The sequence below is a fragment of the Neltuma alba genome, unplaced genomic scaffold (assembly GCF_004799145.2).
Source record: "Neltuma alba isolate B1F8T4 unplaced genomic scaffold, ASM479914v2 tig00010386_pilon, whole genome shotgun sequence".
Taxonomy (NCBI): Eukaryota; Viridiplantae; Streptophyta; class Magnoliopsida; order Fabales; family Fabaceae; genus Neltuma; species Neltuma alba.
Window position 1 is genome coordinate 235,991 of NW_021635289.1, and position 72,089 is coordinate 308,079.

General features: G+C 32.8%; 7 protein-coding genes across 13 annotated transcripts in view; 4 read left to right on the forward strand and 3 right to left on the reverse strand.

Annotated features, from left to right (window-relative positions):
- The window catches only part of LOC114756303 (structural maintenance of chromosomes protein 2-1), a 9,568-nt gene extending 9,408 nt beyond the window's left edge, over window positions 1-160 (forward strand). For both annotated transcript variants that reach the window (XM_028945238.1, XM_028945239.1), the window contains one exon: window positions 1-160. This exon is cut by the window's left edge and continues 70 nt beyond it. The gene's annotated coding sequence lies outside the window, so the exon portion shown is untranslated.
- Window positions 161-4,812: 4,652 nt separating this feature from the next.
- LOC114756308 (uncharacterized) lies at window positions 4,813-12,735 on the reverse strand. The gene is made up of 6 exons (XM_028945247.1): window positions 12,241-12,735; window positions 10,490-11,629; window positions 9,503-10,267; window positions 9,035-9,244; window positions 8,737-8,938; window positions 4,813-4,820 (listed from the first exon to the last, which is right to left on the reverse strand). The coding sequence occupies exons 1-6, from the start codon at window positions 12,733-12,735 to the stop codon at window positions 4,813-4,815; spliced, it is 2,820 nt and encodes a 939-aa protein (XP_028801080.1).
- A 6,409-nt stretch (window positions 12,736-19,144) lies between these two features.
- On the forward strand, window positions 19,145-27,697 carry LOC114756305 (protein RFT1 homolog). 3 transcript variants are annotated; one of them, XM_028945243.1, is made up of 15 exons: window positions 19,145-19,379; window positions 19,494-19,589; window positions 20,113-20,192; window positions 20,572-20,666; window positions 21,077-21,237; window positions 21,536-21,687; window positions 22,040-22,158; window positions 23,905-24,068; window positions 24,170-24,244; window positions 24,593-24,664; window positions 25,728-25,865; window positions 26,043-26,198; window positions 26,606-26,658; window positions 26,746-26,924; window positions 27,431-27,697. In XM_028945243.1, the coding sequence occupies exons 2-15, from the start codon at window positions 19,535-19,537 to the stop codon at window positions 27,489-27,491; spliced, it is 1,560 nt and encodes a 519-aa protein (XP_028801076.1). In that variant the 5' UTR covers window positions 19,145-19,379; window positions 19,494-19,534; the 3' UTR covers window positions 27,492-27,697. The 3 variants fall into 3 exon arrangements, with proteins under 3 accessions (XP_028801076.1, XP_028801074.1, XP_028801075.1); XM_028945241.1 differs by having other exon boundaries at window positions 19,145-19,363; XM_028945242.1 differs by lacking the exon at window positions 27,431-27,697 and having other exon boundaries at window positions 26,619-26,658; window positions 26,746-26,885.
- Window positions 27,698-29,106: 1,409 nt separating this feature from the next.
- On the reverse strand, window positions 29,107-42,081 carry LOC114756319 (pentatricopeptide repeat-containing protein At5g24830-like). 4 transcript variants are annotated; one of them, XM_028945263.1, is made up of 9 exons: window positions 42,045-42,081; window positions 35,287-35,525; window positions 34,846-34,904; window positions 34,601-34,749; window positions 33,951-34,142; window positions 31,970-33,561; window positions 30,695-30,880; window positions 29,846-30,049; window positions 29,107-29,275 (listed from the first exon to the last, which is right to left on the reverse strand). In XM_028945263.1, exons 3-6 carry the CDS (start codon window positions 34,849-34,851, stop codon window positions 32,124-32,126), a joined length of 1,785 nt encoding a protein of 594 aa, XP_028801096.1. In that variant the 5' UTR covers window positions 34,852-34,904; window positions 35,287-35,525; window positions 42,045-42,081; the 3' UTR covers window positions 29,107-29,275; window positions 29,846-30,049; window positions 30,695-30,880; window positions 31,970-32,123. The 4 variants fall into 4 exon arrangements, with proteins under 4 accessions (XP_028801096.1, XP_028801095.1, XP_028801094.1 ...); XM_028945262.1 differs by lacking the exon at window positions 42,045-42,081 and adding an exon at window positions 35,817-35,903 and having other exon boundaries at window positions 35,436-35,697; XM_028945261.1 differs by lacking the exon at window positions 42,045-42,081 and adding an exon at window positions 35,817-35,903 and having other exon boundaries at window positions 35,287-35,697.
- A 9-nt stretch (window positions 42,082-42,090) lies between these two features.
- Window positions 42,091-43,553, forward strand: LOC114756321 (mitochondrial inner membrane protease atp23-like). The gene is made up of 2 exons (XM_028945265.1): window positions 42,091-42,169; window positions 42,699-43,553. Exon 2 carries the CDS (start codon window positions 42,739-42,741, stop codon window positions 43,303-43,305), a length of 567 nt encoding a protein of 188 aa, XP_028801098.1. The 5' UTR covers window positions 42,091-42,169; window positions 42,699-42,738; the 3' UTR covers window positions 43,306-43,553.
- A 4,402-nt stretch (window positions 43,554-47,955) lies between these two features.
- Window positions 47,956-50,286, forward strand: LOC114756318 (pentatricopeptide repeat-containing protein At2g13600-like). The gene has a single exon (XM_028945260.1). The coding sequence runs from the start codon at window positions 47,993-47,995 to the stop codon at window positions 50,108-50,110; it is 2,118 nt and encodes a 705-aa protein (XP_028801093.1). The 5' UTR covers window positions 47,956-47,992; the 3' UTR covers window positions 50,111-50,286.
- Window positions 50,287-56,873: 6,587 nt separating this feature from the next.
- LOC114756309 (UPF0481 protein At3g47200-like) lies at window positions 56,874-58,127 on the reverse strand. Its single transcript, XM_028945248.1, has one exon. It carries the CDS (start codon window positions 58,125-58,127, stop codon window positions 56,874-56,876), a length of 1,254 nt encoding a protein of 417 aa, XP_028801081.1.
- Window positions 58,128-72,089: the final 13,962 nt, after the last annotated feature.

A 72,089-nucleotide genomic window follows, 5' to 3' on the forward strand; every position in this document is an offset into this window, starting at 1 on the left:
TTTGAACCAGTGTATGTAATGTTATTATACATTTGAATGCTCAGTTAATCTGTATAAAATTTGTATGACCCAGGACATAAAGCCTCCTTATGAGAGAGTTTATTTATGTTGCCTAATTTAGTTCTGGGTCCTCCTGTTTCTCAATGTTACTCTAGAATCTAGAGAATTGTTTCGATGTAATGGGAGATGCATTATTATATCTAAATAAGTGGGTAATGTTATTTTCAACGAACTCATCATCAAGTGATTGGGAAAAAAAAAAAAGGTCCGTCACTTCATGTTTAAGTTGCTTCTATTTCTGATCAATTTGTAGATTGAATTCCTCAATAAAAAAATATTTAACGGTTTCTAATGTGAACCAATATTTATGAAGACTAGTTTTGCATTGAGGCTAATAATGTGAGGGTATTGTGTGATTTTTCTTTGACAATCTTGTTCGTTCATTTACTTCAACTTGGAGCATCTTCCGTTTCAAAGATCAGAATTGAGATTAGGGTGAAAGAATCGTAAATTTGTTACGGGCTTACCGCAGCAGGTGCTTTTATCTAATCTATTTAAAATTGAGACAAAGTGGTTGGAATAAAATTAATTTAATTAACATGAGTAAAATAGTATCACCTTTGTTGTGTATTGGTGCCGCCGGTCATCCCATGTTCTGTGTCTGTCCTCTCCTTGCAGTATCTTGTTCCGTTCAAAAAATCATAGTAAAAACTATATAAATTAGCCAAAAAAATTGGCAAAGGAGAAATTTTTTTTTGTAATATTGAGAAACAAAAAATTAACAAACTTAAAATGTTTAATAAAAAAATCATATAATCCATACTGAACAACTTGTAAACAAATAATCAAAAAATAATTAATAAATAAGGTTATTTAAAAATTAAATCAAAATTGCCATAATACTATTACATTTGTAAATCAAATAAACTTACAAAAATTAGAAAGATGTTTCTAAGTATTGTATAAAAATTAATAATACTCATTGTTTTCTCTCCTAATTCTTGTCTTGTTATTCTTTTTCTACCCTCTAACTTTTTTATTTTCATAACACGTTAGTAATATGAGTTTGTTCTGAAGATTTGAGATATAAACTCTTTGTAAATTAATATATTATTATAGTATATGACAATATTTTATACTAACTTCTCCTCGCTCAATTATTCTTTTTATCTTATTATCACGTGTAATTTTAATTTTTTTTTATATATTTGCTATATAATATGTTGTTCTTTTATGTTATTTATTAATTTATTCTTTCTATACATTTTAATTCTGTTATCTCCCTATTGTGATATTGTGTTATTTATTTTATTTATTTTTCAATATTTCTTGTTCCATTGTTGTTTATGTATACCTATTTGGTTTATATTATGTCATTTTATATCTATCACAATATTATATATATGATTATATAATGTTGTTTATATTTGGGTTTATTTGTTATTTATATTTGATTATGAATTTGAATTTATTTAATTTCTTTCATTACAATGTTATTTTTATTTTATTTTATTGAATGGCCAGAAACCATAATACTTTTGATCTTGTAATTAGATGTATCACGTTTAGAATTGCTCTTTCGCAAAAGAGCCTTTAAATGGCATGACAAGAAAAATCTATGGTACTTTAATAATATAATGATGACAAATATCAAAGTCTTAAGTTATATGGTGACAAATATCAAAGTCCCGGAGGCTAATGATTCAAACATCAAATGGCATAAAAGAGGTTTATTTGAAATATTTTTGCTATAATCCCAAAGACCAATGTTTAGAGAAATTGATTGTATAACATTGAAAGCAAGGAACTTGTCTATAAGTATGACAAAGAACATGACCACATTGTATAGGTGGAATTAATAATTTAAGGGTAATAATCTTTAGTCTTGGCTATTGAACCATAATTGAGGAGACAGTGATACTTCTATAGTCAAAAATAATTATGGACAAATATTATAATATGACCAGAGGTCATATGAACAAGTATATCTATTGGAGATAAATGTTAAAATCGGTTATGAAACCAAAAGATCAAGAGATATTATGAAAAGTATAAAACATAGTTATAATACCCAAGGCAATGTCTTGTGAAAAAATATGTTTAAATTAGTCAAAGCTGAAAAATGTAATCATAAGCTCACAAGGCGATAACCAGAAAGTTATATAATATTACTTTAAATTTCTTGTGATTGATTGGTAGAAACATATTATTATAAGTATTTGATATTAAAATATTAATAAATATTGCAAGAGTGGTATGAAACAAAATATATTAAAAAGTAACTATTGTTCCCTTTAAAATATTTATTTATTGTGCCAATTTATTTGCATATTTAAGAATATGAAATGAAATATAAATATAATTTATTCTCATATTAATAGAATAGCCTAAAAGATGGTCATATTATGATATTGATATTTTATTGTGCCATTTGTGTGCAAATTAAAAAAAATGATATATTATTCATATCTCCTTCATTTATACCCTATTTATATGATCATATTTAATATTAATTTGAATGATTTATTATGATTTATTGATAATAAATTTTATTATTAGTATTTGAAGTTATTTTGAATTTGACTGAATAAGAAATTAGTTGAGAAAAAAAATTAAGCCTTCATATAATATGTAAGTATTTTTCCAAATGACATATTTTGAGTGTTGCAAATTAAATAAATGATATATGGTATCTTGATTATTGTTGAGAAATTCTAAACAATACATTCAATTTTACACTTTATTCTCAAAAAATTTATTTTAAAAAATAATTTACATTTTATGTTTCTTTTAACTATATGAGTTTGCTTATGAAAAAAAATTAAGCATGCACAAATGATAATTATAATTTTAAGAAAACTTTATGGATGTTGGATTAGTTCAAATATCATTTAATCTTTAAAGTTGTCAATATTTTGACATACCATAATAAAAAATTAGATATTTATATTCCTCTATTCTTACGTTAAGAGGTATGTTAATTCTTAATTCTTTTTTGAAATGATAAATCATTGGTCTTATATATTGAAATTAAATTATTCTCACTGTGACATTTGAAGAAAAATAAAAATTATATATTTATGTCACATTTGAGTTGAGAGAATAGAAATTTATTTAATTTTATGAGAAAATTTATTATAAATAGTGATATTGATCTTGATTAGCTGGACAAAATTATTTTTATAGCATGTGTAAACTTTATGTACATTGCAAGTTAAATCTATGATATCTATAACTATTCATTATTATCTATTATGATGCTATTAAGATGAATTTGTCTCCTCATTCTTCTCAGACTATATTGTTCTTGAAAAACTATGTGTACAAATATTAATATAGTTCTTGAAGAACTAATATAAATTTTTTTATAGGCGGACAAAGAATTGATGATGAAAAATATGACCAACTGATCTACATCAGAACTTCGATTCTCTAAAGGGTTGAAAAAGTAATAGCCCAATTAAATTAATACAAGTGTGAGTTGATGTTAGATAGAGTTTTACTTATATAAGAAATTTGTTATAGTAAACCAGAAGTTTACTTGCCCAATTAGATTTATCAACTAGATTTATAGTTGGTGTGTCTTGTTTGATCATCATGAATAATATATATGATGTAACAAATTATTAATGATTATTATTGATATCCATCAAGGAACCAAAAGATTCTTCATTAAAAGACAACATATTATATGATTCAAGAGTTCATATAGTTCTTGTTCTCAAAGAAAAATTGATTATGTTGATATCACTAGTTATGATGTGGAATAGATTTCTACATTTATGGAAATATATCAAAATTAGATATATGGGCCCATACTGATAGCATGCAAACTATACAAGTATTTAATAAATTTGACAGATGCATCTATAAAAATGGTTACATATGCTATTATTAGGTTGCAACCTGAAGTTTCAAGACTAATTGAGTAGATCATATATATGTTGAGTGCATATTTCTAGAAAAAGTGCGATCCAGAAAATTCCTATTGTAAATGCTAGTGAGTTTATATATTAGCTTTTGAATGATTATCATATATTTATTAGAAAATTATTGAAAGACCTAAATGATCTAGTAGAATAATTTATTAAAGCCCCTAGGAGTAGTTAGATCAATACTTTGAGAACAAGATCTTCATTTCAGTATTGACACATTTGGTTTGATATTTTATAGTACTTACACATATCAAGTCAACAAATTCTCCCAATAAAATTAGTTTTTAGTTAGGAGCCAAATATTTCCATCTTAAAAGTTTAAATATACAATATTTATTACTATCAGCCCACTACCATGCACATAAATGGATATTTAAAAAAAGTTGGGATATATATTGAGTAAAAATCCCCTTGTCTCTAAATGAAATGAAAGGATGTTTCTAAATGAAACAAATAAATTTATGAGACTTATATTATATGATTAATTGATTGTTATTTGACAAAGTTTTTTCAACAAACATGAGGGGGGAAAATTAAGGAGCTGGAAAAGATAACATATAGAATGCACTATTATTATCAAGTATAGATCCTCAGATATTTCATGGTATGAACCAGAAGTTCATCAAAGAATGCATTCATGTTACAAAATATCTTTCAGATGCTATTACTGACCCAAGTGAGTATTACTAAATCTCATATTCCAGCTAAAAATACTCCAATTAGTATAAATAAAAGTGAGACATGCCTGAGAGATTAATCGGTTCAAATATAATTATATCAGATAAAAAAGAGCATGAAATTTAGAATTCATATTAAAAAAGCATACTTTAGAAGAGTGCTAAGACATAGTTAATTAAAAAAAAAACCTAGAAGAGGTTCAAGTACCTGAAAAGTAATGAAGAGATCTTAATAAGTTATATCACAAGAGGAAAAATAGAACAAAAAAGATAAAGTTGTTGACAATATTTTTGATAATAATATCACATTATTTCAAAGAGGATCTTATATGAAGATAGAAATTTGGTCAAAAGCAAAAAGGAAAAGTAAAAGACAAAAGACGCAATGAAAATATGATTATATTATTTCAATATACGAAAATTATGCACCTGCAGTCCAAACACATGAAATACAAAGTTATTATGTGACATATGAATATTTGTGTAAAAATAAAGGATTTCATAAAGGTCTAGTGATTATGATTATTTATAGTATTTTGTGGTGGATGCAATAATTTTTGCACTTATTACTAGTCTGACAGTATATGAAAAATGAAATATGTTTTTGTTACATACTGTTACAGCCATGTAGCTTGCTAAATAATGAAGTTTACATTAGAATTTTTGAAGGATTTAAAATGCCAGAAGCATATATATATAAAAGAAAATCATTCAATATTTAAAATATTATGTTAATTAAGATAATCTGAGTATACATATTTAGCTCAGAAAAATATATTAAAAAATAAATAATTCTGTGTCCTAGATCAAGTTTGAATGCATTAATGATTGCAAAATATGTGATTTTTGTTATGATAATTTTGTCTGCAAAATATATTTAACTAAATAGGCTAGAAGTCCTATATATTTATTCTATAATAATATCTACGTACATTGTCAATCTTACGTGTTATAATTTTATTGATAAATTTAAGTTTCGGTAGGTATATATATGAATAACGAAATTGAGATTGAGTATGATAGTTTTATGAAACTATTATATGATATCATTTTGTTCAAATTAAATTAATCATATCGACGCAAGATATATTATAGTGTTTTTCAGAATAACCTTTCTTGCAATTGCCTCAATGCAAGTGAAGAATAAATTGACAATTTCACATTTACAAAGGATATGTTAGAGGAATACATTTTAATATAAGGTGATGACAACATATCATGCATAGTTCAGCTGAAAGGAAGATGTGCTTGAAAAAGTATTGGATGGCTTGAGAAATTAGTATACTCTATTGTGATAAAATGATAAAAAGTAATGCTGTTGACGGGGAGTAAAAGTGATGTTGTCATTTCAGGAATTAAAGATCATGCAATACTCTTTTTTCTTAGCCAATATTTTGTCCCATGGGGTTTTCCTTGTTAGGGTTTTAACGAGGCAACTCCAATATATATTGTGTACTTTTTTTTCTTCATCAGGCTTTTGTTCCAATGGGTTTTTTCTAGTAAAATTTTAATGAGACACAATATTTATTCTAGACATCCAAGGGAGAGTATTATAAATATTGTATATATATGGATGTCCATAACCCTCAACTCTTAGAATTTTTCATAAGATTCTTGATTTTTGAATGTTCTAAACCCATAACCCCCCAATAAATGACTTAAGAGGAGTTTTTCATATTTATTGTCATTATTTCCTTATTCATTTCTTTATAATCCTTTGATTAGGTTTTAATGGTTGGGGGCCTATAAATAGAGGCCATATACAAGGTATTTGTACCAATGTATGAGAAATACTTTTTGTTTTTTCTCCTAATTCTTGTCTTGCTATTCTCTTTTTACCCTCTAACTTTCTTATTTTTATAACAAAAGAAAGATAATATATTAGAACGGGTCCTAAGACACCCTTATCCTGTGTCCTGTCTTGTCTTAAAATGATTAGGATGAGATTCTCATGTTTCAAAATGGCTGGAACCCCTGTGAGAGGCTCAGCAATCCACCTTGGAGGGAAGGTGTCGTTTATTTTTATAAAATTTTAAGTAAGGTTATTTTAGTAATTGAACATAGAAACTTGTTTACACTTGGGGATTCCGTGACTTCATTCTATTGGTTTTGGGCTCATGGTAACTAGGTCGATTTTCCTGTTTAGTTTTTGCAGATGACTCTCAAAAGAACAATTCAATTTAATAATAGCATGTTTTTCAATAAGAATTTTTTAAACATGAATTATAAATATTGATTAAGACAATTATAAATTTAGAGATTCCAACTGTAAATAAATATAAATCCAATTTTTAGTTTATAGCTGAGATTTTGTTCATAAGATAATATTTGGAGCCCTTTTTTTTTTTTAAAATTTAACTGCATTAAATTGACATCTCGAGACTTCAACACAATTTTTTTAGCAAAATTAGACGCCTTACCCCGTGCGCTGTACGGGTGAACTAATAATAGTTCAATCACTAAAATTTAAATTTAAAAATGCACATTAGCTATATTTTTTAAAATATGCCAAACATACAAAATTGTTAAAATACTCATCACAAATTATAATTGTCAATCTTTGTGTCAATTGTCGTCATTGCCAATAGTATAAGAAACTATACTAGTTATGTTCAGGGGGCAGGATCGATGGATCTTTAAATATAAACGACAATGTGATAATACATATGTAATAAATTTAGTATAATAATCATATGTGATGTTGACATACAACATCATCAATTATTGAGATAATTATTTCTTGAAAGAACCATACTGTCATCATTATTTAATGAACATATAAATTATAAAAACACATCTTTCTTTCAATTTATAACATGTGTCACTTTAATCAGAACCAAAAAAAAAAGTAGTTATTATTCTCAGAGTGATTTATATTTTGAATGAATCATACCAGAAACAACTTATATTATGCACTGGGGAGAGTATATGCTTGTTACTGTAGTCTATGTTATAGATTTTAAAAATTTTTTCCTCTATGAGTAAAGAAACTAGAGAGTCCCTGAATCATATAAAAACTTTCATCGATGTCCCCCTAAAAAATATCACTTATTACTATTTGATTTATCTAAAGTATCACCTATTGGTATATTTTAACCTTAAGATATAGCTTTCTTGCATAATAATCCTAAGAGTAAATTATATAGAACGTATAAAATATAAAAAATATATATATTATTATTAACACAATCACATTGACATAAGTATACGAATATTACCTTCCAACTTTCTTTTCAATATCAAATTCCACACCCTACCATAATTGAAACCAAATTTTCCATCCCCCTTCCGTCAAGGCTGGTTTATACTTAATCTTTGAAGCCTCCTGAAACTCTTCCCAAAAAAATTCACTAATGTATCTATTCAGATCACAATTAAATTGGTTAATAACAAATCTGTCTCAAAAAATTTCTTAATGATTAATCTTTTCCTTACCTAATATTCCTACCAATCAAATGGCCAAAAAATGTTTCTACTTATCTCCTAAAGTTGAAAATATGGGCAAGTATCGCAGGCCTAGAAATATTGCGATTTGTGCTTGTTGAAATTAATCAGTAATCAAAGAAATAAGAAAAGACACAAAATAGGGCTATCATTTGTTGATATTAGTTTTAGATGCTTGTGTGATTGAGTACTAAAAATCAATCTCTTCTACTAAGACTAGCAAATGATATAATTGAGTCATGACCTTGGACAAAGAAATAGGTTTCGTTAATACCCACTTACAAATTAAACTCTTGAACCATCAACCAACAGAAGACTATTCAAGTACGAATTGAGAAAACACACTCATAAGAAGAATGAACCCATATAATTCAAAAAAAATGAGATTATAAGCTATTTAATTAAGTCCTCACTTTAGTATATAAAATATGTAATACACCTATCAGAGTTAATAAATTGAGGATAACTCGGTTGTTATTAAAAGCAATTTTTTTTTTGGCCAAAACAAAGTCCATCATATTAATATATCAAAAAAGATTACACATGCTAACAACCAGAAAGAAAGCAAAGAAACGAACCGAAGGAAGTAAAAAAAGCAACAATAAGCACAAAAAAAGGAAAGCAAAACGCAAGCCTAGGATACAACCTAAGACAAGAAACGCAAGCCAAGTAACCTATACCTTCCCTATCAGCCGAGGAAATGCCAGCACTTTCCAGGTCCTGCAACAGAATTGACCTTAGAGAGGGTGGTGGAATGTCAATCCACCCTTGCGGTACCACACCCCTCATTGCCCAAGCTGCAATTCTATCAGCAGCATTATTGCCTTTACGTGAAACCAAAGACAAAACCCAGTTGCAGTCAACCCTTCCCAGCTCCAGGCACTTCAGTAATAAATCTGTACACCTTCAGTCACAGTTCAAAACCTCTTCATTTTTCAGACACCTGTACAACTCCAAACAATCAGTTTCTAAAATCACCATGTCTCCACCAAATAAATCTTTAGTCTTAAACGCTTCCAGCATGGCCCAACACTCAGCCATAAAAGCAGACCGGGCATTAACCTTTAAGCCTACCCCCCTTAAAAAATTTCCTTCTCTATCTCTACCAATAACACCTATACCAGCAGAGCCACCCTTTGCATCAAAGGCACCATCCACATTAATTTTTACAGAACCTTGGCTTGGCTTCTGCCAAAAAAAATTTCTAACAAAATTCTGTACATCCATCAGTCTTTCACTCCTTCTACTTACACAGCCCCAAAATTCATTAGTCAGTCTGATCGCTATTTGAAGGCATTTCACAGCATCCACCTCCTCTTTTTCAAATAGAAAGCAGCATTTCATCTTTCAAATCTGCCAACAAATACAAGCAAACAGAGTAGTACTAAATTCATCAGCCCCAATTTTATTAGCGATCCATCCCTCAAACCATCTGTCAAATCTCACCATGACTCTTTCATCAAACATCAGCGCCAAGGGGGATCCAAACCAACACATCCTAGCCCAAGGGCACAGGAATAACGCATGCTCTATTGTTTCCATCTGTGATTTGCAGATTCCACACATGGGGCTACAGGCACATTTCCTTCTGTATAAAGCGTCAGATGTAGCCAAAGCATCATTGAAAGCCCACCAAAGAAAATGGATGACTTTTGGAGGAGCTTTAATTTTCCAAAGACTGTTCCACAACTTATTATTCACTCTGTAAGAGCAGCTCGGGACATCCTCATTGGAGTCCATTGCTAAGTCTCTAGCCATTTTATATCCTCTTCTAACAGAATACACTCCATCTTTGCTTCCCATCCACACATATTTGTCGTCCTCCTCAATAAAGGGGATTCGAACTTTGGCTATCAATTTCTTATCTTCATCTGAGAGCCAATGCTCTACCTTCTCAAAACACCATTGTCTATCCACAATAATATCTACCACCTTCATATTACTCATCTCATCAGATAACACCCTTTGCCTCAATTTAAATTCATTAGCATCAAGTAGCCATCTACCTTCAAACAAGCTTACTCTATCCCTTTTATTTATCTTCCGAACCAGCTTCTTCTTTAACAAGTCCCTACTCTCTAGAATGCTTGACCAGCACCAAGACACTTTATTTTCTCTCTTAGCCTGCATAAAATCCTTATCATTAAAATAGAGGCCTTTCAGTATCCTGCTCCATAGCTCATCCTGTCCTTGGCGCAGCCTCCAAGCAGTCTTTGCCAATAAAGCATCATTAAACATCATAAAGTCATGAAATCCCATTCCTCCATTCCCTTTATCCTTACTCATATATCTTCAGGATTTCCAGTGAATTCTCCCCTCCTCCTGCTTTTGTCCCCACTAGAATCTGGCTACCAAACTATCAAACTCCTTGCATACTTTCTTAATGAATTTGAAACAGGACATGGGAAAAATAGGGATTGAGTTTGCTACTACCTTTACCATGATCTCTCTCCTTGTAAAGGTCAACAACCTTTGCTTCCATCCCTGCATCTTTGAGCTCATCTTGTTCTTCACAAACTTCAAAGCCTTTGCCTTTAACTTGCCCCACAGTATCGACAGACCCAAATATTTACCAGGATCATCAGAAGTTTTAATTCTCAAAACCTCAAAAACTTCATTTTTCACCCTTTCAACTGTATTCTTGGAAAAGAAGATACAAGATTTGTCCAGATTGATTGTTTGTCCAAACGCTTCAGAGTACACCTTAAAAATTTCCATTAACCTTCTGCAGTTACTACTTTTGGCATTGATAAAGAAGAGTGAATCATCAGCAAAGAAACAGTGAGAGAGAGGGCATTGTTTCGCAAGTTTAATCCCTCTCAACAAACCCTTATCAACATGCCATTGCACCATTAAGGACAAAGCATCAGCTGCAATGATGAATAGTAAAGGGGAGAGTGGGTCACCCTGGCGGATTCCTCTCTTCATTTCTATTTCAGCAATTTTTTTCCCTCCTACCACAAGATTCACCATCATAGATCTCACACAATCCATTATCCATTTGAGCCATTTCTCACTGAAGCCCATCTTCCTCATGACTTCTTTAATAAACTTCCACTCTAATCTATCATATGCTTTATTCATATCTACTTTTACTGCCATTTCATATTTTCTACCCTTTTTCTTGTTTCTCAGATAGAGATAAGCTTCATGTGCCACTATGATATTATCTTGTATCAACCTTCCCTTAACAAAAGCTCTTTGATTCTGGGAAATGATTCGAGCCAGTATAGGTCTCATTCTATTAGCTAGAATTTTCGACACAATTTTATAAGCAAAATTACATAACCTAATCGGTCCAAATGGCCCCACACACCCAGCATTTTCTACCTTTGGAATAAGCACCACATTTGTTTTATTTAAAGCAGACAAACTAGCCTTATTGTTGAAAAAGTCTAGAACCATATCAGTCACCTCATTAACTACAACTGGCCAAGAAGAATGATAAAACATTCCAAAGAAACCATCTGGACCTGGTGCTTTTGCACCCCCCAACTGAAATGCTGCTTTCTTAATTTCTTCTTTCGTGACTGCTACCTCAAGGCTTGCACTTTCTTCCTCCTTGACCAGTCTCTAAACAAAATTCAATACCACTTCTATGTTGTTGCAACCTTCCGATGAAAAACAATTTATTGTAAAACTTCATAAAGGATCTGTTTATCTCCTCTTCACTCTCAAGCCAAACCCCTCCTTCTCCTCTTAACTTCACCACCTTATTTCTCGCCCTTCTTTGGATAGTGGATGAATGGAAGAATCTTGTATTCCTATCTCCAACCTTCAGCCATTGAACTCTTGATCTCTGCCACTAGTAAGCCTCTTCCCTATCCCACGCTCTCTCAATTTGATTAATAAGTTCCTCCATTTCCTCCTTTTTGGTTAAAGTAAAGTTCCCTTTCCTACATTCTTCTAATCTTAAAGTCAAACTTTGTATTACTTTACGAGCATTAGGAAAGGTTCTACTTCCCCAATCAGAAAGAACTCTTATAGTTTTCAAGCCTACAAATCAATTCCTCCACCTTGTCTCTACCCAAAACATTACACTGCAGCTAGCCTTCTTTAACTATTTGCAAATAATCTTTGTGTTCTAGCCACACTGCTTCGAATTTAAAGGATCTATGGGTTCAAGTATGCTTGAATGCACAATCAACAGCAAGCATATGGTGGTTTGATCCCATTGGCTATACATGCAACACCAAAGTTGATTGAAAGTTTCCTCTGAATTCCACATTCCCCACTACCCTATCAATTCTTTCTTTCACATGATCTTCCCCTAGTATTTGATTGCACCACGTGAAGCGGGCACCAGAGTAATTCAAATCCAAAAGAGCACAATCAGATAACATGCTCTGAAAACTCATCATTCTCCTAATATCCGCTGGCCACTTCCCTTCCTTCTCATACACAGAGACCAGATCATTAAAATCCCCCATACATAGCCAAGTACCCTGCACCCCATTTGCAATACTTCTCATCTTCCTCCAAACCTCCTCCTTCTCTTCTGCCCGTGGTGCACCATACACATACGTCACATACTCAGGTACTTCATGCACAACAGAATGAATACTTGTATGGATAATGTTCTTTGAGCAATGCCAATTGTTAATAGTCACATCCTTCTTCCACCAAAGGGCCAATCCACCACTTCTTCTAATCAATTCAACATACATTTCTTCATCCATGTTACATCTTTTTTTTATTTTCATCATACCAGCTTTCAACATTTTAGTCTCCATGAGGAAGATAACTGAGGGACATCTCCTCAAGTTCTCTTCCCTTAGTTTTTTCACTGTCAAGGCTCTTCCCAAACCTTGACAGTTCCATGCAAGGAAAATCATGGCCTCTTGGTGGCTGTTTGCGGCCAGCCACCAGTGCCCTTAGCATTTCCTTCAGAGCCCCCACATTCTTCTGTTTTAGAGGGGAAAGGAACCATAGTACTTAAAACAATCTGCTCCACACTCTTATTGCCTCTTGCCTTTCTCTTCAGTTTCCCATCCCTCCTTAGTCTTCTCTTCAGTGCTCTCACATTCTTTCTTTCACCAAGTACTCTACTGCCTTCCTTTCCCTTACTATCATCATCATAATGCTCAGTAAAGGTTAATCTTCTTTTTTTGAATTTCCTTTGCTCAATGTCATCAGTCATGGCTCTCTTCAAATTAATTCTTTCAACCCTTAGGGCTACTTCTGAGATTGGAGAAGCATTGCCATACACGACAATTGCCTTAGACAAACCCTCAACAATCTTTGGAGACATCAGGCCCCTCTCACATGCTCCCTTGCTATCCAATTGTCTATTAGCATTTACATCGTCTGCACCACTAGGCAATATTTTTGCTTTTTCTTGCTTCTCAACTTCACTTCCTATGCCCTTCTCATATGTTACCTCTTCAGAATTATTCCCTGCCCAACCCTCCTTACTTCTAGAATCCTCCATAGCTCCCTCTGTAGAGATAAGACTCTTAGATGCATTGCACTCATTAACCTTATCTTCCCTTGTCCCTCCTTCCTCTCTTTCCTTATCACTTCGTTGATTTTTATATAAATTTCTACATGCTTCAATTTCCTCCCACCTTTCATTGCATTCCACCATCTCGATCTTGATACTCCTTGCACCTGGAACACCTAGCCAGCTGCCATAATCCAGTTTGGAACTCCCCTCAACCTCTGTACAATTTGAGCAGTGTCTCTGATCGTGCCCAATCCTACCACAGTAATAACAGAAGTTTTGTAGCCTTTCATAATGCGCCTTCACCCATACTTTATCCTTTTCTGGACACAGAACCCAAATTCCAGTTGCCATACTTTTCCTCAAATCAACCAAGACTCGAGCTCTTAGGAAGCTTCCAACTAATAGATCACCCTGCCTGAGATTTTCTACCATCATGACCTCACCAAACACACCGCCAAGTGTAACCACATTCTCTGCATCCATGCCTTCTAGTGGAATATCATGGAATTGGATCCAGAACGGGCAATAATCAAAATAGATGTCCTTAGACACCATATAATCTTTCCAAATCTGAACATTTAGTAACATACCTTGAATTGATGAAGGTCGTCCTCGTAAGATCCTCAGATAATCATCTCTGCATCTGAACTCGAAGATAAAGGCCTTCTCGTTGATCTCAATAATCTCCATATCTTCATTGTTCTCAAGGTTCCATCCTTTTCTAATCATCTTCATTACTGTAGGCATGTTAAAACTCTTTTCTGTCATCATTTTTCCTACTAGAGCGCCTCCGTTCAACTTACGTTGCTCTCTTTTCTTCCGCACAAGCTTTACTTCGGTGTCCCCCTGCTTCTTCACGACCTCACACAAAGAAGCCATCGAATGACAACTTATCAAATCCACACTCTTCCTAGCACCAGCTCTCATGAATTCCTCCCTGTTGCAATGCGCAACAAATCGGATGCTCTTTGATTCCGTGACAGTGGGCGGCAGAATACACACTCACAAGAAAACGGCGATAACCATCGTAACTAACTCTCACAGAGGAGAGAGAAGACTCACAGGGGAGAGAAACTAATCAGACCGCTGTTATTAAAAGCAATTTGTTTTCCATGAAGCATTCATTATTTTTTTCCCCATTTTATTATCCTTGCACAACATAATTGTAAAACATAATTGCCGGCAAAAAAAGTAAAACATAATTAATTTGTTTTTCTTCAATGCATTCATTATCTCTTCCACTAATAAATCAATTAGTTATTATTATAAAAATTTATTTCTCCCAAAGTATTTATTTTGCTTTCCTTCAAAGCCTCTAGTATTTTCCCCACTTATTCCTTAATTAAATACTCGAGAATTATCACGAGAGAAATCAACTTTTTAAATTTCCACCATTATCTTTGAATAAAATAGAATCCAACTCAAGAGACACAAAAAAAAATAAAGAATTGAAGCATAACCTTCTTATGAAAATCACACTATTTTTTTTTTTGAGTTGAGAAAATCACACTATATTAATTCGTAACAAAACACATCAAAATAGATTTTCCACTATTTTACTCCCTTTGTCCCTTTTTATAAATAACTTTGGATCCCATTACATAGATCAAAAAATTAGTTAAAGATAATAAATATGTAGAAATTGAAAGCTTTTTTCCCCCAAAATACCCTCATTCATGAGGGAAAAGAGGATAAGAAGGAGAATAAAAAATTATTATAATAAAAACATTATGAAAGAGAAAGAAGATGTGATGGAGAGAGATAGTAGTCTGAAAAATAAAATAATAAATATATTCATTATTAAAATGATTAATTAATGAGGATAAAATATAAAATTTGCTACAAAAATTTAAGACAACTTGTAAATGTTGCTTATATTTAAGAACAACAGGAGAATGATAGTTATTGATTATGAAAAGGGATGAAGGGAATAATTATACATTGTACACTCAACTAATAGATTTTATTCTAAAAAAACCAGAATAGATATTCTCCGATTTCATTATATATTAATTATTCACAAAAAAAAATTATGCATTTCACTTGAGTGCCACTACGCGGTTGGTATGATTATCTGATCTGATGATCTAATGATTTAAACAATAAATATAAAAGAAAAGAAAAATATTAAAATAGATGTTTTTCTGATGTCATTGTATATTATTAGTTCATAACAAATATCAGAAAATGTAAAATTTTTTTTTAATGTTCAGATAAAGGAAAAAAATTAGGAAAATATCATGAAAAGATTCATGACCAAATAATGGGATTGGTTCATGACCTGGAAAAAAGAAACAAGCTATTTCAATACGAATGGCTCTCGAATGTCCCTCAATCAGCAAAAGGCTATTTAAGTGCCAATTAGGAAAACAAATTCATAGGAAGAATAAAACCACTCTAATGCTATATCAATTGCATGTGTAAAAAAGATTGTTTTTTTTTATTGAAATTTAAATTTCAATAATCTAAATTTTAAAAGCAGGATAACAACAATAGTATCAATCAATTAATGAAGTAACTAATAAAAAAAGTCGTGAATTACCCTCTAGTCCTCTTGTTATATGACATTTTTAGAAATAATTTTTTTTCCTAAATAATTATCATTTTTTGATATGGGAGAATTAGTTGATTTTTGGTCTAAAATAGTTTGAATTAAAGTTTAAATTTTAATAATTCAAGTTTCAAAAACAGGACAATACCAATAGTAGTTAATTTCGCCACACCAATGAATCAATGAATCAATGAATTTTCTAATCAAAAAGTCATGAACTACTCTCTCCCTCTCTCGTTCTTATTATACGATATCTTCTACAACTAAATTTTGGTTTCAAGTAATTGTTATCTTTTGGTATACATATACAAATTAGTTGATTTTTGATCCAAAATAGTTTGAATTGAAACTTAAATTTCGATAATCCAAATTTTAAAAATAGGATAAGAACAATATCAAATCGCAAATTTTTGGATTTTGTTATCATCAATATGAAAAGTCTTTCTTGCCATCAGAGATATAAAGAAAAAGCCAAGCAAGGCGCACATGCTTATCTTATTTTTCTTTAGGGTCAGATATAATGACAATCTTAAATATTTACACATTTTTAGGGATAAAATACGTGACCCATTACTAATTAAATACCCTTTAATTTAATAGCACTGAGAATTTGTACTTCTTTGAAAATGGGAATTTTTATGCATGTTTTCCATTATCTTTTGATCTTTTAAATAGAATAACACATCTTATAGATAATCCAAAATTCAATGCATCTCTAAATACCCTTTAATTTAATAACACGAGAATCTGGACTTCTTTGAAAATGGGAATTTTTATGCATGTTTTCCATACATGTTATAGATATCCCAAACTTAAATGCCTCTCTCTCTCTTAAACAGAACTTAAACGTTGATCTCCTTTTACTTGATTTTAAGGTTTTTGCATCTAGAGCAAAACTGTAAGAAAAGCTCCATATAACAAAAGGATTGGCTGCAATTGATAGTCAAAACTACTTAAACCTAAACCATATACACAGTTGCATTTTTACCGTTGGCGGGAAAAAAGTTGCCTTTTTCCCCTGGTCATCAATTTTATGAGTACGGTATTTTGTTGTTTACAATAAAATTATCCGTGTTAAGGGAAATAAGGTATATATGCAAAATAAACATCCTACAATACCACTTGGGCTTGTAATGCATGGTTAGAAAGTAAAATTGTAATAGTAGACTCCCCTTTTTTGTTTGAAAAATAACAATATAATTCAATTTCTATGACAAGTGTAATAATACATTATTTGAAATGAAAACGTGGGTGATGATTTTGATTTCAAAACATAAACAAAAATAAGCATTTGCATGTTTTAGTTGCACTTCAACTTTTAATTTATTGTTATGCAGAATAAAATAAATTTCGGTCATTAGCAAAAATCAAATAGGAAGTTTGTTTTCTCCTAAAAGCATCCACTTGAATGTCTGCAGCATATGATAGGAACACCGAAGGGCAACATAATTTGAAGTTTTATTATTATTGGCATCTGCTTATAACATATTAAACTTTCCATTACATATAACATTAATATAATTAAAAATCCTATTATTATTGGCATCGGCTTAACATAACAAACTTTCCATTACATAACAGAGTTAAACCCAAGTTTAAAAATACTCTATCTGATTCTAAATATAAGAATCGTGAAGCAAACGAAGAAGGTCCAGCTTCATTTTGTTCGGTGGATGCATCTTGTGGTGTAGTATTCCAAGTCCATAGTGGTTGATCATCATTGAACACAATGTTGCTGGTGTTCTCATGATTTTTCAGCATCTTAATCCCTATACACATCCAAAAAAAAAAAAAAAGGAAAAGAACATAATGTTTCCAAACAGTTCAAATACTTTATCATGCTGGAATATAGTAGATAAAAAAAATGATTAACAAAGAAAAAAAGCGTCTAAACATCAGTGAAGACACAAGATATCAAGGTTTTCTCTTACATACTGAAAGGGTCTGTGATTGATAAAATAACAACATGAAATCTCACTTTGCTTGTAACCTCATCCTATTGCCTAATCCTTTAAAGCGAAAATAAATAATATATGAAGTATACTTACGTGTGTTCTTCCAAAGTCCAAGAGGTGGTCTTTTTTCTGATATGACCACTAGACCTGGGTGGCTAATTGATTGAAGATCAAAGGAGGGCCAAGAGTCCGAGTAATACGGTGCCGGAACCAACACGATTCAATATCGACGACGTCACGATGATATAGAGACATCCGTCCGATTACGGAGTAAAAAAGATAACGACGGATATGGAAGGGATAGCAATATGGAGTCAGCAAGAGGGGAGATCTCCAAATTTTGCACCAGAAATAATAACAGCAAGAAAGAGGCACTCAAGATAAAACCAAACTGGGAAGAAAGTAAGCCAACCGAACCAAACTTAGGGAGTGTTTGGATAGAAATCAAACCATGATTTTAGAAGTATAGCAGATATCGGTTCATGAGAAACCAAAAGCCCAACACACGTGGACAGAAAAAATAAAGCTAACCAATCAAAGTTCTAAACTAATGATGCGGCTAATTCATGAACTTGGAGAAAGAACAAAACACAAAGCCTGACCCCTCAACTTCTCCAAAAAAACTGATAAAAACAAAACTAAATATTCACAAGTCACAAAACACAATCCACGTGACCCAATACTTGCACATCTACGTGGACCAATCACAAAGTACTCACAATGTTTATAGAATATATAGATAGATAGATAGATAGATAGATATATAGATAGATATAGATATGCGGATCTCTCTTGCTAGGTACTAACTCATCTTAATTAATAGATATATTTTTTTTAATTTTCAAAATATACTATTTTGTATGTATTTCATTGATTTTAATAAATTCTTTAATTTTGTTCCGTTAGTACCATTAGTTATTGTAAAGAGACTAACTACTCTAACATAAAGTTACAGGGATTAATGATAGCATACTAAAATTAAATGATTTAAAAAAAATACAAATATCAAATTATTTTGACCTTGAAATATAAATATCAAATTGAAAAGTTGAGGAAAAAAAAATATGGATGCTATAAAATGATTTTTCTAACTCTAATCGCTAGTTAGTTAGTAGCAACTCCCCTAGTCCCATTTACCCTCTTCCTCACCTGGTCCAGGCTCCATCTCCCGCCTTTCACCTCGGGCGACCAAACAATCAGGCGTCTTAGCTCCATTCCCTCACTCAGATTTGCGAAGACGGAGTGACGGCTTATCCGCCAATCATACGCAGCCACCTGCCTGTTTGATTTAGCTTATTCTAGCTAACATCTTCCAACGAACCCATTTTAAAGTTCCCAAATTTCCAAAGGGAAAAGTTAATTTTCATAGTGGTAGGAATGTTTGCAATACTTATACAGAGACGTTTTGTCTTCGCTAGGTTTTTCTTTTAATTTTTAAATTATTGAAGATTATAGATGCTGACTGTAGTATTTTCGATGTCGCAGGTCCTAATACATAAAAGGCCGCATCTTGATCTCCTTTTAGGATGTCGACGGATAAAGACCCCACCAATCTGTCTCGTACCTTCAAATACCTATTGGGTTAGTTCATTTGGCAAGAAAAAAGCTATTCATTTAATACTTGTTTGTTAAAGCAAATGTATTGTGGAGTGTGAATCGTCTTTGACTTCAAATATATTATTTCCATATAGTTTATTTATATTTTTTAAAATGTTGAGGGAAACATCAGGAGTATATTATAGTCTCTATAAATTATCTTAGTATCAGAGTGTAAATGAAGAATCGACTGCTGGATGGGAAGGCATGAAGGCGGAATAATTCAACTTTGGAGTATTGACTGATAGAGTTTTTAATAAACTCAATGCATGTTTAATGATCAGTTTAATGCTCTTACTGATCATTGAATTTTGTCAACCGCACTTTTGGTTAATCTTTCTAAATTGCCAGTTTCTTTTGAGTTTGGATTTCCAAAAATGTTCCTTGAAAAAGTTTTATCCCTCATATTTTATGGTTTTCTTTTGCGACATACTTTCAAAGCAATGTCTCCTAGGTATTATGAGTTTGATGATTTGATATTTTCACTTTTGCTTGTGATATCACGCAGCTACTCAATTTTTGTCTAGAGGAATACCCTTTGTATTCAATACGTGGATTGTGAGGCATCTTAAAGAAGAAGACTACGCGGTATAAGTTTCTGAAATTTTCTATTTATGTTTACTGGAGTTCTTTATTTCCCACCTTCATCTCTTGTGTGCGCATGTGTTGGTTTTATTACTGTTTACTGGAACCTTGTGTTTTCCTTTTATGCCAAAATTAACAAATTTGTGGTTGCGTTGTACTTTCTCACTCTCTCTTTTATTTTCTTACATTATTAGATAGTTTTTATAACTGATTACTCCTACTACTGGTACTCTTTCTTCTGTTCTATTATTTTCAGGGTTATTTAATTTGATGAAGTTCATGGATGGTCTACTGCTTTGTTTTCAGATCCTTTAGTCATAGATGATCACTGCCGTGATATGAGCTGATTTATTCTTATGTTGCATTTTTGCCCCTGATGCAGCTATATGCAGTGCAGTTTTATCTTTTTGTTACCTGTGTTTTGTTTCTCAGTCGAGAGGGCTTCCGGCGAGCATGCTTGCGGATGGACATGAAACGGTAGTCCCTTATACTTTTGCAAATTTCGTTTTAGAGCTATTACTTCATGCAAGTAGAAAGTGAGACTTTAATTTTTTTGTCCTTTCATTATCTTGCCCGAATTAGTGATTTAGCCTTTCCATGGTTGACAATGAGCTGTTATTTAGCTCATGTTCTTCCGTTGGTATGTGCCTGTAATGTATTTTTGCTGACTTAACTTTTAACATCCCCTTCAAAAGGAAAATGCAGATTCAGTGTCAGGTCTAAATGTGTAGCACCATAATTAAGTGCTAATTGTTTTCATCTGAATAAGGTTTATATCAAGTTAGAGAAGTTTTATGCACTGTGCAGTGAAATCATCCGATTATTGCTTTTATTTTGTGTGAAAGGAATAGGATATTGTTGAGTTATAAATCTCTTTTATATCGTAGTGATGGATCCTCAATGGAAGAAGATGTTGTGAAGCTAATGAAAGTATCCTGGATGAGTCTCCCACTTGGAATAATTATTACAATTGCAGCTTGCTTGCTCGTCTTCTGGTGGCAAGAAATTAATATTTCTGGTCCTCAAGGGCAAGCTGTTTTGATCAATGGTAATTGGTTGAATTTTCTGTCTACTTTTTTGGTTATTCTGTTTGTGTTCTCTGACTATTCAGCACGGGAGGATTCTTTATTTTTATTTTTTCCCTGTTATAGGGCTCCAAGTAGTCAAACATAAACTTATCTTGCTGGAATATTACTGTACACTAATATTGTAAAAAGAGAAGAATTTCATATGCTACCCTGAGTAGTATTTGATTTCTCAACAAGCACATCAAACCAAGCACTCTTGAACTCCCCAAACTATTGCTATGTGAAATTTTGTTTATGTTAGCTCACTTCTTATGCCAGGTTGCGCGTGTATTTTGGAGCTTTTGGCTGAACCTTTGTATATTCTTTCACAGAACTTGGTCTTGCTGGAATTGAGGTTGATGGTTGAGACAGTAGCTACTATTTCACGATGCATGACAATGTACATCCTTATTGTCAAACATACTGGAATGGTAAGAGTTTAGTGGGAATTTACGATAAAATTTGTTCTTTATCATCCTTATTGTTGATAGCATAAAGTGATCATGTCCGCTCTTAGTGCTTATGCTCTCTCAACTTCCTCTCCTTTAACCCTCCATTTTAATTTACTTCATGCTGGTGGTATTAATTGCCAGATTCAGCTGTGTATTTCCGTTTTTATCTATCTGTTTTCTTGGGGAATAGGAGCATCATCTAGTTTCTATTTTATTTCTTGTGTTCATCCCGCATCTGACAAAGCAATCAATTTTGTGGACCACAAAGTGCATTGTAAGTTTTAATGTCTCTATAAATTGATCTGATTCTGAGTGGAATGACTGCTTTCAGGAAAAACCAATCATATTTGCTTTATCACAGTCTGCATATGGAGCCTCCATATTTCTGGGCTATTGGGGCTATCTGGTTCTCTTCCGCAAATTTAGAAGTTCTCTCATTTTCCCATTCAGGTATATTATGTATATTATATATAAATGGTTAGTTATTTTATCAATTATATATCCTTCTCGCCAGGGTGAAAATGGAATTGTAAATGTTCCAACTGGTAATAGATCTAAAATTAGGCAATGGAAGCTCAATGAGAGGATTGAGTAATGTAGGACTTAGATTGGCACTGCTATAGGCAACTTCTATGTGATTACTTTTGTTCTGCAATAGCTGGAAAACTTTAGTATTCATTTACTGTTAAAAGTGAGATATCACTGAATTACTTGAAACTTGAGAGCTGTAAACAACCGAGCAATTTTTTGTCCCTGTTGAGTACCTGTGAAACAGGCTCATGCCCATTCCAGTTATCTGAGTTATATGTGGATGAATTTGGTTTGCTTTAATTCTTTCATCTTCAATAGTGTTGAAATTTACTCCTCTGGTCCTATTTATAGGGTAGAGAGAGAAGATATTTTTTTGTCCTATTTATAGGGTACTGAGAGAAATTTTTTGTATGAATGTACAATTTTACCCCTCATTTATTATTGTGTTGATTTTGTTCATATGAAGTATAATGTATGTTAAATAGGGATAAAGTTGGAAAGTCATTAAATTTTAAATAAGAATTAATGAAGGTTAAGGTTTTTCTTGGTCTGTGTGAAACATGCTGGAAGTGCCTTATAAATAGGATCAGAGAAGTAAGGTTTAAGCATGCATATGGTGAATGGATATCAGATGCAAGAGAGAGGAGGCAGAGTAGAGAGAATTAGAGTGTCATATTCATAGCTCGTGTTAGTGTACATGCCAGTATTTCTAGAGTAGAGGTGAGTAATAGAAACAGAAGAGGCTAATAAGAGACCAACTCTCAACTACTCTAATGCCTTCCCTCAATTCCAAGGACCCTTCTACATCTAAGTGAGTTCTAAACTTATTAAACATATTGCTTGGAATTGCCTTGGTCCTCCTGTCAGCAACTTGACATGAAGCTGGGATGAGTCTAACTAGAATTTATTTCCATAGCTCTTTCTCTTACAAAGTGCAGATCAAGATCAGTGTGCTTGGATCTAGCATAAAGTATTGGATTGGTCATAATTACTGTACTTAAGTTATCACATTAAGTTGAGTCAGTCCACTGAACTGCACCTTCAATTTTCGCAGCAAATACTTTATCCATTACATTCCGGACATCATAAAAGCCATACTGCTATCTTCTGCCTCTGTGATTGACCAAGAAATAATATTTGCGCCAAGATGTATATAGAACCCTCTTGTACTGTCATTGCAGATGAGGCTCAATCGGCATCACCGTATGCTATTATATTGCACTATTGCATGATTACCTAAAACCAGTCGATTTCTTGAAAGCTAAATAAACCCAAGCCTAGAACTCTTTATTCAAGTCCAAATTCTTCATTAAATTTTTAGCTACCCCACTTTCCTCAAAGTAAAAGCCCTGGTTCCTTAATAATAATAATAATCACATTGCCATACTGCTCTAGCTTATTCACGGCCTTCACACGTGATATGGAATTGAATTGTGTATGAAGCATCAGTTTCTTAAGGATTTGATGTATCTGATTTGAACAAAGAGATTGGACAGCTCTTTCATTTGTTTCCCCCCCCCCCCTTTCCCTTTGTTGGATTTTGTTTATTTGTTCTGTTTCTAAAATTTTTGGTCATTTCTTGTTTGAGGATTTCTTATCCTCAAACTATTTGTGGATTATTTTATCTCTGATAAACTTTCTTTTATACAAAACAAAAAATTGCAGGGAGCAAAAGGTGATTGGCTTTGATAGGCAGCTGTCAAAGATGTGCATGCTGTTTACCTTCCAGTCCTTTCGAAAGTTGATCCTTCAAGAAGGAGAAAAAATGGTGCTTGTGTGGTTGGATACACCCTATAATCAAGCTGTGTATGGCCTTGTGGACAAATTAGGTCAGTGAATACTTTAGAATGTTCTTTTTTTTATTGAGATGCATGCATTGCCCCAGTTCTTACGCATACACGATTATTTTGAAACTGTCATCAACTTCCAGGCAGTTTAGTGGTGAGGCTGGTCTTTTTACCTTTTGAAGAAAGTTCATATTCAACATTTGCAAGGTCTGCTTCAGGTTCTATTTCTCTCTTCTTCTCTTGATGTTCGGACCAAGAATATCAGTGCATCTTTCTCTGATTTTTTTTCTTTTGTATTTACTTCTAGACTGGTACAATTTAGCCTTTCTGTCTTGGAAAAAATAGGTTTAAAATTCAGGTAGGGATCAATAGGTGGGAAAATTCTGGAAATGGATGGGGGAGGGATTAGCATCTTCACTTTCGGTCATATCTGTTTTATGCCGATTTTTACTTTTTATGCACACTTCTGTGCGCACATACACAGTTTGCTGTTTTGGCGGGTGATACAACTGCTGTCAAATTATTTTTATTTTCACAGTTTGTATCCTGTCTATCATTCCTGACAGGGAAATACCCAGATAAAAGCAAGAAATTAGGAAAATGCTTGATGGAATCACTGAAGCTAGTTTTGTTGATTGGTATGTCCTAATTATTTTATCCTATATTGTATGTTCTGTTTATCTTATTCCATATTGTTTTCCTGGATTACATGATTATTTAGTCCCTATTATATTCCGTCATAGCAAAAAATATTTTTTTTTTTTCTGGGGTGGGGGTTGTATATCGTAGGGTTTCACCTCAAACCTCTACCTATAATTCATCCCATTCTTATCACTTAAAGTAGTCTTAGGTTGCTAGTCCCGACAATATCTTTTGGTCTTGTAGAAGAGAACCTCCAAAAATTTGCTATGGATGTTGAGTGGAACTGAACTGCAAGGCTCAGATAAACAAGCTCTGAAAGAAATATGGATATCAAGTTTTCCTCAGAAAGATTGACACAGGAGTTAAAGATTATCTTGACTATGTAAATTAATGCATATCAATAATAGATGCTTCCTTGCCTGATGGGACTCGTCTGATATATGTTTTAAATACCTTTCTCAGAGGTAAAAATAAAGAGGCTTAAACCTTGCTATCTATCTAATTTAATTCCCTCCTCCCAAACAAGGAATTCGGGAGTAAAGAAAAAAGGAAAGTCAGACTATCCATCTGACTTTGGGTGACGCTTCCCTTCAACTAGATCTTGCTTGCTCAGATCCCTAACTATGTTTTATGGGGAAGAGCATTCCATAGTAAACTGACGGATGTGTGGTCTACTAATGACAGCCTATATTAGTATATAATTTGATTGAAAGTCAATTCATTGATCATCTTCAAGGTATGCAATTTAGGGCATCTTGAATTTTTCTAAGGCCTTCAAATGATTTTTCTGAAGTTTTCCATACTATTGCTTTCTGTCCAACGTTAATAGTCACAACGATGCAAAGCTGCACAAATATGTTTCAGTGTTCTGACAATTTTCTTTCCCTCTTGTCAAACTTCATGAGAGCCATATACATTCTGCACAGATGTGGCTATTAGGGTTGCGTGAGTAGTTGTATTTCATATTTTTCCTAGTGAATAAAGATTTGAACTGTATGTTTTTGCCTTCAATTACATATTCTAGTGATGTTGATGTCAATAATTAGCTGCGCTTTGCAGGTCTTGTTTTTGTGGCATTTGGTCCGAGTTATTCTTATTCGCTTATTAGATTGCTTTATGGTGGAAAATGGAGTGACGGAGAAGCATCAACTGCCCTCCAGTATTATTGTATTTATGTCATTCTTTTGGCAATGAATGGTTAGTGAGTTACATTATCTCATTGTTGCTCAGTTTTTGCATTCCTAAATCGAATTCTTTATTATTGTTCACCTATTAATTGTTTATATTCATTGAGGCATTGGTATGTATCTACTCTTTTAGACTTGGTAGTATTGTGTCCAACAATGTTGATTGTGTTTTTCTAATTTGCTTCAGGAACCTCTGAAGCCTTCTTACACGCCGTTGCATCAGAGAGCCAACTCAAACGTTCAAATGATTCATTACTCGTGTTCTCCTTGATCTATATAATTTTGAATGTTGTACTCATAAGATTAGCTGGGGCTGTCGGCTTGATCCTGGCAAATTCCATGAGTATCCTTTCTACATTATCATTAGGTTTTGAGGAAAATTTTAAAAAAAAAAAAAAAATTGGGATAGAATATAAAGGTGGTGTTGAAGGAAAGTGAGGCCCTTGATACAAAATAAATAAATAAATAAAAATATTATTATAAAATAGTAATAAAAGGGGGGGAAATGAAAGTGAAGGCAGCAAAATTAGGTTTGAGCAATATGCAAGATATTAACATATGTATTGATTAACTTAAAACTGATATGATTACTATTTCGACAAAGAATAGCATGCCAATAAGACGGCTTTCTAGCTCTTTTTATGTTGATCTTTTCGCAATGCTGTGATATATACTTGATTCTCGTTTGATATAGCAGCTTTTGTGGAAAAGAAAGAAAAAATTATCTTTCATTCCTTGACTTGATTAAAGATATGGCCTTGAGGATTTTATACTCTGCAATTTTCATAAAGCATTATTTCCAGGTATGGCTTTGATTTTGAGACCTCATTCTGATATACTGGCGCTTATGGCATTCTTATAATTGTATTTTTAAAATTTGTTGTCCCCAGGGATCTTCCTCATTTTCTTTCCATAGCTGCCTGCCATCAGGATGGACTATTTTGTTGCTTTCAGGCATAATCACGATCATTTCAGAGAAAATCTTTCTAGACCGTGAAAATTTCTGGCCAACTTTTGCCATCCATTTCTCCATTGGGCTGGCTTGCTTTTGCGTTTCATCTTATGTGATGTATATATTCTTGCTTCCTTTTGGATTGATTTATTTAGATTTTTGAGATGGGAAAATTGACATGCAAGTCCCTATAGTTTCACATCATTGTTAGTCGGGTCCATGTAGGTTCTTTTTTATTTTTACCAAGTCCTTGCAGTTTCATCTTATTTTAATCAGGTCCTTGTAGTCTTCTTTTCTTCTTTCTATGTCTCTGTAGTTTTACATTATTTTTAATCAGGTTCTTGTAGTTTTAGAGATCTGGTAAAAGGGGGGAAAACTCGAAGAACTTGATTAAAAATCACATGAAAGCATAAGGATCTAATAAAAAGAAAAAAAATTATGGGCTCTGATTAAAATCAAATGAAACGATAAAACCTCAAGGAAGAAAAAGGGGGGGCTACAAAGACCTGATTAAAAATATAGGGATTTGGAAATTAAATATCTCTTTAACATATTTAGTTGAATGCAATCTTTTGTTCATGATTCTGTCTTCTCGGCGTATTGATATATTCTTGTTATTTCAGCTATCGCAGGGAAAAACCTTTCGTCAGAAGAATAATTCGCTTTCGAGATCACTCAGACTGAACGCGCTTGCAAGTTTAGATGTAAGGTTAACTTTTGACCTCTCCAAAACAATTGACTTGGCTTCTTTTGGTCAGAACAATGAAGAATTTTTTTTTATTTTATTTTTTTGTACCATGTTTATCGTTAATTACTCAATACCCAATGGTTTATGTATGTTTCTACTTTTATTGGGTCATAATGGCAATTTTTTTGAATCATTGAAAAAATATCTTTTTCATTTTATTTCTTGTTCCATATGTCTAGTGTGTTCTAAACAGCCGTCAATTTTCTTTGCTTTCTTCGCGTACAAGACAATAGCAGCTTCCTCTGGGTCACCATTTCTGCATAAGATGATAATATCTCATTAGCATGCAGGAACACACACACACATATTGGAACCTCAGAAGTAATTCAAAGGTATTGAGTTAGAGTTTGAAAGAAACAGGTGTAAAATGGAGCCCCACCCGTATATATTGGATCCTACAAGAGTGGAACCTGCTTTTGTTTTCCTTTTTCATTCAGCCTTTTGTTTTCTTTTTTTCCCCCAGACCAACTTCATAAAACATCTCTTAAAAAAACGATTATATGCATTTAGAAATTCATGAATTTTAATCGGTTAAAAATTAAAATAAAAAAAAAAGATGTTTAGCTTTATTGAATCTGCCGGAGTTCTTGGTTTGTATACAAGTTTATAGGAAACCTGTTGTGTATTCGGACTTTTATTCTTTCTTCTTCTTTTTAATACATATAGGTATTTTTTTACTGCAGATACTCCTATTCGAAGTATAATTGGATATTAAATGTGGGTATCTTTCCTTGCAAGGATAAAGTTTTGAGGAACTAGCTCATTCTACTAAGTCTAACTCATGTGGGTTCTATTTTTTTTTTTGGTAAGAGTGAGAGAGCTTATTATCTTAATTAATTAATGGCTTGTTGGTATTATTAGTACTATTTTAGTATATTAGCATTCTACTTTGTAAAACCAATTTGCTTTCTAATCCAAAAACATTTTAGTATCTTAGACTTCTTTAACGTAAAGATACATCTTTAATCCTCTAATTTTATTTAAGATTTCAATTTGATTTTAAAATGCATTTTTATTTTTAATTCTTTAATCTGACAATATTAGTCTGAAATAATAATTTTTTATAATAATCATTGTTATTCTTTTAAAAATTAATATGTCAACCTTCCAAAATATTCTAACATTTAAAATTTTAACGTTTTAGCCTTTTTTTTCCTTACTACTGTTAGAATTAAAGAACCAAAACTGTTTTATAAAATTAAAAAAATTAAATTTAAAAAAAAATATTGAATGGAAAAATGAAACGCTTGCTACTTTGATAAACCATCATACCATGCATGTAACATTGAACAAACTATCATTCATCAAAAATTCTAAATAATAATATGTTAGGCATCTGATTCATCCTTTATATGCCTAATTTAAGATTTATGAAGTCTGGAACAAGTCTACTCAAGACTAATAAAAAATTGTTTGAAAAAAAACCTTTTTTTAACTAAAAAATAAATATTCCTCTGATGTTAAATATAAGACTTTTTTATAGTATATTTTATACTATAAAAAAGATATTATATTTAGAACCGGAAGAGTATAAATAGAACCATATGGTCGTTTCCAATACATAAAATTATACTTATTTTGTGGCCAATAATTTTTCTACACAGTAAAGCGAAATTTCCAGCCTAAATATTTCTTGATGTCTCTTGCCACTCATTGGATTCCTCCCGTTGATGTATTTGATTTGAAGTTGTCAAAACTTCATGTGCCTGCAAATAAAGTCCTGTATATTCAAATAAAAAATCAAAGCAAGCTCCGAGTCAACAAAACATGAATTTCTATTTATGCACACAAATTTGGATAAGCTTCTCTTTATTATCTTTCCCATCCAATTCTCTTCCACTCCCTAGTCCAACCATTGAATCGAAATTTGAAAACTTCATATTTAATATTTTATAGAATTATTCTTAAAATGTTAAATTATAAAATAAGTAAGACAGGTTAGAATTACACTAAAAGAAAGAAGAAAAATATTTTATAAAATGTTAAATTTAATCCATCCAAAATTTGATATAATGAGTGGTATGAGAAGAGGAGAGGAAGTGAAGGGAAATGGTTCCGAGTATGAGTTTTACGTGTAAATTAGAAGGTTTTTCAATTAATATACTTTTTATGGATCAGAACTACATGGTCATTCATATTCTCCATCCACATAATTATGTCTTGTAGCAAACACCTAAAGAACATCACCAGATTCTTACCATTTATTTGTCAACCACAAGTAGCTATCAAGGCCAAACCAAGTAATATCAACCAATACATGACAATAATACAAGTAGGAAAGCACACCCACCTCAAAGTCGCAGTTTGAGCCATTCGATCGACAATATGAATTAGTGACTATAATTCCCATTCTTATTCCAAAACTCCAGATGTTGATGGCAATGCTGCATCATCCCGATATCCTTCACGTAACGAAGTGCCACTTTTTCCCAACGTTCGTTATGATTGATATGAATTTAGGTAGGATTATCCCAAAGAATGAAAGATAGAGTCCCTGTAAAATCAAAGCATCAAACACGGACAAACCTACAAAACTTCCTTTGCCTCTTTAGAAGAACAAACAATAATGATCATCATTTTGAAGAATAAATGTGCAATTCCATCTCAACTTTAATTCAGTGATGTCAAATTTATATAGAAAATTAGTATTTAGCAGAGATCAATATGTGGGTTGATGTCGCAGATTCCAATTCCAGGATAAATGTTTACTTGAGTACAAGTCATCATCGATCCATTGCCTAGAAATTTGAAATGCTTGCTTTGGTTTAGCTGAAAGTTAACCCACAGAAAGCCATCATTTTAACCAGAGAAGAAAAGAAAAGAAAGACATCAACCAGCAGGAAAAGTTATCATCGAATGGAGGAGTTACAGACAACTGCGAAAGGTCCAGCAACCAAATACTTCAACAGCAATTATCTGTTCCTTTCACTTTCCTAAGCAATCAATTGTATTATTAACTCAAAATCTCACTAGTTATAACCGCAATTGTGCACAGTGGCTGAACAAAAATACAGCAATATGTTTTTTGTGTAATTTGTTAGCGATCCCTTGAGATAAACCAGTAAGCTTTTAGCACTCTTCCATCAATTTGTAAGTTTAGTCCAAGAAAATTCTCGAGCTTAAGGCATATGATGCTCACCACATTTTATGAGGAACTACAGTTTCACGTCGTGCTCTCTCTCCAGTAAGTTCACTGTTCACTGTTCTAATATCGTCATGAACATGTTCCAAACGAGAACAAGATTTCAAAGCAATCTGAGCAGCAGCATAGTGACACCTGAACTGATTTTTATCCACTGGTACCATCTGCATGAATCTGGAATTGCTGCATTCCAAAAATGACCAAAATGTCACTCCACGCAAACAAGAACCGACAAATCCAAAAAATGCCAGAGTGCTTAAAGCTACTAGGTGTGGACAAGCAGTGAAGTTTGTCAGTAGTTAGCAGGACATCTTACGTTCAAACTTTTGATCAACAACGTAATCCACGAAAGCCAGAAATGCTTGTATCTAAAACATGGGATCAGTAAACTCCATTGTTCTCACCAAATCCAGCAATTTGATTAACTATTATTGTCGCAAGTTCAAAAATAAAGGGCAGAGATCAGTGTCTAGATTAAGAAAAATTTGAACTTTGGGCAACAAATAAGCTTCCGATCAATTTAAAAAGCACAACTTTCAATGTTGAAATTTCCAAACCAATACAGCAAAATGGAGACTAGAATTGAGGAAAACGACACTATATGTTATTACTACTCTGTTGTGGTTCTATTACGACAGATTCCAATATCAAGTTGTTCTCCACAGTAATCATAATTATCCAAAATCAAACTAAGCTTGAGTTCAGTATCTTCAAAAGAAAATAACTGGTCAAAGCCATGTCAAGTCACCGTCAATTGCAAATAATATATTTTCCCTTTTTTGAAATTCTGAATTGAAAAGTGTACCAAACACTAAGATTCAAAAACGAAGTGAAAATGTCTTGCAATATTTTCAAAGTACAACTGCAAGAAATAGCCCAACCAATAAAGTTTTTGGCTTTAAATTTTGTGAGCATGATAAGCGTTAACAGCTGACACACCAACAGCAAACTACAAAAGTGCGAGCTGCGGCACAGACCCAAAATAGGATGAAGTGCAAATAGCAGAATCAAAAAATTCTTCAGTTCTTGCTGAATTTTCGCCAATGTGTGCAGCAACAATTCAAGCACATAAAAGTCACCATATGCAGCAGATTGCATCATGCAATTATTGCACAATAATGATTACTATGATTAAAAAATCTAGAATAATTACCCCAAATGAGAGAATATGTAAACTTCTGGGCACAGTTTTCAGCAAAAGGATTGAAAAAGTGACAAGACTATTTCATCAAATAGAATCATATTGTGCAAGCAGTTTGCAGAGACACGTACCTAGAGCATTTGTTACTCATATGAGCCAAAACATGAGAAGCACATTTTAATTGAAGTCTGCTCCAGAAACCAAAAGAAGACTTTCAATCAAGCATAGCTTTCTTTTCCAAAGTGTGACTCCGCAATGTCTAAATCAATGGGCATAATACAGTATTTAGTGAAGATGACAGCACTGCTTACTCATTAACCAGTCCTGATAAAAGTTAAATGCCATGACTGGTTCTTCCAGTTTGCAGTATTTGTTAAAAAGAATCTGAACTGGAACATGATCACTCAATAAACCAGATTTCTGTATTTTGCCAAAAAGCTCTGCTGCCTCTTTTATGTTACCTCTAATGCAGTACCCTCTAATTAGTTCAGTGTAAGTGATCAAATCTGGCTCATATCTCATTTTGAGCATCTCATCAACTAATAGAAGTGCAACACTAAGGTTGCCTAAATTGCAAGCAGCACCAATCAACAAATTGTAAGTAACCACATCAGGATAGACACCATTTAAAACCATATCTTCCTTCAGAGAATAAGCGTCATAAAAGTTCCCAATCTTCACTTGCGCATTAATTAATACATTATAAGTAAATACAGTGGGCCGAACACCAAAAGCCAGCATCTGATCTTTCATAAAGAATGCATTGCTGAGATCTCCACATTTTCCATAACAGTCAATTACAAGGTTCCATGTTAAAGGCTTGGGCACCATTATATAATCCAACATAAATTGAAGCAGTTGTTTGGCTCTAACAGCATATCCATTCAAACAAAGGCCCTGTATCATAATATTATAGGATATTTGATCAGGAATAATTCCCATTTTAGACATAACCCCAAGAAGATAGCAAGCTTCATCAACCTTGCCTTCCTTGCAAAGGGCGCTGATAAGAGTATTGTAAGTAAACACATCAGGAAGCAAACCTTTCTTAATCATTTCACAAGCATATCCATAAGCAAGATTCATTTTTTGACCCATACAAAGTCCATGGATTAGAACATTGTAAGCAACAGCATCTACTTTTACATTCTTCTGAAGCATCTCATCCCAAAGACTAAGAGCTTGAACCATAGCTCCATTCTTAAAATGATAATCCATAAATATGGTAGAGGTAACTAAATCTGGTTTTCCTTCACCATCATCATCATTTAATATTTTTTCAAAAAGCATTTTAGATTCTTTCAAAAGGCCTTTCCCACAAAACGCATGCACAAGAATGTTACATGTTACCCTGTTTGGCTGAATACCAGCATAGGCCATGGTAGAAAACAGATGAAGAGCTTTATCTAAATTATTAGTGAGGCAATAACCCTTTATAAACGTGTTGAAGGTAGCACGGTTGGGAGAGGGGCCCAGTTCTAACATCTGTTTAATAAGCCAGTCTGCTTCGTCCATTAGACCCATTTTACACAGCCCATTCACCAGATGGTTGTGGGTAAATGCATCAGGAATAAAACCTTTCTGCACCATTTTGCTCCGAAGCCATAATGCTGCTCCCAATTTACCTTCCAAGCACAATATTCTGATGATGGTTGTGTGTTCAATGTAGTTAAGTTTACATGTATATCCTGCAAGATCTACTTTTGCCAAAGTTATGCATTTCCTGGAAAATCTCATGTAAGAAACAGACATGTCATTCATTCTGGAATTTATAACATCTTCAATCTAAACAATCATACACATACACAGAAAATAGGTATGCATATATGCGCGTCAGTAGTTGTCCAAGATTGCTGTCAGAAAACACTCCCTCTTCCACAGATTTAGAAGAGACAGCACAAAGAAGAAAGTAACGGGCAAAAACCCTCAAAAAACATTTAAAGAAAGTACTACCCAAAGAAATTGATATAAATTTATACTTTTAAATAAATGCAAAAAAAGAGATGAAACAAAAACCAAATAGTCCTGTTATATTGTTAGAAAGAACTACTTTGAAGTTGACCATGACACATATCTCTCAAATTCTCCAAAATTTATAATATCAAAGCTCACCTCATCTTCTGCAGACGCTCTAGACTGTCCTTTAGCATATTATCCAAAGCATTGAAAACAGCTCGTGGCGCATTCTTTTCACCAAAATTCCTCTCTCTTGACAGATTTTCAGCATCTAATTGGCACTCTCTTCCCAAATTTGACATCAAATCTTTGGTAAATGATGAATGCATATACTCTTCACAGAGAATCCTACATATAAATAATGAAAAGATCAAGATAATAGTGAGCCAGAAGTTGCATCCACAATCATAAGAAGTGTATGTAGTGTAAGAGGAGACAATCCAGAGAAGAAAAGGTGGAAGGTATGAAAAATATATTGATAACTATTCCTCTATTCTCCAAGTAACAAATTTATAGTTCAGATTTCTATCTCTTCCCTTTTACCATTTAGGAGATCAGCCAAGCCAAGTTGAATACCAATATGACAGTTTCTGTTTTCAGCATAACTTTCTCTACAGCTAAAAGTATAAAACCCTATCCATCACCTTACTTTTATGGCAAGATAACAGAGTAAAAGATAGACTATAGGGTTCCCCCACCTCCCCACCACACACACACACACACACAATAAATAAATAAATAAGGAAAAGAAAGGGAAAGGAAAGGAAAAAGAACAAGAAGAAAGGAGATAAACTAAATGAAATTACCTGCCACCTCTATCCTTCCCTGGTTGGGAGCAGAAAATGCCAGCAATGATCTGGCCAACATCATGCTTGATGCACTCAAACTGATTCAAAAATCTTAAGAAAGCAATATGGACATGCAGGAAATGTGACTCTCCAAAGGCAGCTAATAGCTGAGACAACCAAAACAAATTAATCAGCCACAATGCTGTACAAAATCAACATTTAGGGTGATATATCATCAATCTTTAGAAAGAGTTTCCACTCACTGCCATCCAGCTCACTCAAATTTGTTGGTTTCAATTTATATTAAAAAAATTGGAGCCATCTGCAAGTAAAAAAAATAAATAAATTTTCAGCCAGAGTTAAAAAGCCTCTGATTATCACATATATGGCAAAACACGTGAGACATGTGGCCAGCCAAGCACAATATAGAGATAACAATTGCTAAGATTAGTTTCATTTCAAAAATCAATTAAAAAAAACAAAGATTGATGCACAAAACAAATCTGATTACAATATCGGATCATTAACATTAAAAGTGCATTTGGCACTAGTCATCTGCCTAAGAGATTACAAGAAAATCATGAAAAATCAAAGGTGTCCAAAAACAAGTTCAAGATAAACTATTCGTGAACAATAAAACACGATAAGTTAATAACACAAATACTACAGAAAAGGCATACATGACTAAAATAATACATACTTACAGAAAGATGCATAGTTTTGTGCAGCATAAAATAAACTACACAGGTTGCATGGAGACACAATTAGATGAATAGGGATTCAAATCCTAAAGAGTGTGGGGTGGGGCAAATGGATGTGAAGGGATGTTTGTGTCTGGTACACAAGTTTCAACCTTTAAGCCTATGCTTCTTTATCGGACGAGGGAGCGCCGCCGCCGATGTCTGATCAGAACCGCTAGAAGCTATGACTCGATGAGTTCCTCCTGAACAAAGGCAGCGATAGGAAACCGGGGAGACGGTGCGTAAGACTGAGGAATTAGGGAGGGACTACAAGAGATCCGTGAAACTTGCGCAAGAGAAGGACGCCCTTGAAGAGGATGGCCGAACATGTGCGGCTGAAGACCGGAAAGGGAAGTTTAAAATGTAATCCAAAGCCTACCATGGATTTAAATTGAACTGCTTTAGTTTATGCCTCCGAGGAACGAACGAAAGAGAAGAATAAAAACTAAAAATGTATCGCCTCCGATGGAAAATCGCCAGACCCGAATTCTCACCTTTTTCTAAGTTTCAGAAACTTACTCGGATCTACAATGAGAGTAACCTTAGACCCTGATGGCTTCTCCTTATTGGCCGTAGGGCCAGCATTTCATAAAAGAGAAGGCAAAAACGGGCCTTGGGAGAAGGAGAAGCCTCCGGTAATAGAGGCTCGCTTGAATAATGTGCCAAGCAAGAAGGAAAACCAATCGGAAAAAAGACGACAGGGACAAAGAAAATCGACGACGATGAGGGCTCTACACTCCGTTCCCTACTCGTTATGTGCTATGGGCCGAACTGGGTTCGGGTGTACTTGGGTCCAACAGACCGAACATGGCTTGCCGTTGTCAACCCAGCCACTCGAATCCGGATATCCTTTCATAACCCAAGCACATTCATCATCGACGGAGAAACAGGGGAGGTAGCAAGTAGCAACTTTCGGACCTGTGAATGGTAGAGGGGAAATGCAGGGAGGGTTAAAGCTGAGCAATTTGTCACCGGAAAAAAAAAAAAAGCTGAGCAATTAAGGGTATGTTTGGATTGGAGTTGGGAAAAACTGACTTGTAGTCCAACTGACTTTTCTAACTGAAATTAGAGTAAAAGTCAATTATGATATGTTTGAATAGGTGCTTTTAAAAAGTTAGTTGAAAAATTAAAAGTTGTTTGGATGAATATAAAAGTTAGTTTAGTTGTGAAATGACTGAAAATGGCATATACTATATTGAATAATAGTGTTTGATATTTTTAATATGATAATTGTTAAAAAAATCTAAAAAATTATTATGATAAAATAAAAATTTATTTGTGAGATTATAAAATAAAAATATATGTCACCAAGAAAAATTTAAAAACACATTATAGATAATTAATTAAATATATATAATGGACAAACATGAACATAAATTAAAATTCATTTCATCTCTAATTAGAGTAATGAAATTACATAAGTAATTAGATCGTACTTAATAGACAAACATGAACATAAATCAAATGAAAATTCATTTGGTCTCTAATTAAAGTAAATAAAATGACATAACTAATTAGATCATAAGCTTTGCACAATTTGGTCTCTAATTGAGTCACGAACACGATTTATTTGTGCAATAGATGTTAAACTTGACGATGATGCCTCACCAGCTGGATGATTATTGTTTTCATCTATTATACTTCCATGCTCAGCTTGTATAAAGCGGTTATCAGTTGGAGAATTTTGCCTGATAAAATTATGGACAGCCACTGTTGCACAAACTATGCGGACTTGTGCTTGAAACTTGAATATGGGCATGTCTCTTAAGATTGCAAACCTATTCTTCCAAACCCCAAAAGTTCTTTCAATAGTGCATCTCAAACTTGAATGATAATAATTGAAGGCCTCATTCTCATTTCTAATTCCAGGCTGACGATTAAAGTCTAGAAGGTGATAGCGCTCACGTCTGTACGGGCCAAGGTATCCCACTTGTGATGAATAGCTAGCATCAACCAAATAAAATTTGCCTAGAAAATCATCAACCAAATAATGCAATTGAAGCTTAATTTTAAAATAATTGATTTGAAATTTACAGAAATATACCTTCAGGTGGATGAGGAAAATTCATGGATAGAGTTGAAATAGTAGATTGAAAGACACGAGCATCATGTGCACTACCTTCCCAGCCTGCCAACACGAACGTGAAGCACATATCCCAATCACATACGGCCATGACATTTTGACTTGGAAATTCCTTCCTCCCAATATATTTGTCTTGCCTAACTTGACTAACTTGACATTTTATATAGGTGCCACCAATTGCGCCGATTGCATCCGTAAAAAATGGAAAGTCTCGTGGATCATTTGCTATTTTTGGGTGGCAATAGGAGAATGCAGGATCAATAGGCCTGATATTTTCTCGAGATAAATTGAGGTAAGCATCCAACACTTTATGAAAATGCCGACTGACAGTTTCTCCTGAACGCTGAAACCTTTCTTGAATCATCCTATTACACTGACCATGCACAATTGTATTCAAGAACATGGCAACAGATTCATGGATACCTATGTACTTGGAATTTTGCAACCCATGTTAAACCAATTTAGAACATAACCGATGGAATATCTCTATTTCCATTCGAAACATTTCCTTAGACTGTCCTTCATGCGCGTGCAAAAGTTCTTGAACCCATAAATAACCTGTTTGTTCGCTAGTTCTGCATGGCTGTTTGCAAAGAAAAGGTGTCACATACTTACCCATTAACCCACTTAATTGTGATAATTATGTTGTGTGTTCATATAAGGCAGGAAGTAATTGAGACCGTTCGTTGTCCTAACCCTCGTCCCAACCCTTGCCCCAACCATCTGTTGAATCAAACATGAATTATGTTACCTGTGAGTAGTTAAATACTAAATGTGAGTACTATTTTCACAAAAAAAAGAAGAGAAAAGATAAGTGATAAATAGCCATTAAATTGTAACATAATAATTATACATAGTCATGAAACACAACATTAAACAAAGTCATGAAACACACATAATCATTAAACACATTGTCATGACACACAATAACCAAATACATTAAGATAGATAAACAGAAATCACAATAAGTCACTAGTCACACCTCAAGGATTCTTGGGTGCAGCATATGGTGGCGGGTTTACAGCATTGTGTTTCAACCAAGCTACTAATACCTCCCGATTTTCTCTCAAACCAGCACATATGTCCCTAAATGTCTTGTTTGCCAGTAGATTACAACATATGACACATAGATGAGTGTCATTGACAATTTCAGGCATACTCTGGTAAGCTCAATAGTGTTATCACTGTTGGAGATTTTGTTTATTGCCTCTGTCGTACTAATTGAAGCTTTCTCAATCGAACTCACTGAATCTGCTATTCTTCTTGTCACTGGCATCTTTTGCTTCTTGTACTTGTCCAACCCTTCACCTCTCTTCCTCTTCCCTTGACTCCCTAAGGCATTAGGTATAGTGGGTGCAGTGTTCGATGTGTTTGCAGTTAAACGTCCAAAAAGTTCGAAACTCCTGCACGGCGTCCAGTGTCGTCTTCCCTATCCCCTGAACCTTCTTGCCAATCCATTGTTGGTTGGTAGCCATTTGGCTGATCACCCCTCTGTGGTGCAGGCTTGGTCCAAGATGGTGCCCACATATTATCTCTTGATGCCATAGTGTCCTTGAATATAGTTTCCAATTCAGTGCGAAACCTTAACCCATAGTGCTTAAACTTTTCATATGCTGGATTTTCCTGCAAAGTCAAAATAAACTATAGTTAAATTGATTCCAAAAGTATAATACTACTTATAAATTAACATAAGCTACTTCATACCCGTAATTTCCTCTCCTACCACTCATCAGATGCCACCACCGTGTTCCTTCAGGGTCCCACCCTATGCCGGTCTCCTTAGCAATTAGTTTATCAAATGTCTTCCACTCTTTCCTCAAGTTATCTAATCTATTTTTCAGCTTTTTTTTTTATATCCTCTCCCTGTCTTTTCATTGAATTCTCTATGAATATTGTCCCAACCTGGTTTTGTAAATGAAGATCCTTGATGAAGCTTGTTATAAATATAATCAACACATATTTTGAGAAACACACCTGTGGTGCTCACATCCCAATGTGCGTTGCCTTTATCATTACTCATAGTTCTTGTTGAAATTACATATATATCAAACCTACAATTAGTCAAAAATCAAGCAGTATAATCAAACAGTATAGACCCACAATATATGTAAATCAAATCACAAAAAGTGAATTAAGCTCTACCTTACGTTACAAACATGCAGAAAAATAGGAACTTACCAATATTTGGATTCAGCACACAATTACACCACCCATTCTCAATCATGATACATGAAGCCCATAGCACCAAAAATACTCTTTTCCTTTAACTCAAAAATTCAAACCACGCAGTATAACATAATATCTAACAAAATTAAGGCCAAACTATTGTTCAATGCAGACAACCAAGGCAATTTCAACAGATATATAATTTCTTTTCCCCCTTGCTTCACACATTCATTCGTCCCCATCTTCCCATCACTTTTATTCATTCATTCATTAACTCTGATATGCTTCGGTCAACAAAATAAAATTCTCCGATCAACAAAAAGAGGAGTGAAAAAACCCATATGCTTCGGTCAAAACAGCATTCACGCGTCCATAAATCTTGCACTATAAACCAACACCATACACCATTAATTACAGCCATTCAGTTCACATTCACACATATGCACACACAAACCGATTCAGCACGAAGAAGGAGTAACAGCTTAAGGGAGTGCACATATTATTATTGTCTGTCAAACAACATCTACAATCAGAGAAGGAAGAAAAAAATGAAGCCTTCAGCGGTGGAGGGAGCTGAGAGTCGAACAGGGAAAAGAAGAAAAACACCCCAGCGATGGCACAAACAACCTTCAGCGGTGGAGGGAGCAAAGCCGTCGACACCCACGGACAGAGACGGCAAAGAGAGTGACGGATGGAGACGCAGCCACACCCAGATCTGTTTTGATGGAGGGGGAGTAGAGCTGTCGACACCCACAGACAGAGGCACCAGAGAGACCGACTGATGGAGACGCAGCTAAGACCGATGGACGGAGACGCCGGCAAGAGCAACGAAGAGAGAGTGCCGAGAGTGAGGGAGTTGAAACACAGCCGAATGCTATGCACGCCCTTCTCAGAAGTTACTTCTCATCTCCGTCAGGTAGAGATAGGCGAGTGCCAAGAGTGAGGGATCAGAGTGTTTTGCCTTGGGTCCGGTAGAGCTGAGGTTGGAATGGTGAAGCTTTGGAGAGAGGCAGCTGGGTCTGGTAGGATAGGTAAGAGAAATTAATATTCATTAATTTAACGGTATAATGCATTTTGAAATGGTGGAAAAGTTGCTTCTGGGAGTGTTGAGAAATAAGGAGCTTTTTTTCAGAAGTCAGGTTGAAAAGCTACCTATCCAAACAATCAATTTACCCTCAGAACACCCCCAACTGACTTATTACATTTTCCAAGACACATTTAGATCTCAAAACGGAGATCCAACCATACGCTAAATCCTATAACGGTAGATCTCATTTTCAAACGCCCCAAAAGCACCACAGCCCAGCATTGGAAACGGCCAATGGTTTGCCTAGAAGTTGGTTGGAGAAGATAGGCTACCCAAACAATGTTTTTTGTCCATTGCAATTTGTAACCGTAGTTTTACTCATTCCAATGCACTTTTGGCATTACAAACTGAGATCCAAACATACCTGGATTGCCGTTGTTAAGACCAATGAATGGATATCTAGATTCGAGTGGCTAGCTTGACCTGGAAGCCAATAACTCGGGTCCAATAAGCAACCAACCGAGGACCTCCTTCTACTCCAGATTTCGAGCTAACACCAATATTAAAAAAATGAATTCAATTAGTTATTTATTAAAAATATAGCTTGTTTTTCTAAAATAATATTTTTAATTATTTGTAATAAAAATTTTAAAAAAATCATTTAATAATTAATATATGTAATTAAATAGAAGAATTTAGATAAAAATTTATAATTGATATTTTACATTTAAATAATAAAGTTAATTTTTTTTAACTTAGCCCCTAAGTGTTGCATGTTTAGAATAATGTTAAAAAATCTCAATAGCTGGGGATAAAGCTAATCAATAAAAAAAATATATTTGGCACGACTTTAAAAACAAATTATATTTTAACCAAAAGCCACCTTACAAGTGTGGTAACTATTTCTAATTTTTAGCTTTTAGTTTTAAAACTTTAGAAGCTGATTTTTTAATGTATCATATTGCTACTTCCGGTCTTAATTTTAAGAGTTAGTTAACTAATTTAATTAAAAAAATAAGTTAAGTTAGTTTATTTATAATGAATATGTTTTGTCTTTCCTAAAATATCCTTACTAATCAATTGGCTAAAACTATTATTATTAGAAAGACTTCTTGAAAAAATATATATAAATATAAGAGACAAAGTGGATTGAGGTTCTATATTTAGGATCAAAATAAAAGTCAAATGAAGTTTTATACTATTAAGGATCGAAGGTAATATTATTTAAACAAATTTTTAATTCAACTAATTTTGTTAATAAATTACGCTGTACCCATAAATTACGTTATTTTCATAGTTAAAGAGCTAAACGCTCAATTACATTTTAAACTTCCCTTTCCGGTCTTCAGCCGCACTTGTTCGGCCATCCTCTTCAAGGGCGTCCTTCTCTTGCGCAAGTTTCACGGATCTCCTGTAGTCCCTCCCTAATTCCTCAGCCTCACGCACCGTCTCCCCGGTTTCCTATCGCTGCCTTTGTTCAGGAGGAACTCATCGAGTCATAGCTTCTAGCGGTTCTGATCAGACATCGGCGACGGCGCTCCCTCGTCCGATAAAGAAGCATAGGCTTAAAGGTTGAGATCTATTTCTGCCTCCATCTCCTTCGGTACAAACCTTCTGTATGATGTGCGTGATGATGTGCTCTTCCATTGCTGAACCAAAACACACAAAAAAAAAAAAAACAGTTCTTGCTAGTTTAGAGCGTTGCTCAATACGAATTTAGGATATTGTTGGTAATATTGTAGTGTAGGATGTACTTACTAATTCAAATTCAAATTAGCTAGAACTTCAATATATGTTTTGGTCGATACGTAAAGAATATTTGCTTGTGTGTGTGTGTGTAATTGGTGGTAATATATATATATATATATATATTTATATCATATATGAAGGATCTATTGATATACTTATGCGTTGCTAGTGTCACAATCTGGTGGCGCCTGGTGGACTACTTGGCTAGTGAAGGCTAATGTCTGATGGTAGTCTTAATGTCTTTACAACCAAAATTTTTTATTTTAAACAGTATAATATATCTTGATTGATTGGAAAGTAACAGTATAAAATTTGTTAAAGAGGCTTCACTGATAAAATCTTTCAATCTAGGTTTAGGATAGGCGCTTGTCTCTCAACTGAAGTGAAGTGAATGGAAGAGGAAGAGCCTTTCTCGTCTGTTTACAGTGCTGGAAAAACCTTGAAGCAATGTGAATCCATGATTCAAAAGGGCCTCCAAACTCCAATTGTAAGATTCTTGAGGGAACGCTTGGAGGAAGCTGGGTGTCCTGTGGCAAACAATTTCTTCAGAGCTGTAAATTGTGAGGCAAATATAAGTGGTGGTTACATTCGTGGTAGAGGGATTATAGTGTGCATGAATAAAATAGATCAACAAGATGAGGTCAACCAAGTGTTAGCTCATGAGCTGATTCATGCATATGATGATTGCCGTGCTGCTAACTTGGATTGGACTAATTGTGCTCATCATGCTTGCAGCGAGATCCGATCCAATCACCTAAGTGGAGACTGTCATTACAAACGGGAACTACTGCGAGGTTATTTGAAAATACGTGGCCATGAACAAGAATGTATAAGACGAAGAGCTATGGCATCGTTGTCTGGAAATCCTAATTGCTCTGAAGCAGCCGCCAAGGATGCTATGGAAGCTGTTTGGGATGTTTGTTACAATGACACACAGCCCTTTGACAGAGCTCCATAAGTTCAGTGGCGTTGGGGCTTGCCAGCTCTATGGAATGATTGTTTTGATTTGTTTTGGATAATTTTTGTCTGAGGTAATAATGCAGGAATGTTATTTACCAATGTAAAATGAAATGTCCATCATTCTACAAAATTCATTAAGTTGGCTATATTCCTCCATAAAGTTGGGTTTCACAATTCAAAAATGGTGAATATTATTACATATAGAGAAGTTCTATTTTCTTCTCTTTCTCAAAGCAGGTGGAAGTATGTTTCAGCTTGCATTCAGAGTTTATTATTATCTGGTTTTATACTTCGTCATTAGGTTCAAACTGTGTGCAGAGAAACATAATGAGATTGGGAACAGGTAGAACAGGTTTTGAACTCTGACCACCAGAAGAGGTTTGATAAATTGTTGGCACATTAAAGTTTGAGTTACTGTAACAAACAAGTATGAAGGTTCTTGTTTGATGACTTGATCCTGAGTGCATGCTAGACGGTCGGTGAAATGTTGGAAAGGAAATAGACTTATTTGGATGTGTGATTTATGGTAAAGATTAAATTTTGAAACTTTACAAAGAAAAAAATTTTAAAAAAAATATTAGTATTGGAAAGAAGATCGTTAGGAAACTATGCAATTATTTCCATGTGATTCTTGGGGTAATTGTTTACAATTTGATGGTTAGATAGAAATTAACTTATATAGATGATATGTGTGTTGATTTGCTGACTGTAATAGTAAATGAATATCGTTGAAGTATGCTAGATTGAGTTCACAGAAGTGTTTTGATAGAAATTAAGGGGGTGTTTAGATAAAAACCAAACTATAATTTCAGAAGTGATTTTACAGTATACAAAGTAAATATGTGGATGAGTTTATCTCGATTTGTAGAAAAGTGTTTTTTAAAAGCACTTCTCATGCCATCCAAACACCCCCTAAAGCCTATGAGAAAGAAGAGTTATAAATGAATTGTAGGATGCTATGATGAATAGGGTATTGGTTAGACTTGGAAGCATGTATAGAATGGAATAATAAGAGATTTTCGTTTATGCTGGTTTGTATTGTCATTAAAATTGCTAATCGGTTATGGTATAGACATTATTAGATAAATTCAATGTTATATCCTACGTGAGGAAGGTTGGAGCCAAGATCTTTCTTTCATGTTTTCTTAATTGACATGAAAACTAGAATAAAAGTCTAGTTATTGAGAAAAAGATTTTGTTCGACAGGAAAAGGATTTGATGGCGATTTTAATTGTAAATTAAAAAAATATGACATGTTATAGTTGATTTTTCACAAATTCTATATTATTATTATTTTATATAAGGTAATATATAAGGGGAAGTTGGACATTTGATTTATGAAGGTTTTATAAAGTACTCATCTGATCCTATTCATAAAGTACTTTTAATATGTTTTACACAGACTAAGAAAAACTTTAAACTGTATTAATTCTTCGTTAAAATATAATAACTTTTCAACTTTATCCATATTTAATATACACATCTTTTAAAAAAATAACTACCTATACTATAATAAATTAAAAACAATATAACACATTCATAGTAAAAATGTAATAAAATGATTTATAAATATGAACCCAAAAAAATTTTCTCTCTCTACTCTATAAATAGGATAAGAGGATTATAATATACATACACTCAAGAAGAAAACTTTCACGAATTGGCAAAAAATGTTTTCTTTACAAAATTTTGAACATTTTTATGTATTAGGCACAAAGCAGTGAAAGCACCAGTATATTCGTGGCCCTCGAATTACGCCAGCATATTCATAGCCTTCGAGCTGTGCCTCTATATTCAAAGCCTTCGAATTGTGCCTATTATTCATGGCCTCCATGTTATGCTTATTATTCGTGGCCTCTGAGCTGCGTCTATTATTCATAACCTTAATATTGCCCTATTATTCATTTTATGTTGATTCCTCTGATAAAACCAATTTTTAGAAAAGTAATGATATTTGCATCACTATTCCTTTTTTGCGGAAAAGGATTTATTTTATTGAATGTTTTATTTAAGTTGAACTTATGATGATTTTCTTCTATTTATATTTTTTGTGCAGGCATGTTTATATCAATGACAATGCTATTTTTCTTTATTGAAAAAGTCTCATACTTTGTAAAGATTGGTTGATTAATTTCCGGGAAGTCGAACATTTAAAAAGACATGTTGAATTTTTTTTCCCCCCACAAAGATTCATGAAATTAAAGTGTCACTTGATATTAATAAAATAGATCTTACCAATTATAGATAGGAAAATAGTAAATTAAAAAGGCACCTTATGCTTTGGTCACACTTTAGTATATTTGGGGTATAACAAATCAAATTAATTGAAAAAGTCTTATATTAAGTATAAAGATAAATATGATTTTCCCATGCATGTCATTTATATCATAGCGTATTCATGAAAGGTATTTTAATGTAGTCATGAAAATAATTAAATAATTCGAGCATTTACAAATAAAACATTTTCCTCTGAAAGTATTTACAAAGAAAGGGTATAAATAAAATAAAAACATTTTGGGAAAATGACAGTAAAATACCATGTGAATTTTAAAAAAACAAATAAGGCACCTGAATAAACAAAATGACAAAGAAGGCATCAGGTACCAATTTGGAATTTTGATTTTTGACCTAAAGACCGAATTGCCCTTATTATGTTTGAAAACTGAGGAGATAGAGAAAGGTAGAAACCGCCTCCTCCCGACGAAAGCAATCCCCCCACGCGGCGAAAGAGAAACTGCCCCCACTTGGCGAAACCAATCCACCTACTCGATGAAACTAATCCCTCCCCTCAACAAAACCGAATCCCCCTACTCGACGAAACCAATCCCTCCACTCAACGAAACCGAACCCCCCCACTCCATGAAACTAAATCCAAGCTCCTCCAGTCACTGAAAAAGGTTCTCCGATTTGCAAGGGGATTTGTATATAAGAGGATTTGCAAACTATTTTTAGGAAATGTAAAGCTGCCTGATTTTCAAGTATTGTTAAATCATTTGCCCAGAATGTTACTACACGTATAACGAGATTTATAACTCGCGAAGTGAATTTGACCACTTCTTCGAGGGGTTTGACAACCTGTTTTGAGGGGCAGTGCAACTTTTCTCTACAAAAATATAATTCCATCCTGAATTTAACAAAACATATAGTGGGATTTACAATTTTCACAGTGAGTGTTACTACATTTTCAATGGGATTTGTAACCTTTTGTGAGGGGCTGGCCAATGTTTCTGTCAAAAACAAAACAATTCCACGCTGAATTTTACAAAACACATAGTGGGAATAACAACTTTCACAGTGAGATGTACTACTTCTTCAATGGGTTTTGCAACCTTTTGTGAGGAGGTGGGCAACTTTTCTGTCAAAAAAAAAATAATTCCACGCTGAATTTTACAAAACATATAGTGGGAATAACAACTTTCACAGTGAGATTTACTACTTTTTCAACGGGTTTTGCAATCTTTTGTGAGGGGCTGGGCAACGTTTCTATCAAAAACAAAACAATTTCGCACTGAATTTTACAAAATACATATTGGGAATAACAAATTTCACAGTGATATTTATTACTTCTTCAATGGGTTTTGCAACCTTTTGTGAGGGGGGGTAAATTCTCTATAAAAAACAATACAATTTCACGCTGAATTTTACAAAACACATAGTGGTATTTACAACTTTCATAGTGAGAGTTACTACTTTGTGTAATGTAATGCACCATTCACGAAACAATATTTGCCAAAAACTAACAGCCATATAACAGCAGATACATTACATATATTCAAATGACTGCACTGAAGTACATCAAAGTAAACATTAAACCATTAACTTTCATACTAACTACATGTGTAATGGAATGTACTATTCACGTAACAGTATTTATCCAAAAACCAGTAGCCATATGACGGCAGATACATTACATATATTCAAATGACTGCACTCTACTCTTGCGACGGTTACCAATTTCACCGACAGCACGTTACTCCTGCGACAACGATAATGTAATTTCGGAGAACCTTTTTCAGTGACTAGAGGAACTTGGATTTAGTTTCGCCGAGTGGGAGGATTGGTTTCTCCAAGTGGGGGGATTCGGTTTCACTAGCTGAGTGGAGGGATTGGTTTCATCGAGTGGGGGGATTCGGTTTCGCCAAGTGGGGGGATTGCTTTCGCCGAGAGGTGACGATTTTTCCCTTTCTCCATCTCCTCAGTTTTCAAACATAATAAGGGCAATTCGGTCATTAGGTCAAAAATCAAAATTCCAAATTGGTACCCAATGCCTTATTTGTCTTTTTGAAATTCACATGGTATTTTACTGTCATTTTCCCAAACATTTTCCTATGAGAGCTTCCATAAAGCACATGAACTCCTTCCATAAAGCACATGAACTCTAGTCAAAATGGCAAGTCCAAGGAGTATTTGGGTAAGAACAAAGTTATGGTTTTAAAAGTATTTTTAAGGTATATAAGATAAATATGTAGATGAATTTGTCCTGATTTGTTAAAAAATAATTCGAAAACCATTTCTAAAGTAAGCCAAACACTCCCTAGAATCAATTGACTATGAAACCCCTTCCCCACTCACTTGCATATAATCACTTATTCAGTTATTTGTTATGAAGACTTTGGGTAGCACCGTGTCGGACCTGGCCTTGCGGTAGACAAACATAGAAAGCTTGCTTTCTGGAAAATTATGGAATGGGTAGACATGGTTTTGTTAAACAATTGGTCGGTGACCTCTCTTTCCTCGACTCCTCACCCTTTGCAAAGCTTTTGGAATCTTGTATCCGATCAAAATCTGGACTTGACACGCGTCGCATTCATGCTCGAGTCATTAAGACCCAGTTTTCCTCAGAAATCTTCGTCCAGAATAGGCTCATTGATGCCTATGGGAAATGCGGTTGTTTAGATGATGCGCTCAAGCTGTTTGATCATATGCCCCAAAGGAACACTTTTAGTTGGAACGCCATTTTGAGTGCATTGACAAAGTCTGGTAATCTTGATGAGGCTGCAAGGATCTTTAAGTCAATGCCGGAGTCTGACCAGTGCTCGTGGAATGCCATGGTATCAGGCTTTGCCCAGCATGATCGCTTTGATGAAGCTCTGAAACTTTTTGTTGGCATGCACGGTGAGAATTTTGTACTGAACGAGTATTCCTTCGGCAGCGCTCTTAGTGCCTGTGCAGGGTTAGCGGATTTGCATATGGGTGTACAAATCCATGCTCTGATTTCAAAATCTCATTTCTCGTTTGATGTTTACATGGGTTCTGCTCTTGTTGACATGTATGGTAAATGTGGGATGGTGGTCTGTGCTCAGAAAGCTTTCGATGGCATGGTGGAACGGAATATAGTTTCTTGGAACAGTTTGATCACATGCTACGAGCAAAATGGTCCTGCAAGTCAGTCCATTCAGGTTTTTGCAAGGATGATGAACAATGGGATTGAACCAGATGAAATTACTCTGGCCAGTGTAGTCAGTGCTTGCGCCAGCCTGTCGGCGATTAAGGAAGGTTTGCAAATTCATGCTCGTGCGATGAAATGTGATAAATTTAGGGAGGACCTTGTGTTGGGTAATGCATTGGTTGATATGTATGCCAAATGCAGTAGAGTAAATGAAGCCAGATTGGTATTTGATAGGATGCCACACAGGAACGTAGTGTCTGAAACATCAATGGTCAGTGGATATGCAAAGGCAGCAAGTGTGAAAGCGGCCAGATTGATGTTTTCAAATATGACAGAGAGGAATGTGGTCTCCTGGAATGCACTCATTGCAGGTTACACACAAAATGGAGAGAATGAAGAGGCTGTAAAATTATTCCTCCTCTTAAAAAGGGAATCCATTTGGCCAACCCATTACACCTTTGGAAATCTACTTAATGCATGTGCTAATCTTTCTGACCTGAAGCTGGGTAAACAGGCTCATGCTCACATTATAAAGCATGGGCTTCGATTCGTGTCTATAGGAGAGCCAGATATTTTTGTGGGAAATTCTCTCATTGACATGTACCTAAAATGTGGATTGATTGAAGATGGGTATGCAGTTTTTGAGCGCATGGTAGAAAGGGATAATGTGTCATGGAATGCCATGATTGTGGGATACGCACAAAATGGTCATGGCATAGAGGCTCTTGAAATTTTCAACAAAATGTTGGTTTCTGGAGAAAAACCAGATCATGTAACGATGATAGGAGTTCTATGTGCTTGTAGCCATGCTGGTCTGGTTGAAGAAGGGCGGCATTATTTTCATACAATGAGAACCAAGCATGGTTTAGAACCGTTGAAGGATCATTATACATGCATGGTCGACTTACTAGGTCGGGCTGGTTGCCTTGATGAAGCCAAAAATTTGATAGAGGCAATGCCATTGCAGCCTGATTCTGTTGTATGGGGATCTCTACTTGCTGCTTGTAAGGTTCATGGCAACATTACATTAGGGAAGTATGTAGCAGAAAAGCTCTTAGAGATTGATCCTCTGAACTCAGGACCTTATGTTCTGCTTTCCAATATGTATGCTGAGCTTGGTAGATGGAAAGATGTTGTGAGAGTAAGGAAACTGATGAGACAACGAGGAGTAATCAAGCAGCCTGGTTGCAGTTGGATTGAAATTCAGAGTCATGTGCATGTTTTCATGGCAAAAGATAAGAGACATCCTCAGAAAAAGGACATATATTCAGTGTTAAAAATTCTCTTGGAACAGATGAAGCGAGCTGGCTATGTGCCAGCTATTGATAATGACGATTCCATTGAGGAGGAAGGTGACTTTGAACTAATCTTGCACTGTGAAACGGAAATGCCTTTAGATGCTGCAATGGGATGAAATATCTAACTAATTTGATTATGGCTTAAGGGAATCAATTCTCAATCAGCCTTTCTGTTCATGTGAGTTGGAAGAAGACCAGCCATTAATAATCTCAACTTTTCAAGGTACACAAATCAGTAGCTGTTGAACTCTGAGCAGACTCTTCTAGTTACTGCAGGTTTCATTTTTTTTTGGGGGGGGGGGGGGGGGAGAACCAGCTTTCTTGCAGTTACACACTTGATTTGGTGATATGATCATGTCCTCAGTCTGGTTGCCAGGACAACCAGTCAAAAACAATCATGAGTCTTTGGCATCTCTTGCGTATGCAAGCACATGGCTGCTCCGGGATTTTTTTGTTTTTTTTCCCCCAAGGGAATACTGAGGTATCTGCGCTGACAATGATTCTCATATTGTCTTCAAAGTGCTGTATTTCTATCATTTGATATAAACTCTCCTTTAATTGGCTGATTTCAGTTGCCAGACATGTACTCCAGGCGTAATACAAAGGTATTTCTTGACGGTGATTATTCATCTTCTCCGTTTCTTGCATTTGAAAATTTGAAAGTAATTATTACTAAAGAAGATATATATTGTGGCATTCAAGATAATGAAATAGGGTTAAGCTGAATCCTGACTTATTATTGATCCCAGTTTAGGTAATTATAAGTCAGGATTCAGCATTTGGGGATGTGCATTTCAAAATTTATATATGCGCATTAAAAATAATTTTGCATTAGATCCAAGAGATTAAAAAAATAAAATTGACAAGCTAGTAATATGCTACAGAGTGAAACATGTCTTCTGTTTTTTCTTGCCATTATTTCACGGATATCATCACAATATTATTAAATTTTACATTATGTAATGATGAAATTGGTCCTAAATTTTGAAACAGTTAAAAGGTTGGTCCATCTAGTTATTGACGGTGCTGACTTTTACAAACGGAGTTAACTTTGCTAAGGTGGCATAAATAATAATGAGTTACATTTTTTGACTAAATGAGCTGGCGTTTTAAATTAGAATTAGCAGATAAAAAAATATTATGAGAAAGAAAAAGGAGGCATAGAAGAGATGGACAAAGGCGGAAGACAGTTGAGATCGAAGAAAGGAACTGACGGAGGAGAGAGTGGAGATCAACCAACAATGTATACGTGTAATCAACATGAAGACTATTTTAAAAATAAATAAATAAATATAAAAAAATAAAGTGAAGTATAATTTTATATTTAGGATCGAATTGATTTTTCAACTTGTTCTTATATTTAGAATAAAAAATAATAATTTTATCAGTAAAAGGGTATCAGGTACTTTGATATTAATATTGCACAACATGCCAACATGTCACGTGTTAAGTTCCAAATGCTAGTACTAAAGAAAGGAATGGGCATGAGGAGAGTCTGATAAAGAAATGCAAATTAAAAATACACCAAATTCACCTCTTTCTGGTTGTGTTTTTATTTCTAGCAACCCTATCACATCATATGAAAGAAACACAAACAAACTTGTCAAGAACAGAGAGGTTCAAATAATATGAAACTTCTCAGCATACATATACAATTCTCAACTCTTTTAATCACCAATGCATGAGGACGTGTATGGAGAGAAAGAGGCGAATCAGACGACCGCAGGAAAAAAAAAAAGGTCGGAGGGTTTGGTCACATAAGCATATTCTCAGTTTGCTTCTATAATGTTCAGTTTGGGTCGGGGATGCTGTCTCATGATAAAAACAAGGAGAAAAAGAAGGAGTTTTATAAAGAGTTCAAAGTCAAATAAAAAGGGTTCTTCTTTTCCAACATGTTGAGATTGATCCCGAAAAAGACAGGGAAAATCTGATGCTTACGGAGAAATTGAGGAAAAAGTCTTGCTTACTCATTTGTTTCTCCAAGAAGTGGGCTCGTCAGTGCTCATCACAGTGATGAGTACCATGATACGTATTGTTGTAATGAAATCTAAATCACTGAAATATAATTTTAATGTTCTACATTAAAAATTTTCAACTAATGATTTTTTAATGAAAATTTATTTTTTAAAAAACCTTACAGTTAAGATATTGCATTTATTTTGGATTATGTACCTATTAAAAGAAAATATTTTTAAAAAACAAAAATATTAAACATTAAATCTTGGCTCCCTATATTAAATTTAAATGGTTAAGATTCGATAAGTATCATGATGTGCTAATTACTGTGATGAGTACTACAATTGATTCCCTGATGGTAATAGTCATGTTAATAATAATGTGCGTTCATCATGTTACATAAATTTGTTTGAATATTTCTTTAGTTTCTCTTATTTGGTCGGTTTGTTATGGTTGAAGAGTTCAGGTTATAGCTGGCCAAAGGAAAAAAAATAGTTCAGGTTATCAATTTTGGTTTGTTTTTAATAAATCGTTTGTGAGCACCATTTCTTGTGTTTGGAGGTTGATGTTTTGAGATTTATAGTGAGCCCTCTTGTCCTATTTATGATACTCCTCCAGTCCTAAATGTAAGATCCTTATACACACTAGTATAAGGGTCTTACATTTAGGACCGGAGGAGTATAACACTTCCGATATATTTTAATGCATATATAAAAAAAAAAAAAGACAAAATAGTAAGGTATCCCCCTACTAGACAGCAATAATTCATGTCTCCCTATGACTAGTTTGGAAATTCAATAAAAGAAATATTTTTTACATTTTATGAAATGAAATTTCTCTTATATATTTATTTCATGCTATTCAAAATCATTTCTCTCATTAAAAACAACATCCACATCAAAACTAGTTATTTCAAAAATTATAATATACATTCAATAATTATGAATCAGTTAAAAATTAAAAATAAATGAAAAATTGAAATCATAAAAAGCCTTTGTGATAGTCACTAAATCATTCTACCGTACAAAAAATATAAAGAAAAATAATAATGTTAAATAATTTCTATGCACACAAATGGGTGGGTGTGGATGGCCAAGGTTGGGCTTATCTTCGCCCGACCCAATAACAATTGCATATTTTAGCTTGTTTTTTAGTTATAGATATGATAAAGGGAAAATGACAAATAAAGAAGGTGGAATTCATGAAATTCCAGTTTGGGAAGCTAAGAAAATGTAAGGACAGAGGGGAAAGTCCTTCCCAAATTGGAATTTTGAAATTCAGTGAAATGACAAAAATGCCCTTTGTCTTCTTTTTTTTTAAAAAAAAACTCAGCCCCTCACCGGCCGCCGACCGCCGGCAGCCAACAGCCGCCGCAGGCCAACGGTGTGGTGGCTGCCGGTGGAGTTTTTTTTGTAACAGTGTTTTTTTTTTGTATGGGAGAATATTGCAAGAAATGGTGGGGGTGGGATTTGATCCCACAACCTCTTGGTCATTTGGGCCAACAAAACGATAGATAACCATTGGGCCATCAAAGACTTGTTAACTTTATAATGCAAACAAAAATATAAGTTGACTCTTTTACTGTGACTTCAGCCCGTGACAACAATTTACCTGAGGATGACAAGTCTTAACTGAGAAATAACAAGTCTAAATTTGATATTAACAAAGCAACTTTTCCTGATACATAACAAGAAATAGCATGTACATTAATTAAAAATGGAAATAATTTATTTGAAAATGACTCGTCTTTATTGGAAAATGACACGTTTAAACGTGAGATTAACAATATGCCTTTTTCCTGATACATAACAAGAAGTAGCATGTACATTAATTAAAAATGACAATAATTTATTTGAAAATGACACATCTTTACTGAAAAATAACAAGTCTAAACTTGAGATTAATAATGTGTCTTCTCCTGACACATAATCTAAACATGAGAATACATAATCTAAATTTGAGATTAATAATGTGTCTTCACTGGAAAATGACACGTCTTTTTGTTGGAACCCCCTCTTTTTTTTTAATTAAAAAATGGGTTAGTTGTCCAATAAAAAGTAACAATAATAGCAGTATTAGTTGTCTTCTCCTGATTCATTTTCCAGTGAAGACACATTGTTAATCTCAAATTTAGATTATGTATTCTCATGTTTAGATTATGTGTCAGGAGAAGACACATTATTAATCTCAAGTTTAGACTTGTTATTTTTCAGTAAAGATGTGTCATTTTCAAATAAATTATTGTCATTTTTAATTAATGTACATGCTACTTCTTGTTATGTATCAGGAAAAAGCATATTGTTAATCTCACGTTTAAACGTGTCATTTTCCAATAAAGACGAGTCATTTTCAAATAAATTATTTCCATTTTTAATTAATGTACATGCTATTTCTTGTTATGTATCAGGAAAAGTTGCTTTGTTAATATCAAATTTAGACTTGTTATTTCTCAGTTAAGACTTGTCATCCTCAGGTAAATTGTTGTCACGGGCTGAAGTCACAGTAAAAGAGTCAACTTATATTTTTGTTTGCATTATAAAGTTAACAAGTCTTTGATGGCCCAATGGTTATCTATCGTTTTGTTGGCCCAAATGACCAATAGGTTATGGGATCAAATCCCACCCCCACCATTTCTTGCAATATTCTCCCATACAAAAAAAAAAACACTGTTACAAAAAAAACTCCACCGGCAGCCAGCACACCGGCTGCTGGCTGTCGGCCGCCGGTGAGGGGCTGAGTTTTTTTTTTTAAAAAAAAGACAAAGGGCATTTTTATCATTTCACTGAATTTCAAAATTTCAATTTGGGAAGGACTTCCCTCTCTGTCCTTACATTTCCTTAACTTCCCAAACTGGAATTTCATGAATTCCACCTTCTTTATCTGTCATTTTCCCTATAATAAATGGGGATTATAGATTTTAATTGCAGATATTATTTGCCAGAAATATGTGTTAGTCTAGGATTTATTTTTTAGCATACATAGAAAGTTATGCATGAACTATTTGTTTTGCGATACTTAATGTTTTGGCCAACTAAAGAAAAATCGTTATAAATAATAATTGCAAAATTTAGTTTGACTTTGTATGTGAAAATAAATACTTATACTAGGGTTTTAAAATATTTTTCAGGTATCGATAAATCATGGATTCACTTGCTTGAATAAAATAATCAAGAATATTCAGAAGGATTAGAAATTGGATAAAAGTGTCTCCAACATCCTAACTTTTTCTATAATACATTCAGTACCTTGATCTTATTTTAAAAAATTAAAATACTGAATACATTAAAAATAAGATTGGGGTACTAGATAGGAAAGGAAAAAAGATAAAGATAAAGGATAAGATGCGCACACTAAAAAAAGAATGTTAGATATTACTTTACCCTTACAAAATGGTTAGATTAATGCAATCTTAAATGGAAGATAACTTGTCCATGCTTTAGGTGTCATTGATGAGGTGGCCCATAAAAAAGACTGCTGTGAAAAAGCATTTGGCGTAATTACCCTCGGCAGATGAGTCAGGAAAATATGCATACCCACTCTATCATTTATTAAAAGATCTAAATAATTGCATTGGCAAAAAAATCCAAATAATCAACCGAATTGCGTGGTTTAAAAATTGTTAAAATTAATTAAAATTAATAAATTTGTATTTTTAAATATATCCTAATTTATAAGTAGATAAATAAGATAGAGTAGTAATGATAAAATGATGAAAAAAGATTAATTAAGAGTAAAATTAGTAAAAGCATATTTAATTTTGTAAAAAAGGACAAAGGGATTCAAAAAATTTGGATCTACTAAAAATAAATGGAGAGAGTGGTTCATCCATTTGGTCTATAATACTTCTAGATGAAAAGCCAATAGCCTTGTAATCTGATTGCACGAAAACTTTTTTGTAAGTATAAGTGAGGGATTGCTGGTTTAATTTCATTTGTAATCCTAGAATGTTAGTGTTTGTGCCTCTCTAATTAAAAAATATATCTAGGTAAAAGGTTATCTGGTGCTTTGATATTTATGTTTGTCTTCAACCGTTAATGCAAGACTTTTTATGATTCCTACTCCACACAAAAAAAAAAAAAAAATTAAAATGCATACAGCTTTGATGTTGTGGATTATAAGTAATTTTCTACATTTTGACACAATGCAGGCAGATGGGTACAGCGCCTTCTTCATCTTTCAGAGGAACGCATAAAATTAAAGTATTCGAAGACTTTAATTAGCAGCATATCCCATGAGGTATTTCTTGAGAGAAGGGTTTTCACAGTAAATAAAAAAGAATTGTATAGTGGTTCGTAAATGATAGATTTAAACTTGTAAATTATACTGGAGAAAATCTCGTAAGGTTTCAGGGCTAGGACATATATAGTCGCCAGTGGATAGAGTTGAATCTAAGATAATTTGCTGCCTGAAATGTCTCCATCCCTTAACTATTTACAGGTCCAGCTCTATCAGTTTTTTGTTCTCCATTTTGTGTTCAAAGCTGTATTTGGCGTCTTTAGTGGTTTATTCATAAAGCCATTTTTAGTTGGAAAAAAAAAATTCAAGCTTCACTTACTCTTTGTGATTGTGAACATTCAAAATTAGTGTAAACATTTTTATAAACAAACCTTTGAACGTGGTTATGCTTAAACTCAGACTACCACTTTATTTTACTAATTAAGAAAATTTGTAAAGGAATCTAAAATTGGTCAACACCAAATTCACCTCTTTCTGAGCGTGTTTTTATTTCTAACAACCCCATGACATCAAAAGAAAGAAACACAAACAAACTAGTCAAGAACAGACATGTACTCCAAGAATATTAAACTTCTTAATATATATACACACAATTCTCAACTTGAAAGCATATAGTCATTAATCAGTAATCCTTCTCAACATCAAATCTTCAAGCATATAGTCATTAATCAGTAATCCTTCTCAACATCAAATCTTCTCAACAGAAACTACTTGGAGGACAGAAAATATGGTTTGAATAATAGATAGAATGAGGAGCAAAATTCCAGTTACTGAGATAGCAACTTGCCACGGCGTGCTGCAATAATCCCTTCTCAAATTTGCCTTCCACTTGTGCCAAGGATTTTGACAAATCCTATTCAACCTTTTGCAAATATCAAGGTAGTCAGAACTGAAATCCATTACAATGGCATCTTTCCATAGGCCATTAACTAGGGCAGCTACATTATTAGCATCACCTAAATAGTTGCGTATTATTTTCCTGTGAATAAGGATATTCACATCTTTACTTGTGCTGATCAGGCAATCCAACATAATGACATAGTCAGCAATGTATGAAGCATAAGGATAATGACACTGTTCTAAAGCTATCATATTACGAAACAAAATTTCGGTTTTATCTTCCACCAAGATCTCTGGGACTTCAAGAACACACCTAGAAATTTTCAAGTCAAGTAAACACCTGCTTTTGCTTGCCTTTAATTGCACTCCAGCTTCTTGTAAGTCACTTGCAGTATATAAAAGAATATGGTCTCTAGCCTCTAGAGATGAATGCCTTGACGTTGTAGGTCCTGTTCTTGGTAAGTGAAAGAATCTAATAAGATCTGTGAAGTGCTTAATCTTAACATTAGAATTAGGCTTTAACTTTTGCAAGTTAAAGTATTCAAAGAAGTTATATGTGAGCTCAAGAAATGGTCGGATGTTATCACAAAGATTCACAGGGAATGCTTTCTCATATAGATCTTCTAGGAAGAAAAATGGAAGTTGATTCTCAAGTAAAAGCAAATCCATCCTTACAGCAACCCTCAGCCATGGCTGTGACAGCTTAGCATCATTACGCATCACATGATCTTCATAGAAGCCCTTGAAGAGTTCAATTATGAAACCAGCATCCACTAACATGAGTTTCACAAGTTCCTTCCTAGAAAGTTTGATGTTTTCCGAGTAAGAAGCACGAACTTTTGGCTCTAAATGTCTTACATAACTAACCAAATCATTCAAACTTGTCATAGCCTGTTGTGTGAATCTTTTGAACAAGATTTGCTTGTGAGTTTCCATGTCAAACAACCTCACATCACCATAATGAATTGGACCAATAGAAACAGCTTTTGGAATGTAAGCCTCTTCTTTTAAATGACGAATTGTATGAGGCACCCTATAGATACAACATGTAGGTGAGAAGAGACCATTTTCGTTTTGTTGAATCATTTCTTTAATGTCCATGATCACCTCAACTTCCACCTATATATATATATATATATAAAGTTTCAGTTAAAGAAAGCGTTTAGCAATTCCATAAGCATATATATAGCAATAACTGAAACTAAACAAAGCTAAAGAGAACCCAAACATGTTTATGAAGGAGATCTTCATCACAGTATATGATATGCTTACCTGTTCAAAATGATTGTAGGATGAATCTGCAGAATAAGGTGTGAGGGGAAGTTGCTGCATTTCTTCTGCAATATTCTCAGAGGCTAAGTGTTTCTGCTTCATATATAACAGCCAATTTTTATTCTTGAAAAGAGCCTTACTTCACAATGTGGAGATCACTAGGATATCCTTCTTATATTGGGGGAAAAGAAACTGATGACTGTATATATAAAGGATGAACAGTCAAATGGGTTAAAGAGATAGATGCTAAAAATAAAGAAGTAAAGAACAGAATAAATGCTTCGTTTAATCCTCCTTTCGTATCAAATTGGAATTTTAATCTTGTTCTGTAAAAAAATATCATCCCCTCGATTTTCTTAATCAAAAGGAACAAGCACTAGCAGCATAAAGTTATAAATGACAAATAAAGCTTACATATCGATCACTAAGTTACAAGACTAATCACAGTTCCGATTCTAAATGTGGGCTTTTTTTTCCATTAAATCCAAAGGTTCAAGATTTACCCCACTTTATATCATTAAATTCTTTTTTTTAAAACAAAATTTAATCAATTTTTTTTAGTATATGTGAAGTTTATAACTGTATCTTATATTTGTACGACCTGAAAGATTATAATAATAGAATATGAAATTTGATAGAACTCGAAACTGGAAATGGAAACAATATATAAAATGGTGTCATGTCATCTTTATCATCTCCACTTTACTCCACTGAGAGTGCTGCAGAATTTGCTTCTTTCCTTTTCTTCTTGTTCTCAACATCATTATGGTGTTTCCTTTTCCTTATTGGGCTAATAAATCGACAAGTGTCCAACCTATATCTCCTACAATATTCAAGGAAGACATCAAAATTCCCACTGTGTTGGATATTTATCCACGAGTGAGTTAAATGATGAAACATAGATTTAGGCTAAAATTTTAAATTAAATTTTAGATAATTGAGATATTGACTTATTAATTTGATCGCTTGAGATTCCAATTTTGAATAAGAGTCAAAATCCAATATTTATCTTTTAGATGTTATTGGAAAATGGTGTTGACTGCTGTTAATATTCATGTGGTGATCATGATGCAAATAAGTGTACCTTATATATATTTGGCACACTACATTCCCTTCCTTCATGAGAAGCTTAGTTTAATTTGGACGGCTATAAAAGATTTCATTACTATTATCTACAAATATAAGACTTGTATTGTCAAGTTTTATACTTCAATAGCATCAAACACCTTCTTTATTTTTCCTAAACGTGGGGTTGTGAGAACACTCTGTGAAGGCGGTGTAATATTTGTGGAGGATATGATACCCAAAAAAAAAAATTAGGAGACTTTTGTTGAATCCATTAGGACTGTTTTTAATTTGTAAATATTGAAGCTTTTATAGTAGAATTTTTTAGCGTGTGTTTTTTGTGTTCTTTTTTCAAAAAAAAATATTATAGAATTTGCATTAATTACTTGCCAAAACTAGAAAACTTTCTTATTGTAAGGGGGGGAGAAAGGCTTTCCTTTGTTAAAGCCTCTTCGACGGGCAATTTAGCATGCGAAAGTGACAGATACACCCACACACGAGGAACACGAAAAAAGAGGAGATAAAGCTATAAAAGAAGAAGACAAGGTACAAACGAAAAGAAGATGGTTGGGTCGGACCGATTATTTTTTAATTGTTTTGACTTTTTTGTACTGATCTTGATTCTTGACATGTCAAAATTACTTATTTATTATTTTAAAATTTAATAAGTATTTTTTTATCATTTTTTTCCTTAAAAGAAGCTGAAAAATTATCACTTTACAATTGTGCGGTGTCTTCAAAAGCATAACAAATCCTCCAATTCTTTTATCTAGTATGGTATGTCATTTTGAGACAAGAGGATAATATAATATTAATTTTACGTTTGGAAAATGAGTGCCAGCGCGAATATAAAGATGATTAAATTAAAAGTAAATGAGCTAAGAGCAGAAAGATAGACGCGTACAGTTGATATGCTTTGGTTTGGTCTCCGAATCTTTTACAACATCTTAGCAGCTCCTCGCATAATACTTATATGGATATTTTTGTACATTAATCCTTTCTTAGAACATTGAATAAGATAATAGTATATATAATAACGGATACTTTAGTAACCTTTGCAGATGTGTACATGTGAGATAACACGACATAGGAGGATCAAAAAGCCATATGAGGATCATGATGCCCACATGGAATAGTTATTAATATTGCCATTAGCTAGCAGTGATATGATGAGAAACACATTTGATTGATTTGTGTTCATAGTAATGCACTAAAGTGCTTGGAATGGGCGAACTTGATGATCAACTTCCCAAGTTGAAGTGGAATGCTCACAATATATATGAGTATATGCCATCATTCTTCACGGTTATGATTGATTCCGATAATCCATAAAAGCATTGTTGTTGTGTGTTATATTTGTGCTCTAGTCTCCAATCCAAGAAGGACTTTTTCATTTCAAAATATCAATAAAATAAAAATTTAATACATCTATATATATATATATATTCTAAATGGTTAGATCAAGTAAATCTTCTATACTGTCAACGTCAAGTTGCCCAAGTGGTAGCATTACCCACTCATGTGAATGAGGTTCTAGACTCAGGATTTGAATCTTCTCAGAATTTATTTTTCTCATTTTCTTATCAAAATCTCATCTTCATAGTTGCATCAAATAGTGGATAGTTTAAATTTACTGTTTACGTAATATCATAATAATAGTTTTATAAAATATGAAATTTGAACCATTCATTATTTGATCCAACAATAAAAATAAAATTCTAGAAAGAAAAGGAGAAAACGAGATTTTGCCCTAAACCCAAGCTTGACTTTAACGTGTTTATGTACGTAGGTGTGTTTAATTATATAAAATAAAAAAAGGTAAATCTTCCCCACCCTCTAAAGACATGGAATTCATTTATTGGTCATAAATTAGGAGCAATTTACTTACAAATAATCTAATAATGATTTCGTTTAGTATCTTGATAGTAGAGTACTCATCAAAATTTATAATATTTTCTAAAATATTCTTGTTGATTGTGGATAATTCCAATATACAATATTAAATAGAATAATTTAAAAAAAATCAACATAGATTTGTTATAGATAACCAACTTAACTAATTTTTTAAATTTCTCTAAATTAGTTATTTAACTCTTATATTAAAGAATAGCCGCAGTGTTAATTATCACATTGGGATCCAATAATGTTGAGATGCATGTTTATATTTTTTAAAAAATAATTATTATTATCAGATCGCAATCCAACCGTATTCAAGGGGAGTTACAATTTTTTCCCCCCATTTGAGTCCGAACTGAGGAAACCTAAAGGCTAAAGCCTTAATTAAAAAGCTCCAAAGTAAATGCCATATGATTTTCCTCTAACTTGCTATTGGGCCACGATGGGATGGGCTTTTCTTCATTTCATTGGGCTGTCTGGTTAAGTTAAACTGCAAAAGGGCTTAAGGCTCAAATTCATGGTAAAATCCTTTTTTTGGGCCTTGCTTGGGCAAAAGGCTTACATCTATGAGACTGATGATTTTATGGACATACGTTATCAAATATTTGAATAGTTATTTATTATCAAATATGCACAGGCCCATGTTAAACTTAGACAAAATAACAACTTGTATTTATGTAGAATATAAAAACTCTACGAAGTTGCCATATTTATAAATTATGAATAGTACTATGCGCAAAACTCACATTAATTATAATAATTGAGAAAAAAACATTAAATTTGTATCATGCTTTTTTGAAAGAAGTGGTTTTTAATCTTTAAGTAAAATAAAATTCATATGAAATTAATATTGTTATTTTTTGTGCTATGATATATTCATATATGGAAGAAAATAAAAACGGTAGTTTCATGGACCTGCTTTAATTTGGGATGAAAGGAAAATATAAATACAAGAGACACCTTCATGTTAGTTTGAATTGAGTTTAAAGAAATATTGGGTTGTATTTCAAATTCAAAGACTAATTTTACAAGGAAATATTTTTTCAAAAGAGTATTAAATTTTTATTTTTTAAATTAATCAATCAATTAATTCTTGCTAATATATTATTTTTAACCACTTGCATATTGAAGAAAAAATTGCTTGGCAAAATTAGTGTGGTTAAAGAAGACTGATTTTTTGGGGGTTGCTCTCCCTCGCTCAGTGAGAAGCTAATACAATTGGGCTAAGTCCCCGTACTATTCACCAAAAAAAGCAAGAAAAAGACTAAAATTAGTAATTGTGAGCTTTTTTTTTTCTTTTTGTGAAAGTTTTGAAAGCTTAGAAAAAGAATAGAAAATATGAAACTTACAATTAAGATGTAGAATTGAATTTTTTTATGTGTAACTCAGAGTATCCTCAAGTACTTTAGACTTGAGACTAATCTCTGTCAAGTCATAATCATTAAGGTTAAATATCCCACAAAAATGAGAAGAAGTTAGTCCAGAGGGAGTTCCAACTTCTTAAGCAAGATGATGCTGATTTGAGTTTATTGTGAAGGGTTGGATTCTTTGGTAGATTTTGATGATAATTAGATAATCTTCACGTCAATATCTTCATCAATTTAAAGAATCTAAGAGATGAGAAGTACTTTTTTTTTATAAAAAGAATCAACTTATAAAAACAAATTGGAATTTGCTTAAAACTAATCATATCATTTATAAGCCATAATCAGCATAATTTGTGTCTTAATTATTCCTATCAATTCAATGATCAATGCATGTGACTTGCTTAAGTTTGTTTGATTTTGCTGCTAGGTGAATAGTGAATGGTGATTATGAGAAATAATAATGAAGGTTGAGAGCTTTATGTAAAGTTAAGAGTCCTTTTGTATGCTGCTTTCCTTTTGGGGGTTGCATGACGCGTTTTTCCTCTTTGGATAATCATTACATATCTTTGAAAATATCCTTTGCTCCTCATTATGCCTTTGATTAATTAGAGCAACACAAATGGTTCAATGGAATTTTTGGTGGCAAGTCAAGTCTGAGTTGATTTAGTTTGGTGCATTAAGAATTCACGTGCTAGTCTGATCTATTTATAAAATAAGAAGAAAAAACTTTTTTTAATATATTATTTATAGTTTGTAAATGAAATCTTATAATTATGACTAAAAGTAGTATTTATGAGCCACCCCATTCAACTTTTAATATGAATGAAGTATTTTATCCTTCATTTATTATTATATAAATCACCACTTGGATCCTTATTATCCGTAGTATGACCTCGACCCTTATAAGTCACTTGCTTAAAATAAATTTGTTAAATTAATAAAATGTTTCCAATTTACCTATATTAAAGTTTTTTTTCCTGTATTTACAAATCATGCTTACGTTTAATTGGCACAATATATGAACAACTTGAAGAAATTAGATTTACAGCTTCTTAAAGCATTTATGGTTCCTGAAATGGTTTCTCGAATTTATGCAATCCATTGAGATTGCTTTTATTTGTTATCTTCACTTAAAATCTATCATATCTTCAGCGTATTTATAATAAAGATTTTAGAATATATTAATTAGCCAACATGTATATGCTACCTCCAGTCCTTAATTAATATAAGAATTTTGACTAATTTTAAAATATTAAATAATTTAAATAAATTACTTTAAAATGTTATATTTATCATGTTTTCAAACTAATTTACTCAACTTATAAATTGACATAATCTAATGATACAGATAAATTTTTGGAGAGATCATGTAACTTATGCTATACTTAAGAGTCCATAAGATACAAGGGAAACGAAAGAGAGGGGAGGAGAGAGAAAATCTTAATAAGCCCAATTTAAAAAATTAGAGAAATGGGGTTAAAAACTTTAAGTTAATTTTACTTGATCTTTTATCTTTTATCTGTTTTTTTATCAAACTTTTATAATCCCATTTTTCTAATTTTTTAAATCGACCGCGTTAAAATTTTTCCTCCTCTCCCTTCCCCTCCGATTCTCTGAACATATAGGATAAGTAATTTTTTAACGTTTTTAGTCTTCTTAAATTAATCAATTAAGTTTTATAAAAAGTTTTATATTAAGCAGTCAAGGCAGTATATTTTAGTCTTCTTAGAATATTTAGTATAAAAAAGCTTGAGCTAAAGTGAAGCCTGATTGATGGGATTGACTTTGATAAATAATATACGATAAAGTAAAAGGACACATAAACTAATCAAATTTCCTATAACATCGTCGGCAACTTATGATCACGCATTTGTTTAAAGCCCAAAGTGAGAATATCCCAGCCACGTCTCATTCCTCACATTTGGCATTAGAGCATGACCGTTATGTGGTACTTGTTAATTACTTGGACTCTTGGAGGGAAATATTTAGATTATATAAATTAATAAAATGATAAATTTTGTTGGCAAAAAAATGATAAATTTAATCACATTTCCTTCCTTGATTTCGTTATAGACATAGTAGCCACATTTTTAAATAAACTAGTATATCCGCTTACAACACTAAGTTTAATTACAAATTCATTACAAAGTAGTTTTATAGGACATGATTTATCATGCATGCAATATTTGCCCAAACAGTCTTTTCCTATAGGTTTAGATTATTGTGAATAATTTAAACTATGTTGTTTCTGATATTTAAATAATTTTATTTTAATAGGTGTAGAATTTATTCTAAAAACAAAGATAATATTCTATCAGCTATTTTTTGGAAAAAAATAAAATTTCAATTTAGAAAAATTTTAAAATGGCGTTCATGCAGTCAAGTAGAGAGAAAAGCTCTCACCCTATGTTTGGTATGAAAGAAACAAAGGAAAAATGAGGAGGGAAAAAATTTTAATGAGCTTAATTCAAAAAATTAGAGAAATGAGGTTTTAAAATTTTAATTAAAAAAAAGTAAGATAAAAAGGTAATAAAAATTAATTAAAAACTTTTAACATCACTTGTTCAATTTTTTAAATCTCACTCGTTAAGGATTTTCTTTTCCTCCCTTCTCCTCCGTTTTCCTTATACCAAAAGTATCCTTAACGTTATATTGCTAAGGGAAGATGGGAGAAATTAATACTTCCACTTGAGCATGTGATGAATAACATATTGGGGAAAAAAATATTAATAAAAAAAAAGGTTAATAAGGTCAGATATAGGTATGAATGGAAAATTATCTCCATTCAAATAGAATTAGTCGAAAAAAATAAAATTTAGATAATAATTAATTATTTTGAAATTTTAGGTCAAAAAAAGTAGTAGGATTAAGTTTCATCTACCATCCTTATATATTTTTTTAAATATGTTCAATACCTTAAAATATTTTATAGTTCATCTAGGATCTTAAATTATTTTTCATGTGTTCAAAACCCTAAAATATGTCACATCTAAAAAAATATTGGAAAGTGCTGAAAACACGCTAAAAAAAATTTGAGTATTTAAGTACTAAATGAATCACAATATTTCATGATACCGGGCATAATTAAAATAATATTTTAGAAGGTAGGATAATCCAAAATAATATCGACTCACCTGCATATATTTCAACAAATAACAATCCAATTGGTTATATGAAAAGGAAACCCCATATCATGACATTGCAAGAAATGTTATCGACGAAGCCGTAGTTAGTAGCACTTCTTTTAACAAATAGTGACGTTGGCGTATTAAAGTTTGTGCTTCTAAAACACTATAATTAATTTCGTCGTCCCATGGTGTATGGTTACACCTTGAAAGCGCTTAACATTAAAAGAACAAAATCTGTTTAGTATCATTAATAATTAATATGGATTTCTCCTTGTAAAGCATCTTTCCCTTCATTATTCATACACAAAAATAGACTGAGGAATAATTTGCAAATTCCTATAGTTATCAAGTCATTATAATTTTCTCAGTTATAGGCGTTAATCCTTATAATCTGTTCATTGTGACGGAGTGGGACGCTAACTAAGTGATATATATACACACACACACACTTATATATAGACACACACACATATAAGTTTTCACAAAATAAAAGAATTTTTTTCAAAAAACTAAGATGGGGAAATGTTTATTTATTATCAAAAAGAAACTTAAAAAATTATGAGTTAAAGTACATCCAACACTTCAAAGGATTTTTTCTGAAGTATTTTGTGGTACATTTAATACCCAAAAATATTTTTTAGATGCATCTAATGCTTTAAAATTTTTTTTGCCTTAGAACTGGATACATCAAGAAATTTTTTAAGATGTTAAACGCACCCAAGAAAAGATTTGAGGGTGTTAGATATACCAAAAAATAATTCATTGTATTGAACGCACTGAAAAAATATTTCAGAGTTTTGAATGCATCACAAAATACTTTAGGCTATTGGATACACACAAAAAGCACTTTGACATGTTGGGTGTATCTTAGCCCAAAAATTATTATGTTTATAATCCTCTTCTTGAATATATAACATGTAATTTAGTTGATTTTGACTCTATTTAACTTATGTGACAAAATAAATCTTGATATATAGAGGAAGCTATAATAACTTAATTAAAAAAAAAAACCTACAAAGACATGCTTAAAAATAATATCGAATTATAGAGACTCGCAAACTAATTTTTTCTACAAACTATCTCACTACTTTTTCAAAAAATTATTAAAAATAGTTATTCTTATTAATTTTGTTTTAAATTTGTTGTTTTCTCTAAAACATTCTCTCTTTTTTTTAATAAATTTTTCCTCCTAAACACGATGTATTTTGAATGAGGGGCACAATTGGAAGAATATAATCTCTTGCATGGACATTCAAATCATGTGTTTAGGCCACCGAAAATAATCCAACAACATAGCATTTAGTTGAAAGGTAGTATGCTCTTATTGTAACGAAAATAAATAAAGCATCATTGACTCTAATACTTTTTCTAGGAGAAGTTTCTATTATGTGTTTTGCTCAGCAGGGAAAGTGAGCACGCTTTGTGAATTGTGTTACTAACTAATAGGGTACCCTACACAAAATTCAAATTTTTTTTTCTTTGGCAAAGCAAACTAGTACAAAAAATTTTTTCTTAAAACCTGGTAAAAATATACTTTTAAACCAGATTTGGAATTAAATTTAGATATTAGAGTCATTTAGAAAGTCCACCACTTTCTAAATCGTTTAAAAAATATTTTCTTGATCAAATATATAAAAATATATGGAATTCAATTCCAACAACATTCCAGTGAAAGTGTGGATAAATCCGACAAAATCCAAGTTTAAAACTAATCAAATAACTATATCACGTTCCAAGAACATAAATTATGTACAAATCAAAATGAAATCAACAAAAATAATAACAAACAAGGTCCAACTCACTATTGTTATAAAACTCAACAAAATAATCATATACTCCCCCGGTTATTAAAATAAAACTTAGTTTTTAATATAAGTTCTATTTTGTAGGAGTACTGAAGAAAAAAAATTCTACCCCCTCTTTCACGTGAAGGACTTAATTTTAATCAAGGGAAATTTCTCCCAAAAGGAAGACCCCACTTGGGTTTCAATGTTTCATCACATTGTTTCTTTTCTTTATCCCTTAATTACTTTAGAAGGTCTAAATCATTCGATTGTCTATTCTATCACATACTCTCAAGATAAGTGGCGGTGCTCTCCTCTCTCTCTCTCTCTCTCTCTATATATATAATATATATATATATATATTTCAATACATATCTTCATTTGTTTGGGGCGTTAATACATATCTTCGTTTTAAAGCATCGCTTTTTTATCATAACATGCCATGCAATGATTATATATATGGGACCCTTTATTATTAAGTTCTCTGTTATAATTATCTTCGCTCGAAATTCCACTACTATATACTTTTACAAGTACTGCTTAGTCAAGAGGATCTAGCAGGACTGTTCATTGCATATCAATTTAGAAAAAAAGAATACAACATTTATGAATAATCATCTAACTGATTGGACATTTAAAGACATCTCATAATGAAAATGAATAAAGTGAAGCTCAAAATTTGAACTATTTGTCAGGTCAAAGTAATTAAATGGTCAACATTGTATTGTTCAATCATGCAATACTAATTGACAAGATTAATTGCTTCCGTGAGAAGACCTAAATTCTACTCCTTCCATTCTTAACATATGACATAATTATTATGTTAATTTTAGTCTTAAAGATAAGACATATTTCTCATATTTATCAAATTTTTTTATATTACTCTATTGATACTCGTTGAATATTAATTAAGTAGGAGAGGGAGGGAGGGAGGATATTATGAAAAATGATTATGCTGTTTTAGAAAAAACATATCATATTTCTTATAATTAACTAACTTACCCAACTCATTAATCTAATTAAATTAGTTAAATATATCTTATATTAAGAACCAGAAGATTATCATTTTTTTAATGATTAGAGAACATTCAGATTGGTAAAATTTTACCGTTCACACGGATCATTCTCTTCTTCTTATTATAGTCATTAATTTTTTTAATATAAGGATGGCTTACTTTTTATAAATCTTAGTCATAACCCATGTTTAATTTGTCTAGCCAAATTGAACCTCTTATTTTCCTCCCCCCCCCCCAAAAATCCACCCCCTAGTTTAATCTCTATTATTCCACTCTGCTTTTTTTTTTAAAAAAAAAAAAATCTTCTGTCCTTTTCATTGTAACTCTTCTTTTCTTGCTTCTACCTTTATTATTTTCTAGAGAATAATTTTGGGGTACGGTTCCGCGTGATAACTAACTAAAGCTCATAGGCATGGCTGTTTCAATAATGTAACAAAGAAATAGAATAAAGTGAAAATATTTTTGCATGCTAATGTAACTTTTTCAAATTTACAGAAACAATAATGAAAAGCGAGGGAACATCCTTTAAGAGGATACCCCTAGAATCCACCACGTGATATTCTAAAACATCATCGAATTCCCACACAAATCTCAGTCGAATTTAAGAGCTTAAGAGTGTTTGTGTGTGTTATTTTTCCCAATATGTTTGTGGGTACTTTTTACTAATTAGATTTCTATGATAAGTTAACAATTGATTATATTTTTGTTAATTAACTCCAGAAGACCATAAAATATAATGTATAGATAGATGTAGAAAATATCAAGAGTATAACTGTCTCTTAGTTGCTTTCTTGGCCCTTTACGTAAAAAAGAAAAAGAAAAAGAAATGAAATGAAAAGGATCCAGAGGATGAAATCTGCCACTTAGTATTTTAAAAAGAAAAAACCAACGTATATTTTTTTATAAATAATTAACCTATTTAGTTATATAAATTAGTTATCTAATTTCTATATTTAATATCAGATAGAGTACTTCTTTTACACGATACAGGTCATTTAATATACGACAAGTTATTAGCGGTTGCGATTATATATATTACGTAACACAACAAGTGATAATATCCAAGAGTACACACCCAAATTAAGCATATGTATCAAACTTAAATCCTCAAACTACTGTTGAAGAAGCTATAGGAAAAGAATCCAATAAGTCTAATAATGATGAGTGTGTATGTTGACTTATAGAAGAAAAAGTTATATGACATGCATGCCTTCTCTTCAGACCTAATAATTATGTTCACCACTTTCATTATATATACACACACACAAAGAAAGAATCGCACTTCAAACTCAAAAACATTTACCACCCGACAAAGTAATAATAACAAGTAAATATATACTGATACTGCCTCTTATACTTAATATAAGAGTCAGTTAGGAGTTGGATTTGGTTTTAAATATAATATTTCAATTTACTTTGTCTCTCAAGTTTATAATGGTTTTTTCCTAAAATATTCTTGTTGATTAAGGAGTTATACTAAGGGAAAACTCTGATACACATGATTAAATATGATTGTTAAGAAAAATCAATACGCATTTGTTATGATTAACAAACTTAACTAATTTTTTTAATTTATCCAATCTAGTTATCTAGCTTTTATATTAAACACTAGAGGTAATACATAGGTATCTATATTAGACATATCAGATATATCACCAAAACTGTAATTAACACAATATATCATAATCTTAGAATGGTGCGTTCGTATAACATTAATTGAAATGTGTTGAATATTTAACCGTGGAGGAGGGAAAGGAGGAAGTGAAAAGGTCGAAGTCAAAGGGAAAAAGCACAGCGTGAGAGGTTGCAGAAGGAATGTTAGTGGGCAAGTGGGGTTCTAAGCATACATATAGAGATGGACCCCAATGCATTGATTCATTCCCACCAGCTTATATCACTCCTTCAACCTTTTCATCATTTCATGGAGCTAGCTACCACCTTCTCTCTCTCTCTCTCTCTCTCTCTCTCTCTCTCCTCTCTCTCTCTCTCTCTCTCTCTATATATATATATATTCATATGCATAGCTTGAGGTGACACTTATCTGTGCATGCTGTCTTCTCCTTTATACAGCTTTGCCATCTCTTTTCTTTTTTGTCTTCTCTCATTTCTAGAGGAGGCAATTCCAGAACAAAAAGAGAGAGGAACAACTACACGTATTTTTCAAGCATCTCCTGTTCAAATTAAATTACAGATTTTACAGTTTTCTAATTTTTTTGAATTGAAGGGCAGCTAAGCCAGTCATAATATAATATCTTAATTCAGTTTGTCTCATTAATTTATAATTTTTCTTACAAATTGTTCATATTAATTGCATATGTTAAAGGTTTTCAGATTGAACATGATATTTCAAAAAAAAATTAACACATGTTTTACAAAGAATCAATGTGTCAAATTTTTTAGGGTTATTATGGTTTTTGGTCCCTTAGATTTGCTTTATATTAGTTTTGGTCCCTCAAATTTTAAATTATAGGTTTTGGTTCTTTAAGTTTTATTTTAGTTAACACATTGGTCACTATAATCAATAAAAACTTAGACCATCTTGCTACTTGAAAAACCAAAATCTGTAATTTAAAACTTCATAGACCAAAATCAAAATAAGGACAAATTTGAGGACAAAAAATTATATTGACCCAATTTTTTTTTAATATCTGCAAATTAATGATATAACTTTTGCATTTAAAATTGAAAGAAGTAATAAAAGTATAATTGTCAATGCCACTGTTAGTCTTCGACTAATTTGTGCAATTACACAAGACCCAATCTATTTATTATAGTCAGGTCCAAAAAAAAAATCTATTTATTATAGTACTTTTTCCGTATTATATTCATTAAAGTCTTGAAAATATAGCCATCTGCATAATTTTAACTAAACATGCAGAATAAGGGGGTGTTTGAATTGGAAAAAAAAATACTTTTAAAAAATATTTTCATACTAATCAAGACAAAACATCTTTCGCGTGCTTATTTTGTACTACCTCCAGTCCTATATATAAGTTTCAAACAACCAAATCATGTATAAGGAATTAGTAGTTAAAATTAGTTAAAAATAATAAATAAGTCAAAAATATATCTTTTTTTTTTCAAATTTAGCCCTATTTATTAAGAGAATAAATGAGAGTCAATAAATAAAAAATGATGAAAGAAAATATATGAGAGTAATATTAATGTGTAAAAGAGAAAGTACTAAATATAGTCAGGACAAAATAGAAAAAATAATAATAAATACTTAGACAAACTCAAAACTGAAGCTTATATTTTGGACTAGATCTATCTCTAAAAACAAAGCTTATATGTAAGACTGAAGGGAGTACATTGTAAAATTACTTTTAAAGTTTTAGTTTTTACCAAACATCTCTTAAAGCTAAGTCATTGTAATTACTTTTTACTTTTTGTTTTAAATAAAAAATAGGAAAGATATATATATATATAAAAAGACTATCGAAATAGAAAAATTATAAATAAGAACCCATAACAACATTAGAATGGATTTTAACAATAATAATATGGGTTTTGATAACAATTTTTACAAACTAGT

What these genes read in the sequence shown, in the direction of transcription:
- LOC114756305 (XM_028945243.1), top strand. Translation starts at nt 19,535, where the DNA reads ATGTCGACGGATAAAGACCCCACCAATCTGTCTCGTACCTTCAAATAC. An exon ending in TACCTTCAAATACCTATTGG is followed by an intron (nt 19,590 to 20,112) that starts GTTAGTTCATTT and finishes GATATCACGCAG; the next exon opens with CTACTCAATTTTTGTCTAGA. An exon ending in TTAAAGAAGAAGACTACGCG is followed by an intron (nt 20,193 to 20,571) that starts GTATAAGTTTCT and finishes CCCCTGATGCAG; the next exon opens with CTATATGCAGTGCAGTTTTA.
- LOC114756309 (XM_028945248.1), bottom strand. Translation starts at nt 58,127, where the DNA reads ATGGACATTAAAGAAATGATTCAACAAAACGAAAATGGTCTCTTCTCA.
- LOC114756318 (XM_028945260.1), top strand. Translation starts at nt 47,993, where the DNA reads ATGGGTAGACATGGTTTTGTTAAACAATTGGTCGGTGACCTCTCTTTC.
- LOC114756319 (XM_028945263.1), bottom strand. An exon ending in GGGAAGGATAGAGGTGGCAG is followed by an intron (nt 34,143 to 34,600) that starts GTAATTTCATTT and finishes ATTTATATGTAG; the next exon opens with GATTCTCTGTGAAGAGTATA. An exon ending in GAGCGTCTGCAGAAGATGAG is followed by an intron (nt 33,562 to 33,950) that starts GTGAGCTTTGAT and finishes GAGATTTTCCAG; the next exon opens with GAAATGCATAACTTTGGCAA.
- LOC114756321 (XM_028945265.1), top strand. Translation starts at nt 42,739, where the DNA reads ATGGAAGAGGAAGAGCCTTTCTCGTCTGTTTACAGTGCTGGAAAAACC.
- LOC114756308 (XM_028945247.1), bottom strand. Translation starts at nt 12,735, where the DNA reads ATGGATGAAGAAATGTATGTTGAATTGATTAGAAGAAGTGGTGGATTG. An exon ending in GGAGAGAGATCATGGTAAAG is followed by an intron (nt 10,268 to 10,489) that starts GTAGTAGCAAAC and finishes TTATTGGCAAAG; the next exon opens with ACTGCTTGGAGGCTGCGCCA. An exon ending in TGTTTGATGAAAGAGTCATG is followed by an intron (nt 9,245 to 9,502) that starts GTGAGATTTGAC and finishes TTTTTTTGGCAG; the next exon opens with AAGCCAAGCCAAGGTTCTGT.